We start from the raw sequence: 61,929 nt of genomic DNA, 5'->3' as shown, positions 1-61,929 counted from the left end.
AACTTTGTAAAGTATCCCACCCAAAATTAAAATACAAAAAATTCCCACCCAAAAATTAAAATACAAAATAATTCCACCCAAAATTAAAATACAACATTTTGCAAAAGTAATTTCCACCCAAAAATAAAAATACAATCTTGCAAAGTAGTTTCCCACCTAAAAAAAAAAATACACCTTGCAAATAATTCACACCGGGAAATTTGATCTGATACTGAAGTCTGAATTGTCTTCAAAAGTTTTTATGTGAAGACAATTGAATAGAATTATTTTTCCAGATTGATCTTCTTCTTCACAAAAAGATGTTGGACTCCAATCTGTTTGCACAAAAGTGTTAAAAGCCTCTTGAATCTTCCTTGACTTAGATCTTGTTACCGGGCCACTCGAGACTTTTAATGGATCATTTATTTGTTTCATTCCGGTCTCATCAAATAGGATGCCATATATAGGTTCGAGCTTAGTAGGAACTAGGGATGTCATGAATACATGTTTAAAAGTATTTTATTAAAATATAGAGTTAATTCTATTTTTTATCTTAGATTTATATGTGACAATCCACTTTTAGCCATTTTTTTATTAGAGCATCATCATTTGGTCCTATAAAAAAAATTAAAAGTGGACTGACAGTTATAAATCTAGGACAAAAAATGAAATTAACTCTAAAATATATTTACAATAGATAAAATGAATACAGAAAATTAGATGGATGAGGGAGAAATATCTTGTAGGTTCCGAATTAAATGAAAGGAGCTTAATTGGGGTGGCTTTCAGATGCATTATTAGGGCATCACCATCAATGGTTATTGGTGAGGATAATGTCAGCTTAGTGCCACATGGCATGAGAGAGGGATGAAAAATGAGAAGAGAAAGAGAGGGGGAGAAGCTTATGCAAAACAAGGGATAATGCAGATGAATGGGTCCCACTAAAGCAGAGGAAGAGGCGCTCACCCGTGCGTGAGCGCCACTTACTGTGCCCAGCTGGCGGCGTCAGGCGCGCCTGACAACATCAGTTTTATTTTTTTTTTCCTCCCACCTTATTTTCTCTTTCCTAATCACACTTACAAAAACTGTTCAATAACGGCGAAAAAATCCCATGCTCTTACCATCTTATCAACATAGGTTGGCTTTCAACATAAATAATCACATCAATCAATCTCCATCCAATTTTAGATTTTCAATCAAACATCATGCATATATGGAAATAGTCAAATACAACTCATATTGATCAACATTCCAGCCTGGGATATATGCATCATTCATTCACCAAACTAAATCTATGGTCTGGTCATCGTAACTTTGGAGGTAAAGAAGTTCACCAATTCTTTCCTGTTTTCCAACTTGACATTAGTTAAACTGGAGATTCTGTTGAGAGTAAAGATGGGGCAAACAATTTCTCTAAAAATGCACGGAACATTCTAGTTGAATTCTCACTGGTATATATGATTTTGTGATGCAGTTTAACCTTTAGCAGCTTTATTTGATATCATTCTTTCAGATTTGAATAAACTGTTTGAATTGCTTTTACTCGTCTGTGTGATTGTTATTTCTAAATACTCTTTTGAAACGAAGTTCTTTTATTCTCCAATTTGTTGTTCTTTAACTATTATCCATATACTTTCCTGGTATTCTAGCCATTCCAGTTTTCAAATTAATCTGGTCTCTGAGCTGTTTGCATATAAAATTGCTTGAATATAAAATTGTCAATTCCCATTTGACCTCATTCGATTATTGCTTTTTTACTTTTTTTTTTTTTTTGCTTCTTGTTAATTTGTTGTAGAGAGGGGAGAATTTTACAGAGCAGAGATTTGTCCATCATTGTAAGAATTTGTATGCCCAATTACCCATGTAGTTCTTACCTTTTCTTTATTTTCCTATTCATGATTTTCTTTATTTTAAATTGATATTTTCTTCACTACGACGAAATTATCCTTAGTTAAATTATGACATCTGCTCTTTGTTTGCATTTTTTTTTATATAACCATTAAACCATACTTGGAAACGGTCAGCACCAAGTTGTGAAATTTTGATAAGCTCCTTGCTCCCATTACTGCGAACCGGGGTGGGAAAAAAAGGTTTTTTTTTCTTCTTCATTTTGTTATGTGCGTCCTTCTTCTTGGCAACTTTATAAACTGTTGTACTTGAGATCAAAGCGGTTTTGGTTTTCTTGTTCAGAAACATTGGAGTGAGGTTCAAATTCTCAGCGCAAATGTGCAATAGAGGAGGTAATCCAAATCTCGATCTGAATATGTCTGCTTAAGATGTTTTTACTTGAGTTTTTGGCTTTGCTAAAAGTGTGAAATGTTGGTGTAGGAAAAAGGAGAAGTTTTCAAAGAACCTCCCCCTAGTTTATACAAAGATGAAGTACTGTTTAGTTCCAGTGATTAAAGAGAAACAACACGGTCAGCTGGAAGCATTAGCATCAGAATCCAATAAAAAAGAGTGATTTTAATGCAAGTTTTAAGTACAATAAAACTATTTTATACCAGCATCTTGTGGTGATACTTTTTCCATTATAGTGCTAGTCTACTGAGCAAGATTGTCATTTTCTGGTAAATGTGCTCTTCTAGAGCTTGTGAAATTTCAGTTGCACTGCATTATCATTCATCATAGTTTAAGGCATTGGTATATGCAGCAACGACCTTCACTCTCCTATGGACCCCCACCTCTGGATCTCACCAGCTTCTAGCTCCAGCCTCCATGATCTCGATTCCGTGGAGCTCCCCTCGTCTCCCTCCAAGCTAGACTTGACAGCCAACCGTTAGTCGGCATTAGACCGTGTATTTCCCAGATGTCGAATCTCAAGAAGTTTTCTCTTCGCCAGAACCTCATTACTGACGCCGCCCTCGAGTCTCTCTTGTCGTGGCACATCATTTCCGAACTCGAAGTACTCAAAACCTAGTGTGTTATAAATTCCTTGATTTTCTCTCGTTCTTTTGCATATTATTTGATTTCTGGTGTTTTTATTTAAAATCTTATAAATTTATCATTTGAAATGAATTTATTACCTTGCTGTGCTTTGGTACAATTGGTGTTTAGAGTGTTAAGTTGTTATAAATGAACTCTAAAAGATCTTTAAATTTTAATTTTGAGATAAAGATATTGGTTTTATAGTATTTAGTTGCATATATAACAGCTAATCAACAATGAAGAAGCTATTAAGTAAAACCATAGTTATCCTGTTAATGCATATCTATTTGAAGTATGGGACACAGAATGAAGGATGAAGAATGGATAATCTGATGCAATATAGTTGGGATTGTCTCTTCCAGGAACTAGTGCTCACTGAAGAAAATTCTGGATGTTAGCATATTTAAGAGACTTATGGTGTTTGATGTTTCATTTAATAAAATTACAGCCACAGAATCCTACAGTATCCTCTGAGGATCTTGGAAGTAGTGTTTCAGAGCCATCATTGACCAGTTGACCACAGGCGATGCACTGGACAAGTACTGAATTATTTTGAAGAAGGTTCAGTAAGCTTTCTACCATTTTCTTGTCTTACGTGTTTCCTGTAACACTGCACATGCACAAACTTGGCATACTTTAAAGAAAAGCAAGAACGGTAAAATTGCTTTAACCTTTTCTCTTCTGTTTAATTTGATCATTTCTAGTATAACTCAGCTTGAAAATCCCGGTGACTTGTGGAGCTAAGGAAACAGAAATTCAGGTATCCTTTTTCTGCCTCTTTAATGGATAGATCAATAATGAACTAGGATGCTGCTATTTGTCATAATCATTCACTCTGCTATTTTATTTTTAAAATTTGGTGTTGAATTCTCTTCTTAGAAACTATAGAGTTTTTGATGTCATATAATGTATTGTTTATAGGGTGCTATTGCTGAAGATCCAGCAATAATCCTCAGATGTAAAAATCAAGATGAGGCAGCCTTGGCTGTTGCTCAAAAGCTGTGTTATTCTCCTTACAAGGAAATAAATTGATTTTGTGATACTAGTATTCTGAGTGTTGTTTGCTAATCTAGGTTTTCAAAGGATTATAGTTAGTGTTGCTTATGTCATGTTTTATCTGTGACATCAGTAAGGTTGTTGTTAAGGAGCTGTGACTATTGGGTATGTTGTAGTTACAGAAATTTTGATTGTTAATTGTGTTTAATCCAATAGGTTGATAAATTTGATATTTTGTACTATACCCTTATACTTTTCTTCATACCTTCAAGATGCTTTTGCACCTCTCCTTTTATTTTTACTCTTTTCCAATCATTCCTGAACGCCCTTTAGTCATTTATGTATTGATCCTGAGAGCTAATGGTATGAATTTTGCAGGAAGGTGGGTTGCTCTATTAGTATTGTTGAATTATAGCCCTGAATCATTATAAACTAGAAGACACTCCTAAATCATTTTGCAGGTCATTTACTCTGATGAGGAGCAGAAGTTCAACAAACACTTCTTATACAGAGTGAACTACAGAGCCTTGCAGAGTATAATATATATTGGAGCTGCAAAATCTTGTGGATGCATTGGGAAAGGTATGTTTTTACCTCTTACCTTCCTTATTACTCCGTATAAAATTGTCTTTAGTTTATGGTGTTTTGAATTTCTTATTATGGATTGTGTTGATGGAAAATAATGTGAATAATGGATGATTATTTGTGGATGATTAAAATTGATAAGGTTGAATATTGGTGGAATACTGTAGCAAGGAGAAAAATTATTATTATTATTTTTTAAATAAGGACAATAGGCGTCTGATCTTGTTGAGGAACAAAAGTTTATGCTTTTGCAAAGGAACAAATGAGTCCACATTAGGCGTCTGTGAACAAAAGGTGCCTGAAATTCACACTATAATTTTTAAAATAAGGAACAAGTCCACATTAGGTGTCTGTGAACAACAAGTGCCTAAAGTTCACACTATTAGCATCTTGTCACAAGTAGGGGTGAGCAAAAAATAAGACTGACCGGAAAACGATGATCGATAACCGAACTGACTGTCGGTTATCGGTTATAGTGTTTAAAAAAATTCGGTCATTTCGATTTTTCGGTCGGTTATCAGTTTTGGACTAAAAAATAAAGAAACCGACAGACAAACTGAGAGTAAGCCCAAACATTTTAATCTATATACCTAACCCATAATCATTCAAAAATAACATAATCCATTAGTTAGTCTAATACTAATCTAATACTAAGCCAATGTGAACTTGCGAAGTGCGAACATGTAGGCATGTAGCTACTCATTAGTTTTCTTATTAATTGTTAATTGTTAATTGCTTACTGCTTAATGTTGTATACTTGTATTGTAGAATGTAGTGTAGACCGTAGACATGTAGTATTGTAGGATGTAGTGTAGTATTGTAATTCATTTGCTTCACTAATTCACAAATTCATCCACTAATTCATTAATTGCTTATTGCTTTGTTAATTGCTTCACTAATTCACAAATTGCTTATCTTTTGTGATTTTTATTCTATTTTTTTAAAGAAATTATAGTCCGTTAGGTAATTAAGTTCAGTTAAAAATAACAGATCATAACCGACTGAAAAGTTCAGTTTTCGATCGATTCGAATATGAGAATGACTTCGGTTATTTCGATCGGTTATGGAAAGATCAACATTTTTTCAGTTATTTCGGTTATTAATCGAAAATCGACCGAAATTAATTGATGCTCACCCCTATTCGCAGGCGCCCGTTGTAAAATAGACGCCTCTTGCATTTTCCAAAGAAATATAAAACCAATCCACTATACCCTCCACCTAAACCCTAAAACCATCCTAAACCATAAACCCTAAAGTAACATTAAATCCTAAATCATAAAATAACCCTAAACCCAAAAATCACCATAAACCCTAAAATATTCCTAAAACCTAAACCCTAAACCACCCTAAACCCTAACTCTAAAATCACCTTGAACTCTAAACCCTAAGACCACTCTAAAACCTAAACCCAAAACTAAACCCTAATAAAATCATCTTAAACCCTAAACCCTAAAACCACTTATTTGCTAAATCCTAAATCCTAAAACCACCTTATACCTTAAATCCTAAAACCACCTTATACCCTAAATCCTAAAATCACACTCTTAAATCATATTAAACCCTAAACCATTTCAAACCCTATAACAACCCTTAATCCTATAACAACCCTAAACCCTTAACCCTATAACAACCCTAAAACCACCCGTAAACCTTAAATACACTTTAAACCCTAAAACCAACCTTAAAACCACACTAAACCATGAACTCACCCTACACCCTAAACTCTAAAACTACCTTATACCCTAAACCCAAATCTAAGCCCTAAAACCTAAAATCACTCTAAACACTAAAACCACCCTAAACCCTAAAGACACCATAACCCTAAATTCTAAAATTACCTCTAAACCCTAAACTCTAAAATCACCTTAATCCCTAAAACCACCTTAAACTCTAAAACCTAAACCCTAAACCCTAAATCGCAAAACCATTTTAAACCCTATACTCACCCTAAACCCTAAAACCACTTTAAACTCTCAAACCTAAACCTTACACTCACCCTAAACTCATCCTAAACCCTAAACTCACCCAAAACCTAAAACCATAAAACTACTTCTAAACCTTAAACCCTAAAACCATGTCTAAATCTTAATCCCTAAAATCTCAGTGTTGCAAAAATCCTGCATAGGCGTCGATTAACCCCTGCCTAGGCGCTAGGCGCCGGTCAACTGCCTAGCGTATCACCTTATATGGTGGTCTATGCGGCTGGCTGGCTAGGTGACTGCTTAAGCCGCCTAACCACCGCTTAGATCGCTTAGGCGCTGACCGCCTAGGCCTTCTAGGCGTCGACTAGACTTCCTAGACACCGACTAGGCCGCCTAGTAAGCCAATTAACTATTGTTCTTTTTTAATGGGTTATTTCACTCAAAACAACATCGTTTTGAGCTATTTTTAGGTTAATGTTTAATATTTTAGTATTAACTATTAAATTATTATATAATTTATAATTATTAGTCTTTAAACAAATTAAAAATACTTTTAAAAAAATTTAAAAAATAAAAAAATACACTGGCGCCTAGGCGTTGATTAATCCTCGCCTAGGCGTTCTAGGCGCTAGGCGCTCCCCGAGTGCCCGAGGAGAGCCTAGCGATTTTTTCAACCATGAAAAATCTAAAACAACTCTAAACCCTAAACTCACCCTAAAAAAACCAAAACTACCCTAAATCTTAAACCCTAAACCCTAAAACTACCTTTAAACCCTAAAACCACCTCTAAACTTTAAAACCTAAAACCAAACCAAAGCCCTAAACCCTAAAACCACATTATACCCTAAATCCTAAACCCCAAAACCATTTTAAACTCTAAACCCTAAAACTACCCTAAAGCTTAAAACAAACCTTAACCATAAATTCTAAAACCACCCTTAACGATAAACCCTAAACCCTAAAACCACCATAAGCTCTAAAACCTAAACCCTAAACCCTAAAACCACCTGTAAATCATAGAATCACCCTAATCCCTAAAACCACATCTAAACCCTAAAAATCACCCTAATTCCTAAAATCACCTCTAAACCCTAGACCCTAAAATCAATACCCTAAACCTCAAAACCTAAAACAACTCTAAACCCTGAACCCTGAACCCTAAAATCATCTTAAACCGTTATTTTTGTATGGGCTTGTCCCCTTTTTCTTTGATTAATAAAGATGATCTCTCGCTTGCAAAAAAAAAAAAAAATCACCTTAAACCTAAACTGTAAACTCTAAGACCTAAAACCACCCCTTGATGTGAAGAAAAAATCGAAACTTGCATGTGAATTGTTTGGTCGATGTTGTGTAAGCAAGAAATGATGATAGGATTATTTGTGATTCGTCTTGACATGCTTTAATGAAATATGATTGATGAGGTAGGAATTGGTAGCCCTTGGGGCTGTAGGTGGCTCATGCTATTTGATTGGTGAGATAGTAAGTAGATTAACATTCTTGTGTGGTTTCACTTTGTGTTCTTTTGTATTCATGGTATGTAGATCTAATGGCTTATGGTCACTTTTGGACCAAAGACACTATATAAAGGATTGTGCCTCTTTTTCACCATTAATGGACCAAAACTAAACCCTAAACTCAACTTAAACCCTAAACCCTATAAAAATCCTAAATCATAAAACCATCTATAAACCCTAAAACTGAAAACCTAAAATAACCCTAAACCCTAAACCATAAAACCATACTTAACCCTAAACCCAAAACTAAACCCTAAATTCATCTTAAACCATAAACCCTAAATCCTAAAACCATCTTAAACCTAAACAATGAACCCTAAACCCTAAAACCATCTTAAACCTAAACACTAAAACTACCTCTAAACTCTAAACCATAAAATCACCCTTAAACTAAAAACCACCTTATATGCTAAACGTAAACCTCGAAAATCACCCTAAACGCTAAAAACGCCTCTAAACCCTAAGACCTCCCTAAAGCCTAAAACCCTAAATCCTAAAACAACCTTATATGCTAAACTCTAAATCCTAAATCGAAAAACCACCATATACGCTAAACGCTAAAACCATTTTAAACCGTAAACCCTATACACACACTAAACCTTAAGCCGTAAATCCTAAACCCTAAATCCTAAGACCACCTTATACCCTAAATCCTAAAATATAAGCCCAAAACTAAACTCTAAAGCCTAAAATTAGCTTAAACTCTAAACCCTATACTCACCCTAAACCTTGAAACCATACTAAACCCTAAACCTTAAAACCACCTCTAAACCCTAAAATCACTTTAATCCCTAAAACCACCTCTAAACCCTGAATCTTATAATCACCTTAAACCTAAACCCTAAAACCTAAACCAAAAAACCATGTTAAACCCTAAACCATAAACTCAAAGCTAAACCCTAAAATCATCATAAACCTAAACCCTAAATACTAAAACCACCTCTAAACCCTAAACCATAAAACCATCTTATGCGCCAAACCCTAAACTCTAAACCCTAAAATCACATTATACCCTAACTTCTAAACCTTAAACCCAAAATTAAACCCTAAACACTAAAATCAACTTAAATGCTAAACCTAAAAACCATTTTAAACCCTAAAACTAAAAATCGTTTTAAACCCTAAACCCTAAAACCACCCCAAACTCTAATATCACCTCTAAACCCTAATGTCACGGTCTCGTTTTCCCATAACGATGTCATGTGCGGCCTTAGCTATATGTACCCTCAAATAGCTAAGTCAGTCTCGTTCCTCCCTCCGTAAATATGCAAAGTAAGCGATGCTTTCAAGTTTTTCCTCGACCTTCTCAAGGTTCTTCCCAAAGTTCCCTACGAGATGCTCCAAATCAGCAACTTCCTTTGCCTTGTTTTGATCGCGCTTCTTGCTGGTTCCCCACGGAACGGGTTCCACTCCTCGTTCGTCGGTCGTGTCCAACACACAAACATCCTCCACGTTAGCCATCACAATAGACTAGCAACCCAATTTTGAACTCCGGCTCTGATACCAACTGTCACGGACTCGTTTTTCCATAACGATGTCACGTGCGGCCTTAGCTATATTTTCCCTCAAATAGCTAAGTCAACCTCGTTCCTCCATCATAAAGTATGCAAAGTAAGCGATGAGATGGCTATTGAAATAAATTAGGCAAGAAGCTAAAGGAAACACTCGAACTTTGTAGGGAACATATATTACTTCTTCACTTGGATACTACTCTTGAATGGATTCTTGGATGGTTTACAAATGAGCCCCCATGAGGGGTATTTATACCTATTCCACCTCCTCAACTCTAGAATCCTCCAAAACTATCGCTACACACTTGAGGATTCCATAATATTCTAGAATGTTCTATGAATCTCTACTACCTCTAAAGTTATCTATATGATTCTAGATCATTCTAACAACTATGGGAACCTATGTACAATCCCTAGAAATGTCTGGAAGGATGTAGGAAACCTTGGCAAAGTGTCCCACGCATCTCAGAAATTCGTAGGAAAGTGCCCCGCACGTTACACTAAACTCACCCTAAACCCTAATGCCTAAAACCCTAAACCCTAAATTCTAAAACGACCTTATACGCTAAACCCTAAACCCTTATCCCAAAACCATTTTAAACACTAAACCATATACTCACCTTAAACCCTAAACCCTAAAATCACCTCTAAACTCTAAACCATAAACCCTAAAACCACCTTATACGCTAAACCTTAAACCCTATGCTCACCCTACACCTACTCAAAACCTTAAACTCTAAAATCACTTTTAAACCCTAAACCCTAAAATCACCTCTAAACTCTAAACCCTAAACCCTAAAACCACCTTATACGCTAAACCTTAAACCCTAAACCCTATGCTCACCCTAAACCCACTCAAAACCTTAAACTCTAAAATCACTTTTAAACCCTAAACCCTAAACTCACTCTAAAGCATAAAATCCTAAACCCTAAAACCACCTTATACGATAAACAATAATCCCTAAAATCATCATAAACCCTAAAACCACCTTTAAACACTAAACCCTAAACCTATACTCACCCTAAAACCTAAATTGTATAAAATCCTAAACCCTAAAATCAGTTCTAAGCCCAAAACCCAAAACTGAGCCTAAACCCTAAACCCTAAAACCACCTTATATGCTAATCCCTAAAATCTCCTCTATACCTTAAACCCTAAATCCTAAAACCCTAAACACTAATCCCTAAAACCACCTTATACGCTAAACTCCAAATCCTAAAACCACCTTATACACTAAATCTTAAACCTTAACCCTAAACCATAAAACATATTAAACCCTAAACCCAAAACTCACTTTAAAACCAAAACTAAACCCTAAGCCCTAAACCATCTTAAAACTAAATCCTAAACCCTAAATTCACGATAAACCTGAAATCCTAAAACAATTAAAAACCCAAAAACACTCAAACCACCTCTAAACCCTAAACCCTAATCCTTAAAATCACCTTATACGCAAAACCCTAAACCTTCAACCCTAAATCCTAAACCACCTTATACCTTAAATCCTAAACTGTGACCCAAAACTAAACCCTAAACCCTAAAATGAACTTAAACTCTAAACCTTATAACAACCCTAAACCCTAAATTATATATCCACCTCTAAACCTTAAACTTTATAACTTAATACAACTCTAAACCCTAAAACCTAAACCATAAAACCATTTAAACCCTAAACCATAAACTCTAAAACCATCTTAAACCCTAAAACTGCCCTAAACCAACCCTAAACACTAAAACTACCTTTAAACCCTAAACCCTAAAATCACCTCTAAACACTCAACCCTAAACCCTAAAACCACCTTATACGCTAAACCCTAAACCTAACCCAAACATAAACACTAAAACCACCTTATACCCTAAATCCTAAACCCTTAATCCGGTGGTGAGCAGGGCTTTGGCAATTCCTCGGTGTTGTCGGTAATTGGAAATCTTCTAGAATTGGTATCTGATATGATTGACCATTAGCGATTAAAACAATCTATCGGTTGTAGAAGTTGAAATTGAAGTTGGAATGCATATTCTAGAAGCCTCAAGGTAATTTGCGGCTGTGGTTCAAGTCAGGGCCGTTATTGAGCAAGGGCAGGGTGGCGATCGCCTAAGGCACCATGCTTGAAAAGGCTCATCCATATATAATGTTATTATTATAATAGAAAACACAAACCATTTTAAACCCTAAACCCTATACTTACCCTAAACCTTAAATCATATAAGAACCCTAAACCTTAAAATTTGAAATCACCATAAACACTAAAACCTAAGCGAACTCTTAAACCCTAAAATCATCTTAAACCTTAAACCCAAAACCCTAAAATCATCTTAAGCCTAAAACCACCCTAAATATTAAAACCACCTTATACGCTAAACCCTAAAACCACATTATACCCTGAATTTTAAACCTTAAACCAAAAACTAAACCCTAAACCCCAAACTCAACCTAAACCCTAAATTTTAAAACCACCTTAATATGCTAAATCCTAAACCCAAGCTACCTTATACCCTAAACCATAAAATCAACTTAAACCCTACACCCCAAAAACCATTTAAACCCTAAGCCCTATACTCACCATTAAAATCACCCTAATCCCTAAAACCCCCTCTAAACCCTAAACCCTAAATCTCTATAGTCACCATAACCCTAAACCCTAAACAACCCTAAAACCTAAACTCTAACCATATTAAACCATAAACCTTAAATCATCTTAAACCTTAAACCCAAAACCCTAAAATCATCATACATCCTAAAACCACCCTAAATACTAAAACCACCTCTAAACCCTAAACCCTAAAACCACCTTATACACTAAACCCTAAAACCACATTATATCCTAAATTTTAAACCTTAAACCAAAAACTAAACCCTAAACCCCAAAATCATTTTTCAACCTAAACCATATATTCACCCTAAACCCTATAACAACCCTAAAGCCTAAAACCACCCTAAGCCTTAATATCACTTCTAAATCCTAAACCCTAAATTCTAAAACCACCTTATACTCTAAATCATAAAATCAATTTAAACCCTACACCCTAAAATAATTTTAAACCCTAAACTATTGGCGATTGGAAATATTCTAGAATTGGTATATGATTCGATTGACCATTGGCGATCAAGACAATCTACCGGTTGTAGAAGTTGAAACTGAAGTTGGAAGGCATATTCCAGAAGCCTCAAGGTAATTTGCAACGGTGGTTCAAGGTAGAGTCGGTATTGAGCAAGGGCAGGGTGAGCGACCGCCCAGGGCAACATGCTTGAAAAGGCTCATCCATATATAATGTTATTATTATAATATATAAAACAAAAACCATTTTAAACCTTATACTTACCCTGAACTTTAAATCCTATGAGAACCCTAAACCCTAAAACTTGCAATCACCCTAAACCCTAAAACCTAAGTGAACTCTAAACCCTAAAATGTAAAAACCACCTTATAAGCTAAACCCTAAACCCTAGAACCACCTTATACCTTCTAAACAATAAAGCCAAAACTAAGCCCTAAATCACCCTAAACCCTAAACCTTAAAACCACTTCTAAACCCTAAAATCACCCTAATCCCTAAAACCCCGTCAAAACCCTAAACCCTAAATCTCTATAGTCACCATAACCCTAAACCCTAAACAACCCTAAAACCTAAACTCTAAACGCACTACTACAAAAATACCTTTGGACATACGAGTCGGTTTTTTGGCGACGTAGTTCTGGCAGACGTTATAAATAAATTATACGACGTCGGTTTTAAAAAACCAACGTCGCATATTATTTTAAATTTTTTAAATATGTACTTACGACGTCGGTTTTTCCAAAAAATCGACGTCGTAGGTCATTTTTTTTAATTAGAGATACGGCGTCGGTTTTTACCTAAAAATCGACGCCTTATCTCGTGTTTTTTTTAAATAGAGATCCAGTGTCGGTTTTTTCAAAAAAACTAAGAAAACCGACGCCAAATCTCATTTTAATTTTAAAAATGTAAATGGCAGCGTATCGGCGATATCCATAGCCTCATCCTCAGCCGCCTCTTGAAATCTGGAACAGAAGCTCTGGAGCATAGAGATCGGTTTTGAACGAGCTTTCGAATCAAAAGCGCAGCTCTGGAACGGAAGCTTTCAAATCAGCGATGTTATTCTTTTAGATCAGCGCTGGAACGGAACACTTCTTCTTCCCGATCTTCGAACGGAAGCTTTCAGAGCAGCGCTGTTATTCTTCATCATCATCGTACTGGAACTCTGAAAGGTTTTATGGGTGGTATACTCACACTTGACATTAATTTTCACATTATATATAACACTCTAAATCCTGAAGAATGGGCACCCTCAAACATTATATGCAGAGTTTGCCAAAAAAAAAAAAACATTTCATGCAGAGAGAGACATAGAGCAATGACACTAGTGTTGGACAAAGTTGTAGAGGATGTGGCATCTAAGGCAGTAAACAAGATCTCACCTCCGACATCCATGCTTAGGATGCGGTTGCCAAATACACGCTCTGAAGAAGAGGCATGAAGACAATGCTATACAACCTCCCCAGGTATACCATGAACAAGACCTTATGTCTCTTATGAACTACCAGACTAACGAACAAGACAATGCTCTGCAACCTATTTCTATTATTACTAAAGGATGGCGGTGGCGGCAGCGGCGACGAAGTTGTCTTCTTGCTGGAGAAGGAGAGTATGATGTGCGCTGCTACAAGGACGACGAACTACTGCTAGCTTTGAGAATGAAAGGCTCCCGTGGAGGGTGTGTGTTGTGGCAATATATGGGGATTTTTGCTGATAGTCATATATGATTTTTTAAAAAATTTTATTTAGAAAATATTTTTAATTTTTTTAAAAACAAGTTATTTAAAATATACGACGTCAGTTTTATGTAAAATCGACGTCATATGTCTTTAATTTTTTTTAAAAAAAAATTATTTAAAACATACGACGTGTAAAACCGACGTCGTATGTCTTTAATTTTTTTTTTAAAAAAATATTTAAAACATACGACATCGATTCTACAGAAAACCACCTTATAGTGTGTTCCTTGTTCTGCATGCTTCCTACTTGTTCATACTTGGCTTCTGAGGCATATATGACCTGTCGGTTCTGTTTGGTTTCTCCCTCGCGGGTCTCTTTTGAAACAGGTCATACCTTAACGTAGGTATTTGCGGTAAAAAGTTGCACCCTGACCCGGGCTGAACGGTGGTCGGGTAGGAATTTTTCAAATCCGTTGGCGGTTTGTTCAGGCTTGCTGCTGGCCCATAGTAGCTAATTCCGTTGGGGTGCTGGTTTGAATTGCTTTCTGGATATTTACCGTTTGCTGGCCTGCGTGCCGTTATACTGTAGGCATGTGTGTCATTTCTGTTATGATATTATTGTTAGACTTTACTGTATTGTTTGTTTTTAGTTGCTTGGTGGCCTGGGTGCCTTGGTTTTTGGCCTGTGTGCTTTAGTGTTATGGCATGTGTGCCTGTTTTTTGCCTGTGTGACTGTGTTGTGCTTGGTGTGCATTACAGTTGTTTGGGTTAGTCCTAAAATAGCCGTTATGCTGCTGATTTTTCGGCAGGACAGTGCATGGTATACGTTATGGGCAGGTTGCTTGGTTAAGTTGTTATAGTGTCTAGCTGTTTCTACTTTAATCATTGGCAGCTGTTATGGGGTTCTGCTCGCTAGTCGCGGAAATAGTTGTGGTGTTGCCGAAGTTTGGCAGAAAGGCATGTTTGCTTAGCCCGAGTCATACTGCTCGTTGCTGAAAGGTGGTACGGGACTTGGAGTTTACTTCTGGTTTTGTATTCCTTTAGTTTCTGTAGTTAGTTGTAGTTTGCCTTATTTATTTTGTAGATCTTGGCCTTTTTTTGTAATTTATTTCAATCTTTTGTATTGGCATTTGGTTTAATATGGTCATTTGCCTTGCAACCATGTATGGGTTATGCCCCTTTGTTTTTAATAATAAAGTACTTCTTTGTTAAAAAAAAAAAAAAAAAAAAAAAAAAAAAANTCTATAGTCACCATAACCCTAAACCCTAAACAACCCTAAAACCTAAACTCTAAACGCACTACTACAAAAATACCTTTGGACATACGAGTCGGTTTTTTGGCGACGTAGTTCTGGCAGACGTTATAAATAAATTATACGACGTCGGTTTTAAAAAACCAACGTCGCATATTATTTTAAATTTTTTAAATATGTACTTACGACGTCGGTTTTTCCAAAAAATCGACGTCGTAGGTCATTTTTTTTAATTAGAGATACGGCGTCGGTTTTTACCTAAAAATCGACGCCTTATCTCGTGTTTTTTTTAAATAGAGATCCAGTGTCGGTTTTTTCAAAAAAACTAAGAAAACCGACGCCAAATCTCATTTTAATTTTAAAAATGTAAATGGCAGCGTATCGGCGATATCCATAGCCTCATCCTCAGCCGCCTCTTGAAATCTGGAACAGAAGCTCTGGAGCATAGAGATCGGTTTTGAACGAGCTTTCGAATCAAAAGCGCAGCTCTGGAACGGAAGCTTTCAAATCAGCGATGTTATTCTTTTAGATCAGCGCTGGAACGGAACACTTCTTCTTCCCGATCTTCGAACGGAAGCTTTCAGAGCAGCGCTGTTATTCTTCATCATCATCGTACTGGAACTCTGAAAGGTTTTATGGGTGGTATACTCACACTTGACATTAATTTTCACATTATATATAACACTCTAAATCCTGAAGAATGGGCACCCTCAAACATTATATGCAGAGTTTGCCAAAAAAAAAAAAACATTTCATGCAGAGAGAGACATAGAGCAATGACACTAGTGTTGGACAAAGTTGTAGAGGATGTGGCATCTAAGGCAGTAAACAAGATCTCACCTCCGACATCCATGCTTAGGATGCGGTTGCCAAATACACGCTCTGAAGAAGAGGCATGAAGACAATGCTATACAACCTCCCCAGGTATACCATGAACAAGACCTTATGTCTCTTATGAACTACCAGACTAACGAACAAGACAATGCTCTGCAACCTATTTCTATTATTACTAAAGGATGGCGGTGGCGGCAGCGGCGACGAAGTTGTCTTCTTGCTGGAGAAGGAGAGTATGATGTGCGCTGCTACAAGGACGACGAACTACTGCTAGCTTTGAGAATGAAAGGCTCCCGTGGAGGGTGTGTGTTGTGGCAATATATGGGGATTTTTGCTGATAGTCATATATGATTTTTTAAAAAATTTTATTTAGAAAATATTTTTAATTTTTTTAAAAACAAGTTATTTAAAATATACGACGTCAGTTTTATGTAAAATCGACGTCATATGTCTTTAATTTTTTTTAAAAAAAAATTATTTAAAACATACGACGTGTAAAACCGACGTCGTATGTCTTTAATTTTTTTTTTAAAAAAATATTTAAAACATACGACATCGATTCTACAGAAAACCACCTTATAGTGTGTTCCTTGTTCTGCATGCTTCCTACTTGTTCATACTTGGCTTCTGAGGCATATATGACCTGTCGGTTCTGTTTGGTTTCTCCCTCGCGGGTCTCTTTTGAAACAGGTCATACCTTAACGTAGGTATTTGCGGTAAAAAGTTGCACCCTGACCCGGGCTGAACGGTGGTCGGGTAGGAATTTTTCAAATCCGTTGGCGGTTTGTTCAGGCTTGCTGCTGGCCCATAGTAGCTAATTCCGTTGGGGTGCTGGTTTGAATTGCTTTCTGGATATTTACCGTTTGCTGGCCTGCGTGCCGTTATACTGTAGGCATGTGTGTCATTTCTGTTATGATATTATTGTTAGACTTTACTGTATTGTTTGTTTTTAGTTGCTTGGTGGCCTGGGTGCCTTGGTTTTTGGCCTGTGTGCTTTAGTGTTATGGCATGTGTGCCTGTTTTTTGCCTGTGTGACTGTGTTGTGCTTGGTGTGCATTACAGTTGTTTGGGTTAGTCCTAAAATAGCCGTTATGCTGCTGATTTTTCGGCAGGACAGTGCATGGTATACGTTATGGGCAGGTTGCTTGGTTAAGTTGTTATAGTGTCTAGCTGTTTCTACTTTAATCATTGGCAGCTGTTATGGGGTTCTGCTCGCTAGTCGCGGAAATAGTTGTGGTGTTGCCGAAGTTTGGCAGAAAGGCATGTTTGCTTAGCCCGAGTCATACTGCTCGTTGCTGAAAGGTGGTACGGGACTTGGAGTTTACTTCTGGTTTTGTATTCCTTTAGTTTCTGTAGTTAGTTGTAGTTTGCCTTATTTATTTTGTAGATCTTGGCCTTTTTTTGTAATTTATTTCAATCTTTTGTATTGGCATTTGGTTTAATATGGTCATTTGCCTTGCAACCATGTATGGGTTATGCCCCTTTGTTTTTAATAATAAAGTACTTCTTTTTTAAAAAAAAAAAAAAAAAAAAAAAAAAAAAAAACCACCTTATACGCTAAACCCTAAACCCTAAAACTACCTTATACCCTAAGTTCTAAACAATAAACCCAAAACTAAGCCCTAAAGTCACCCTAAACCCTAAACCTTAAAACCACCTCTAAACCCTAAAATCACCCTAAACCCTAAATCTCTATAGTCACCATAACCCTAAACCCTAAACCCTAAACAACCCTAAAACCTAAACTCTTAACCATATTAAACCCAAAACCCTAAAATCATCCTAAATCCTAAAACCACCTATAAACCCTAAACCCTAAAACCGTTAAACCCTAAACCCTAAAACCACATTATATCCTAAATTTTAAACCTTAAACTAAAAACTAAATCTTAAACCCCAAAATCATTTTTCACCCTAAACCATATACTCACCCTAAACCCTATAACAACCCTAAACCCTAAAACCACCCTAAGCCCTAATATCACTTCTAAATCCTATACCCTAAACTCACCCTAAACCCAAAATTCTAAAACCACCTTATACGATAAACCCTAAACCCCAGAACCACCTTATACCCTCAACCATAAAATCAAGTTAACTCTACACCCCAAAACCATTTTAAACCCTAAACCCTATACTCACCTTAAACCCTAAACACTAAAATCACCTCTAAACCCTAAACCTAAACTCACCCTAATGCCTAAACCCTAAAACCACAAAACCATTTAAAATACCTAAAACCACCCTAAACCCTAAACTCACTCTAAAGCCAAAAACCCTAAATCCTAAAACAACGAAAAACCATAACCCTAAAATTACCCTAAACCCTAAAGTCAACTTAAACCCTAAACCCTAAAAGCATTTTAAACCCAAAATCCTATACTCACTTTAAACACTAAACTGTATAAAAGCCCTAAACCATAAAACAGCCCTAAATCCTACACTCTAAAATCACCTCTAAACCCAAAGCCATAAACTTACCCTAAACCCTAAATCCTAAAATCACCTCTAAACCTTAAACCCTAAATCCAACCCTAAAATCACCTTATATGCTAAACCTTAATTTTTTTTAAGCCAATTTTTTCATACAGTCACACTTGTTCGTTAATGTCACTAATCAGGAATACAATATTTGTTACTTATAAGAAAAAATGTAATACTTTTGAATTTTGATGTAGATGCATTATATTTTTCATCAAAAATATTATATTTTTCATAATAAATAATGTTGACAAGTGTCCTTACTTATAAGGGAAAATATAATACTTTCGAGGAAAATGTAATACTTTTAAATCGAAATGTAAAAGTATTGCATTTGCCCTTAAAAGTATTACATTTACCCTTATAAGTAACAAAATTTTTATTCCTAATTAGTATTATATTTGACCATATAAGTATGACATTTGTGTGTATAAGTATTATATTTCCATCTTGACCCGACTCGATCCACGGTGAGACAATCTCACAAATTTTTTTTTGATAAATAAATTATTTGATCAGTGTATTCAACAACCCTGATTCCCTCAAAAAGAGTAATGATCTGATTTCACGAGGAGGTGTCTCAAAAAATCCAAACCACATTCTCACATGCATGATCACAAAATTTGATTTTGTATTCTGAAAATATCTTTGATTTAACTTAGCACATTAGTCTGGACTTATCATGTACCCTTTTTCAAGTTGTTAGATACTTGCATTTGGTGGACTATTTTCAGCAGTTCCATTTTAATGTTTTCACTTTTAAATCCTCATCTTGAATATTTCCATGTTCCTTGAAGGTTATAATTATATATTGTGAATTCTGTGCTTCATCATAACTTATTAAAAAAGTTTTTTATTGGAAAGCTCATCATTGAAGATATGTCCTTGTATTATCATTGCTAATTAGAGTGGAGATGATCTTCTACAATTCTTGCTAATATTCTAAGGAGTTGTGCACAATTTTTGGCTGTTTTCATCCATTTCCCCTCTCATTTCTGTGGCTCTAAAATTTGAAGTTAAAACTTGGTATTTATTTCCTATGTGTTAATTGTGGTGTCTGTATTAGGTAGTTTATTTAATTTAAATCTGTAATCTTACAAGACATGTCCTTAATTATTTTAACAGCCAGTCTGGCAGTAATTAAGCAGATGACATGACTAGGAAGATGTTAATTTATTTAGGAAAAGGCAATCCTTGAAATCTGCTTGAGTTTATTTAAGTGCAGTCTGCAGCAACAAGTTGATTCTTAGTTGAACCAGAATCTGAATTCCAAATCTTAGAGCTCTTTCTGTAGCAGATAATGAAAACAGCCTACTGAACTACTCTGGAGATGAGATGATCTCCAACAGGAGTTTAGTCTCTCCATATTGGGGGAATCTGGAAAGGATACCCTTGCATTCAAATCTGGCTCTTCCTTGCCCTACAGATTTTGCATCGGCTGAAATCTTGTGTGGGGTATTTATGGGTATCGTAATTGTTAATTGTAGTTTGTTTATTTGTTGACAGCAGGAACATGTGGTAAAAGCTATTTATGGCTAACATATATTGCATGTTTCTTTTATTTATTTCACGTACTCCTTAAAGATGAGATGAGATGCATTTGCTACTATGTGCCAAATCTGGATGCAGCTCCACCAGATACTGTGTTACTTTAATTTTGGTTTTTTTTTTTTTTTATATGGTATATTTACACTTTAACCGTACCACTTGGATTTTATATGCAAGAGCAGGCTCGTCAGAAGGCGCATACCTTAGCTAAAGAATTGAGTGAAAAAGGGCATGCAGGTGCACAATATGAAAATGAAGGATGGATGCTCACGGCAGAGCTCAAGAATCTATAATCTATATTCCGTGTAAGGTTTGTGGTCTTGCTTCATGCTCTAATTTGTTGCAACACACTTTTCAGATTTGTTTTACAAAGACTGTGTTTAATTGGTATCTTTTCTTTAATTTTAGTAGAGTTAATTCCAAAAATGGTCCTCCGACTATTGACTTTTACCAATTTTAGTCATCGACTTTTAATTTTACCAAAGTTGGTCCCTTAACTATTGATTTTGTACCAGTTTTGGTCCTTCTGTTAAATCAATGTTAAATAGGTGTTAAAATTGAGGACAAAAATGTCAAATCAAATATTTTAACCTTTATTCTTCACTTTGTTTCCCCTTTTCTACCATTTTTGCTATCAAATAAAAAAAAAATACCTAATACAACAATAAAATATACAATAACACTCCACATCCAGTTAGAGAATTTACAAAAAAAAAAAAAAAAATATTACGGAGTATATATTAACATTGCAGTAAACAAAAAAAAAACAAAAAAAAAATTTATTTACTTGAAACAATTTAACATAAAATGTAAAAATAAATATATTAACTCACATTGTTCCCTATATAATCTTGCGATGGAGGAGGTGAAACAAAGTGAAGAAGAAAGGTTAAAATATTTTATTTGACATTTTTGCCCTCAATTTTAACACCTATTTAACATTGATTTAACGGAAGGACCAAAATTGGTACAAAATTAATAGTTAAGGGACCAACTTTAGTAAAATTAAAAGTCGAGGACTAAAATTGGTAAAAGTCAATGGTCGAAGGACTATTTATGGAATTAACTCATTTTAGTATATATAATAGAGTTCTACTAATTGGTATTCACGTCACTTCCTTAAGCGCGACCTAAAGCTATTTTGAGAAACGCAGCAACATCAGCCGATCGGCGGCTGCAGGTATTCATTTGTGTCATCACACCAAGGACTCCAGCTAGACTTCCAACGCTACCTCCTTGAGGAGGCCGGAAGGCCTTCACTACTCCGAACCACAACCAGGCCAGGGCTTCTCCGACTTGTGATATACTAAGTCAAGAAGGTATACAAGTTTTTCACACAGTACACCCTTGAAATGTGTTACTCCCTCCGTCCCTAATTGTTTGTCTCATTTACTTTTTGCACAGTTTTTAATACAACATAACAAATGATATTAACCTTTCAATTTTGCCCTTCAAAAGTAAGTGTCATTTGTACAAAGTACAATTGTACTTACCTCATTAATGGTCTAAAAAGTTGAAAAGTCAAAATGGTAAATTGGGAAATGTAGAATGATAATTATGTCCAATTTTAAAAAGAGGACACTATTTTGGGACAAACTAAAAAGAAAAGTAAGACATGTAAAATGAGACGGAGGGAGTATATTGTACGTGGTACCTGAATATGGAAAACTGTAGTTCAACTTCACGGATATCAGTAAGGTTTAGTCGTTTGATAGGTGGATATGGGATGGGAGGTGTATCAGTCCCATGCTAGTTTTGTTACGTTAATTTTGTCTAAATTACCCAATGTAACTCATAAAATTCATTTATTTGATACATCACTAAACTAAGTGTATCAGTTGTTTGAAGTGTGGAAGTTACGAGGTGTTTGGTTGGAGGGAATGAATTAGGTGGAAAAAGAATCCTAATTCCATAGGAAAAGAATAATGTGGAATAAAGTGGGAGTTTAAATTCCAGTTTTTTATTGGCAAGAATAAAATTATTGGAATTTCAATTTCAATATTTGGTATACATGAAATTGAAAGGGAATAAGTAATATAAAGTCCAAAATATTCATTGTTATTGTTGTCAGATACCAATTTAAAGTTAACAAAAAGGTAGGGGTAATTTTGCCTCAAGATTATCTTTTTTCATCCTGAAATCCATGGAATTAAAATCGCAGGGGGACCATGGGATTCTAATTCCATGAAAATGAGGGAATTGCAATTCCACGCGGAATTGCAATTCCCTCCAACCAAACGAAGGAATTTAGTTGCCTTCGAAATTAGGTGGAAATAAAGTGGGAATGGAATTATAATTCCCTCCAACCAAACGCCCTGCTAGCTCGTCATCTTCTAGTCCTTTACCATTTTAGCTTTTCTATGTGCTTTACTGCTTTTTACATCCCTGAAATTCCATGTGTATTACACCAATTGTTGTACCATGGTTCAAAAATTATTTACAATTAACACATTCTATAATTAACACATTCTATACTTATAATTAGTAATTCCTATACCTATAAACAATGGTAATTACATACATATAAATTACACATTCTATAATTAACACATTCTATACTTGTCGTTAGTAATTTCTATAGCTATAAACAATGGTAATTACATACATATGAATTATTAATACATATAAATTATCCAAAGGTCAAGGGTTCGATCCTTGGCTTTGGGTATGGAGCAGCCTTAAATCTCCAAGTCAGCTATCCGACCCAATAGAGGTGCCTACAATTCAGCGAGGGGTTAGTCACTGTGTCCGACGGTGAAAACCTTAGGTTACACCATTACATTCTATACTTATAATTAGTAATTTCTATACCTATAAACAATGGCAATTACATACATATAAATTACACATTCTATAACGAGCGTTAGTAATTTCTATAGCTATATAAACAAGGGTAATTACATACATATAAATTATTAACTACATGTTCACACATCTCATACAAAATGTGTCAACTTTCAAACCAAAATTATTAAACACAACACCAAACAATAAAAAAGTAAAAACGCCTTACTATTATAGATATAGAACTAATAAATAAAAGACAGTACTATAGACAACTGAAATCAAAGAATGACTCAGAATTACAATGAAAATAGGAAAAAACTCAAAAACTAGCCCAGAGGTAAACCTAAAATAACAAAAAAGTTGGACTGAAATTGGTTGGGTCCTCTATTACAAGGAACCCTCCAAAAAATGGCGTATGCCACTATTTGCGACGAACACACGGTATTCTTTAGTAAAAGGCGAAAGAATAGTTCGCTTTGTGTTCAACGCGTGGCTGCGTGATTTCAGAAGGCTTAGAATTGCCAAATATATAGAAGCCCAAAGCTGAGAGTTCTTTATGATTCTTCGATGTGGGATGGGTTACCCGGTTTTGACCATGCCCAAAACCAAGTAATCCCTCTAATTGCCACATATATTAATTGATTATTAAAGGTTTGTTTTGCCAATCTCTTTAATTTCTGCTAATCCATTGAGTCACAGGACATTGGCATTAAGTTGTAATTAAGAACAAAGAAAATCAGTTTCCCTTAGAGCATGGAAGAAACTAGAAAGAAGAAACAAGCAGGTGGCAAAGAGTAAAAACAAGAATTGCAGTGAAACATGCCTATGAAATCAAGAATCTTGATGTTGTGCTTCTGGTGGAAGGCGAGAGAAGTCATAATAGCCAAGCCTTTTTTTCTTCACGTACTTTGATCCATTGAAGATTGCAGGAAACAATCCCATTTTCCCATCAGATTGAGTCGAGTTCTTTTGGTTCATCTGCTGTTCATCGCTCTGTTTAACATCATCCTCATACACGAGGCGCATCCCAAAACCTGTGAGTAACAAGTGACCTCTGCTGAAACGATCAGCAGAAACCTCAATTTGGCACCATTCATTAGGGCTGTGAACCATTTTATTGTATACCCACCAGAAACTATCAAATGACACATAGGCCAGGCAAGTGTGCTCAGAGTCCACATTCTCATCACTCCCTATAGACCCAATAGTTGTTGCATGACTTAACTTCCTACCACCATGAGTTCTGAAACTGAACAGGACTCGAATTCCATGAGTTTTGTTCAGATAATTACTACTCCCAGATAATGAAGTCGATGTCAAGTCAGAAACAACACAGACTGCAAATCCCATGAATTTGTTATTATACCAATTTTGAGGCAGGTTCACTGCAATTGAAGGCCCCAAGTTCTTATAGGTAAACCACTCAGGAATCTCGATTCCAGGAAGACAGATACTGAAATTGTCATCAACTACAGATAGTCCCTGTGTCATAAAAATCATATCACTTACTATTAGTTCGTGTACGTGGAGGAACTCAAAAGCATTATGTTAATGATATAATGTAGTTAGTTACCTTGAGCAGGTGTTGCCATAATGCATCAACCATGTGACTGTCACGTTGATCCTGAAATAGTCGGGCACATTTAGTGAACGAAACACGGAACAACTTTGGGTATTTAGTCAATAAATCTAAGTTGCTCTTCAAGGCCGTGCATTCATCTGCATAAACCTCTGTTATACTTGATGGAAGATCTGGCAAAGTTTCAAGCTTTTGGCATCCAACTAGCTCAAGGACCTTAAGCCGAGTGAGCTGAGCAATGATTTCAGCTGGGATACTAACAAACTTGTTTTTGCCAAGATTCAATTCTTCCAAAGTGGACAAGACTCCGAGATCACAAGGAACGCCTCCATCTAACATACTACAATCACTAAGATCTAGTTTTTTCAATGAAGATAAACCAGATAGAGAAAGAAAGGGTGAAGCTTTGGTATCTTGAAAAGTTCCTGACAATAGCCAAGAAAGGAAGGATGAACACCATGACTGAGAAGCTAGAGGTTTACACCCACGGAACGATAAGGTCTTAAGGTTCTTTAGAAGTGAAATGGAGGATGGTGGTTTCTGGATGGCTGTGCCATCACAGTAGAGCACTTCTAAACAGTCCATTTGTCCCAATTCATCTGGTAGTTTGTCAAACTGGGAACAGCCAGATAGAACGAGAGTTTTGAGACCTTTCAATCTGCAAATGCTACTTGGAAGACTTGCAAGATTCTTGCAATAGCTTAGATTTATTATGCTAAGGTGTGTGAGGAAATCAATAGATGAAGGCAGCTCTCTTAAAGCAGTAGCTTCAGCATATACTTCCAACAAGCAAGCCATATGTCCTGCAATTTCAGGAAAAGTTTGGAGTTTTAAACAGCCCGACAGGATTAGCATCTTGAGCTTTTCTAAATGAATGCTCTTTGGGAGCCTCTTTAGATTTATACAGTGCTTTAGGTTCAATAAAACTAGGTTCTTGAGAAATCCAACAGAAGCATGGATCTCCACCAAACTCGTACACTCTTCAAGAATCAACCTTTCGAGATTTGGGATTCCTGTGAAATCTGGAGTTCTAATCAGTTTCTGGGAGTAGCTAAGATTGATGAATTTCAAATTGTCCAAAACCTGTAGGAGTGAAATATAAAAGAGAAATAAGAATCCCTCATGATATGATTGAATGAAACAGTCTGAAAGAAAAATGGACATAAATAACGAATTATCAGATAAACCTTCAAGCCTTTCCAAAGTTGTATGACACGACTATATTGCATTTTAAGACCAACAAGCTTTTCTCCTTGGAAACTAGCAGGCAAACATTTTGAAGGATATCCATGCCAATCGAGCCACCTTAACTCGCAGGGTAAAAAACTGGGAACTTGAGAAGCATTTGCATTGTGAATTTTGAGTAGCCTGAGCTTGGTCATGTGTGTGAAGGCTTCACTACTAATTTTCACATCTGTTGCAGCCCTGAAGTTCAATGCTACACCTTCAATCTTATCAGTACCCTGACAATCCAAAGTAAAAAAAACTTCCTAAAAGTGAACTGTATACCTGAAAATAAAGGTTGCATAATCTTTAGAAGAATACTTACCTTGTTTCCCGTTAGTAGTTCAGAAATATCTTGGGATAGCCACAACCTGCTATACCTTCTCAGGTCATCTGAAGCTTCTCGTCGAACAATATGCCAGCCCATTTCTTGTATCAATTGATGCATCAAAATGCGACCTTTTGAAAAAGTTATCAAACATTTCTCTATGAGAACCTTTATACCAATGACAGAGTGGAATTTGAAACTGTCAAGTATTCTTGTCATAGATGCTTTCTTCTTCCCTTTAAAAAAGCATGCAATATCTAAGAATATCTTTTGATCAATTTTGTTGAGACCATGGAAACTTACTTTAAGTTTCTCCAAAATTTCATCTTCCGGGATTTCCTTAAGTCGGTCCACTTCACTTCTCCACTCAGCAATATCTCGGCCATACAGGAAGGAACCCAAAACTTTAAGGGCTAAAGGAAGGCCGCCAGCATGGCGAACCACTTGAATTGCGAGCTTCTCTAATTCCTTGGTAGGCTTTGTTTTCTTAAAGGCATACTGCCTAAAGAGTTGAGAGCCTTCATCTTCATCTAGCAGACTCATCGTATACATTCTATCAACATCATGCCTAACAAGCAAGTGTTTATTCTTAGTTGTTATAACGATTCTGCTTCCTTTACCAAACCAATCACGGTTTCCAGCCAAGGACTCCAATTGATCAATGTGGTCAACATCATCAAGAACAATAAGCACTCTTTTACCGCGCAGCCTTCGCCTTATCTTGTTGGTTCCTTCAAAGACATTGTTTATTTTCAAATCTTTCATGGAAAGAATCTCAGAGAGAAGTGTCTGTTGTAGGCGCTCTAGACCATGTTTTGCTGACTGCTCTCTGACTTCATGAATAAAACTAGCACCTTCAAATTTACTCGAGTTCTTGTCATAAACAGCTCTGGCAATAGTTGTCTTTCCTATGCCGCTCATCCCACATATTCCAACAAAACGGACATCGCTAGACCCCAACCCTATCAATGAATATAGTTTCTGCATACGAGACTCCATTCCAACGAGATTTGGAGCATCACTAGTCCCTGTCAGGCCCAATTTATCCATGATATCTTCAATAATTCGTTGGATGCACTTAGCTTCATGCCTATATATATATAACAAACAGTAAGTGCAACTCGTAAAAGAGGCAAAACATGCTTTTCCCAGTCTGATGGCTTGGCATTTCCAACTATACAAAATAATGAAGCCTAAAAAAACAATTAATTCCTTTGATATGCCTATGCACGCTCTTTTCAAGAATGTAGTGAAGAGTATAATTCATTAATTCGGGTTTGCTTTACTCTTGTCATGCTTGAAACCTTCCAGTTCATGCTCAATATCATTGCATCGTTGCGTAAGGAGTTAGGCTTATAAAGAGCAATAAAATCAGAGGAAATAAAAGCAACAACGCAATTGACATCAAATAAGAAACAGCACAACCAAGAATCGGAGGAAGGCAACATGAAAAGAGATAGCAGTAGCAATTCAACAATTCACAAAATCAGTGCAACCACAAACCGCTACCCAACTGCGGCCGCAGGCTATCGTTTCTCATTGCAACGCTCGACTTTGAAGAAGAAGAAGAAGATGATGATGATGAAGAAGAAGCAAGATAGTAATATTAGATATCTTTCCCGCTTTCCTCTCCACAAAACCCCAGCCTCAAGCTTCTCAAAAATTCAAAAGTCGTCTTCTTCTGTGTAAAATTGTGTGTAAAGCTGAAAGCTCTATGATCATAGCAGTTAGTGTTAAATGATTTTATATAACTTAGTGGCTGCTAAATATCAACTCATTTATATTTTGAAATTTAAAATTGGCATAGAAGTACTACCTCAGTCCCTCTTACGAGGTGAGGTGCAAGGCAGCTTAATTAAGGTGGTTTTTTTTTTTTTTAAATATTAATGATTCTTTATAAGATAGTATTCTTACTACCTACCTAGAATTATCAACTAGATAGAGAGTAATATATTCATTTGTGGGGAAAAAAGAGAGTAAATTTTTAGTGTTACTTTAAAATTGATAATTTACTACTAAATTGTAAAATATTTGATAGAGTAAAATACGGTATATGAATAAAATACTTTGTATTAATGAATAAGGTCGGGTACAAGGTGAATACCCTAACGAGTCCGGTCAACGTCAGGGACGGAGCCAGAAATTTCTTCTAGCGGGGGCGAAGTATTAAAATAAAATAGATAGTTAAAAAAAATTGCTTAAGAAATATAATCATAAATATTGTTGAATATGTGCGATAAATAAAACACATCAAAATTTTATAAAAATATTCAAAACAAAATATGAAACATAATTAATTTGATAAATTAATTCAAATAGAAAACACATTATAAATTATGTATCTCATTATTAATATTAAAAAATTATATATATAAATTACAGCATTACCATCTTGTCTAGCTAATCCATTGTCTATAATATCTGTTTTTATATATTTATATCTAAAACATGGCCTATATACATATATACATACAAGGCTATATATGGGTGGGGATGGGTTGAGTGGGGGCAGCAGCCCCCACTACCCCCACAGTGGCTCCGTCACTGGTCAACATGACAGTGGGTTAGATGTTCCTAGTCTCTTTGATTATTATCTAAAAGAAACCGCCAGAAGTCCTTTACCTTGCATTAAATGCGCTATTTATAGGTGACATAGGAGACAGGTGCCTGGCTAGCGGCATGACGTACGCGTGGCACGCATGCACCGGTCTGCAGGCCGGTCCTATGCTTATAGGCCAAGTGTCTCCAATGACAGTACGCAGCTTCCCAAGGTAAGCGCTTCAATGGAGGCCGGACTACCCAGCCACCAAGAGCTCCTCGGCGGGGAATTCTAAGGGCTCAGACGCCACCGACCAATTAAGGTCGGCCACACGTCCCCGACCGATCAGTACAAACAGACCGGTGAACGAGGGGCGGTCCACGAGTACAGACCGGTAGTTAAAGTAGACCGGAAAAGTAGATCGGGGAATTACCCCTATCAATATTACTATAAATGCCAACAGAAAATTAAAAATCGATCAAACTTGAATTAATTGGCTTATACATTTGATATCAATAAGAAAAAAATAATTGATACGGAGTATTATTTATGGTAACATTGAGATATGTCATACAATTTATATTAAAATCTCTATAACATAATATATGCAATATAATAAGCATAAATATTCATTTGATCGAAGAAAACAATCGATTTTCTTTTTATGAAATAAAATTTAATAAAAAAAAACATATTGAATTTCAAAAATAAATTTCATTTGTGTGTGGGGTGGGGGGGGGGGGGGNGGGGGGGGGGGGGTTTAGAGTTGAAGATTTACCCATTTTCAGTGTTGTTCAGATCCCAACCGGACAAATTGGATACATCCTCCAGCACTTTCCTCCATTTCTTCACCTTTTCTCCTTCTTTCTCAAACCTCTTCTCGTGTCCTTCAAAGGCTTCTCCATACTTTCCCTTTTGTTTCCTCACCGTCGAAGGATCCACGCCATAGAAAATGGGAACAACCATCTGACCTTTCACCTCCATACACTCCATAATTTTCACCAGTTCCTCCAAACACCATGTCGAATCAGCATAGTTCTCGGAGAAGACGACCACCGCCATGGACGATTCTTCGATTGCCTTCTCAAGCGCGGGCGAGATGGACTTTCCCCTTTCCAGCTTCTCGTCGTCTTTGAAAGTGTAAATTCCTCTTTGTTGCATGGCACTGTAGAGATGGTCGACGAAATTCTTGCGAACGTCTTCTCCTCTGAAACTCAAAAAAACATCATAGGAGGAACCACATGAAGAAGACGCAAAAGAAGGTTGTTCCATTGCAATGGTGAGGAAATTAAGCTATGGCCGCAAAACTGGATCTGCAGTACGCAACTCAATGCACTGTGCGCAATAACTAATTAATGTGATGATGATTCTTAATATAATCGAGCTAAAACAATATAATATTATTGTATCCGCACAAAAACTAATTAAAATAAATAGATAAAAGTAATCACCGGCCTGAATTTTTTAGGGCATGATTAGAGTTGTTAAGAAACAAAGAATCCATCAAAGTTGACTGTATACAAAGTTGCGCTGCATTATTATATTTCACCAATTTTATAAAGGGGTATTGTTTTGCTCAAATTCATGGATGACAATAAGTTGCTAAGATTTTGGCTGAAGTAGAGTATGTAAGGTAATGTTATATAATTTTTTTTTTTATTTGAGTAACGGTAAGAATGTTATCAGAGAGTATTTGTGTGTGAGTAAAGTGATAAACAGAGACAAATAATTGTATTGCTAAGAGTCTAATCGAGTAAAAGATTGAGCTCCTCCCCGGCTTATTACAGGGGCCTTGCTTTTATAATGGACAATGACTACTAAGTATAACGGTTATAATAATGAGAACAACAATCTTCTAATAATTGTGATGCGCTCTCCTTTATAAGTGCGTTAGCTCTCCATAACGTACAACTGCTCTTTAATGATGCGGTGCTCTAGTAAGTGCATAGACTCTATACTTAGTGCAACCGCTCTACCCGTGCTCTATTTAACTTCTAAGGCTGTCCTCAACCCTGCCAATCTCTACATTTCTAATCTATGTGGCAAGAGAGAGTTTTTATTTATTTATTATTATTTAATGCCATGTGTCTTGCAGTAGGAGAGAGAAATTGCTAAATTAGCAAGAGGAGAGAGAATGAAAAAGTGGGAGAAAAAACATGGTAAATTTGATTTGTGTACTTTTTTATCTTTTTTATTTCCTACTAGTATTTTCGCCCGTGCGTTGCACGGAATGAATTCGTTATAATATTTTAAGAATATTTGGATCGATATACAATTATATAAATTATAACATCGAATATTATATAGCGCAATTGATGAAATTGGTTGGATCGATTATGCTTTATGATGTTTTCCCTGCTTGAATTAGAACAAATAATTGTCCAATTACCCGTACGATGCACGGATACACTTTTTTTTTATTATATATTGAGATAATAAAAATAAATACGAAATTATAAAAAATTCTAATATTGAACGTGTACATTTATTTGATTATAAGATTAATGCAAAAGCATTACTCAATTAATTGAATAATATATGACTTGTTTATCTACAATTATCTTAAAAAGATTTATAAGTAATATGACTTATGTAATTATATTATTACTAAAATAAATATGAGAAATAATTTAATTATAATTATTATAAAAATAAATTCAACAACTAATGTTTAGCTTAATTACCATAATAATTATTAGGCAATTATTAATGTTTAGCTTAATTACCATAATAATTATTAGGCAATTATTATTGTTTAGCTTAATTACCATAATAATTATTAGGCAATTATTATTAGTCAATTACACTAATATATGTGCAATTATACTTTTATACTTTAAGCATATTCAGTTTCACCATATTACATTTACTTTTATCTTCCTCATTCAAATCTTTCACCATATTACATTTACTTTTATCTTCCTCATTCAAATCCATAACCATATTACATTTACTTTTATCTTCCTCATTCAAATCCATATTTGAATTACATTTACTTTTATCTTCCTCATTCAAATCCATATTTGAATTACATTTACTTTTATCTTCCTCATTCAAATCCATATTTGAATGAAATTTACTTTTATCTTCCTCATTCAAATCCATATTTGAATGAATTAATTTTGATTATTATAAAAATCTAACAACCCATGTTTAATTAATTTTTTTAAAGTTTAAATAACTTAAAGTTTTCAAAATGAAAGTATACTTATTTTTTATCAAAGTTTTAAAATAATTTTCGGTCAATTAGTAATATCATTTTCCTTTTCCGATAAATGATTTTACTTTAATTAATAGTGTTGATACATGAATATAGCAACGATAAAACCAATTAATAGATATTAGTTAATTTCCATTTTACATTTTCTTAACAAATAAGCTTTATTAATTATTTGATCAATAAAATATTTAATTAATTGACTACAAAAGTTTGTGCGGGAAAATAAAATATGAGGATTTTTCTTTTATATATAGTATAGAAGTATAGATTATGATCTTTTATATTTTAAATCAATTAGTAATATCACTTTTTCTTTTCTATTTTATCTTTTCTATTGTTTTTGAGGAAATTTCACAAATAATGATTTTATATTTTTATTTTTATTAATAGTAGTCTAGATATAGAAGTATAGATAAGTATTCGAATTATTTTTATTATTATTGGTGTAATTAATAATAATAATTAATTATTTCAAAAAAAAATAATAATAATTAATAAATTATTTTTTCTTATAAAATTACGCAGAATTTGTTTCAATTATTTCCAAAATTATATTGGTTTAATTATTCATGGAATTTGGTAAATAAAATTTTGTTACCAATTAAATTTTGTTAATTTTTTTTTACCAATTAATTAATAATATTATCTTGTGCCGAAAATATGAAGGGGAGAATTTTACTTTTATTAATAGTGTTGATACGTGAATATAAAAACGATATTACTAATTAATAGATATTAATTAATTTGCATTTTACATTTTCTTATCAAATAAACTTTATTAATTATTTGACCAATAAAATATTTAATTAATTGACTATAAAAGTTTGGGTGTGAGAAATGAAATAGGAGGATTTTACTTTTATATATAGTATAGATAATACATGTAAGTTTAATTTTGTTTAATTATTGATGTAATATGTGTACCTTTAATCTCCTTTAATTATGTCGTAATATGTGTACCACTTATTTCCTTAATTGATTAGATAAAATCTGTAGTATGGCAAGCTATATTATGGCAAGTATAAAAAAACAATTTAATAAAAGTATAATGTGTGAATTAATTTCTTAATTACTGTAATTGGAGATTTTATTCAAAAGTAACTATTAGCATAATTTTATGTGTAATAATCTGTGAATTTGAATAATTTGCATAATTGTATGGACGTAATAATTTGTGGATTAGCGTAATAATCTGTGAATTGGAACAATTATCATAATCTTTTAAATATCCTTTAATATAATGGACTTAATAGGTGTATTATCAATTTCCTTAATTGATTATATAAAAATATAAACTTTAAATAACGTACAGTATTAATTCATTTATTTCTATAATTTTTAAGATTTTATATTATTCAAAAGTAATCAAAGGAAATGCACAGGTAATTGATATTATTTGCAGTAAAAAAAATATAATCGTCATAAGAAGGAATTCTCAATGTTTAATTAACATACTAAATTTAGATGTTAAATACAGTTGGTAATTACCACGAGGTTATTTAGATGGTATGGTTATTACCTATATATATTACCAAAATAAACATATTAACTCATTAACATATGGATCAGTATTATAAAAAAATGATGAAACCTTTTAGGTCAGATATATTAGGAAAAGTATCAATTAATAAAAATATGATAGGTAGTACTAAAAAAACAAATTGGGAGGAAGCCTTTTAGGTAAGATAAAAAATTATATTAGGAAATTGATTATCAATCCTACTAATTTTTCTTAATACTATATTTGTAATTACCGTTATAAACAGATTTAATAGAAAAAATTAATTAGGAACTTATATTAAGCATTTTGAATTATTAGTATTAATATATTAGGAAATTATATTAGAAAATTATATTAAGAATTCTGAATTATTATTATTATTATTATCTTAACACAGGATTATATCAATGTATAAAATTTATATTATTATTATTCATGCAATAGATCTACTTCTTCATCTCTGATTATACCATGCCAGGAGGATTACTATTTTTATCCTATCACAAAATCATAATAATATGCAAGAGTATAAGATAAACTTTTCAAAAGAAACACAACTAAGGGATAGGAATAGCAAATAATTTTACTACAACATATTTATAACAACAACCAAACCAAATTAAAAAAGAAATACGCAGAAACTTCTCCAAAAAAATAACTTTTAGAAATAGAAAAATATGTAATTTTACCATGCTACATAATTGTAACAACAATTGAATTAGACTCTTGCACGTCATTTGCTCCTCATCCATTGCCCTTTCTGACCCAATTGCTAATACTGGTAAACACACTCAACAATCTTCATCAGTTCTTCCGCTTCGAAAACCCCAATATGTAATTCATGACCTTGAACCACGTTTACCTTTTTCCCATCCACTCACTTGTAGTCAACAAAATCTTTCTTCTGCTTCACTTGTGGGGGAGAATATAGTAGTATGCTCTTTCTCCTCTTCCTCCGCTAACCCCTATCGTTTACCCTAGATGACGCCGATGAATGTTTGCGATTTACCGGTGCCCGCGACGACACATTGGAAACCATCTTTTTAAACCGATTCAAGTTCGTCGGTGCAATTCTTGGTGCATGCACCACCGTAGCTTTCTCAGAGAAGTTAGATGGGGCTTCGTTATCGCTAGGAAACGATATATCACCGAATTGAATTACAAAAAATTTCAAAATAAATTGTTAACACGAAATCAGAAACTAAATGATGAAATAAAGGAAGAACAACAAAGCATAACCATGAAAATAAAGAAAGAAATCAAAGGATTTTCACTTACTCTTGAGTCTTGAGCTTGTCCATCGGAGTTGTGATCGGAAACGTATGAAACGAATGCCGACTTTGCCGAGTTCAGAAGTTGTGAGGGAACAATCTCTCATGCTCGGATCTTATATGAGAGAAATTGACGTTAACTTAAATCAGTTGGAATAAAATTAGGAAGAATGATAGAGGTTTTAATTTTTTTGGGTAATTGGCAATAAATTTTATGGAAATATATAAATGTTTAATTAATAAAATAATCATATATATAGTTAATTAATAAAATAACCATATATATAGTTAATTATATATGGAATAAAATTAGGAAGAATGCTACTGGAGTAGATGTTTTAATTTTCTTGGGATTATGGAAATAAATTTTATGGAAATATATATAGTTAATTAATAAAATAACCATAAAATAATTCTTAATTTCATTTTACTAAAATGCCCCTGAGTTTGGGCGGGAAAACTTGGGAGGAGTATATTATTTTAATATATAGTATAGATTATATTATTTAGTTATTATATTTATAATATAATATGCAAATTTCAAATAGTGAAGAATTTATAAATATGATGATGTGGAAGTGGGACCCATTTTAAAAAGTGAGAGAAATTTCTGGGTTAAGGATAGCCTAAGCTAATTAATCATTACTATATTTTGTTGTCTTAACTACTGCTTTGACGGGTTAGACTAAGGGTGCACGGATTAAATCTGAGATCAATATGGTTATTCAATTATCCTATCACTAGCCCACATATAGTACGTGTGGTATGTGTAATTTCAGTACCAAATTTAAATACCATTATTGCAATTATATTCTATAATTAATTAGCTACCAAATTAAAGTGAGTACTCTGTGTCCTAGTTGTTAGAAGTGGTATGTCGTGCCCGTTGGCCTTTTAGTTCCTAACCGGTGAATTGCTATGCAGTACAGAGTTAGATATAGAAATTAGATACAACAACAATATAATAGAGAAAAGGGAGCCATCATCTCATTCGAACCACTTCCATTCTACAAATAGGTTTACACATATATAATATACTAGTATTTTTTATGCACGATGCGCAAAAAAATAGGTGTCCAATATTAGTATTTTATATTAAATTTTTAAATATATTTAGATTTTAGATGTTTAAATTATAGTAAATAATAATAATAATAATGTTTATAAATTTGATATTTATATTTTAAAAAAATAATTAACTAACATATAACTCTAACATATAATGTGTATATGTTATTATTATTGAAGAATATAAGAAAATATATGGTGGATGCATGTACATAGTAACAATAGTGAAAAAGATAACGGAAGTTATAACGGTAGGGGTATATTTGTCCAAAATATTATATAGTACAACTTTTATAGCATAATGTATATAAAAATTTAATGGAAAAAACGGACATAAATGAAGGGTATAACATTCATTCACACTTATTATGTTTTTAGATATCTATAACGGTAAACATAAATAGGGACATAAATATGTCCGTTACAAGTAATACTGTCCACTAAATATTATTTATAAATTATAACACTCCCCCTTGAACATTATTTGACTACGACCTTGTTAAAAAATCGTTAGGAAAACCCTGTGGGAAAAACCTAGATAAGAAAATAGTACATGGTATATGAATGATATATTCAAATACTTTCATGCCTCGTTAAAAACTTCATTAGGAAAACCACGTGGGAAAAACCTAGTTGAAGAAAAGAGTACATGATATTTGTAAAATCATATATTGTCTTGATTGTCTCATTAAAAACCTTAACTTAAGAAAATTCTGTGGGAAAAACTTAGTTATGAAAATAAAGAGTACAACTATAAGCCTTCAGGACATAATAATCTTTAAGATTTCTAGGTTTAGACTATTTATTTATATTATTTGCATTATGTTATACTCATGCCTCGTTAAAAACCACACTAGAAAAACCTTGTGGGAAAAATCTAGTGAGGAAAAGAGTACATGGTATATCGATATTCATATGTTGCAAAAATACAACTGTTAGTCTTTTAAGTCTCAATCTTTGGGATTTGATTAAGTCTCAATCTTTGGGATTTGATTAAGACTCAATCTTCAGGATTGACTAAGGCTCAATCTTCAAGATTGATTAATGCTCAATCTTCAGATTGATTCAAGTAAATGTACTCATTATCTCCCCCTGAAGATAACAATCTTCAAGTTCTACATGGCTTAAAGTAGAATAACTGTTTCAAAAAGGGAGTCTAAAGAAGATGATATGACAATCTTCAGGATTATTAGTTAACATTTTATACCGTGATCACGTGACTCTTCTGCTTCAAACTTGTTTAATTGGAGAGAAATGGCTAGGGTTATTTTTCTTCGTAGGCCTTCTTCGAACACAGACGAGAATGGAGGAAAGAAATGAAATAATTCTTACATATAATTAATTTGCTTGGAAGAAAAATGACTAGTTTACCCTTAACAAACAAGCTAGGGTTGTGTATATTTCTGATGGGTTGGCCGGTTTAATTTATTGGTCGGATGGGACCAAATGTGAAAAAAAATTTAAAGTTAGTCACTTATTATGTCTGAAATAAAAGTCATGAATTCCATTTGACAACACATATAAATTAAAGTCGAAGGACCAAAAATGAAAAAAACTCATCAAGACAAAAATAACTCATTTTGTACTAGTGCATACTCATACAACAAAGCAACCGGACTGTCACACGGGCGAGTTGATAACGTGATGCTCTATGCACAGCTCCTCCGGACCGCAAGTGGATCGTCGAGATCCACCTCGGCATCAAAGCATGCAGCAAGATCGGGAGAGAACAACGACTCATAATTCAATTACTAGTAGCATCAATATGTACATATATAGCTTATTCATGGCGTTCATTGAGGATTGATGTAGAATCGGATGTATCCTCATGTGATTAGTAGTATCATTCCGATTGTAGGAAAGTAATAAACATAAGAATATCTAGTAAAGTAAAGAGAAGACAAATATAAAGCGGAGTTATTAGTCTTTTATTAATCATCATTCATTCCAAAATATACACTAAGTATATATTGTTTCACAGTATAACTACAAGCAAGATGATAAATGATGAAAATGTATTATCGTAATATAATACATGTAGTAATGTCTACATATATTTATTTTGAATAATAATAAAATTTTCAAAAGAGTTAATTTCAAATAAATTCTAAATTTCCCCTAAAATTTAACATCAATAATTTTACGATTTTCATAATGAATGAGCTAATTGAGTATAAAATGAATATTTAAGGGACTCAAATAGATAACTTAGCTTTTAAATTCAATGATAAAATTGAGCAAAAAAATTGAATTTTTTCCATGCAAAATGTTAAATTTAAGAAAAAATGTTACAATGAAGTGATGAACATAGATGGAATACCCAAAAATTCCATGAAAGCTGCAAATAAAATTAAAGCGGTAATGCAAAGCAAATAACAAAAGAAATTAAACATGTTTCTTTGGTGGAAGTGAAAATAAGTGAAAATAAGTGAAAATCATGTGTAATTTCTTCTTATTGACACAGGCCATACAGTGGATCTCGTGACGATGGTAAGAAATTAAAAAGGAAAAATGCTATTTTCCCCAACTAATTTTTCATTCGTGATGTGATTTATATTTGTGTCCATAAATTAGTTGACAACGTAAAACTCATCTGTAATTAAATATTAAATTAAAGAATTTTCTTAAATAGAGTTACATGAGAAGGGAATTGAATGTAACATTAGAAAGAAAGTTTTAAAAAAAAGTGTGAAACATAACTCCTTACTACATCATCATACTTGGTGGAGATAATGTTATTTTGTATCATCAGCGGTACATCACTGGTTTTAACATCATCCTCGTACACAAGGCGCATTCCAATACCAGTGTATACCGAATCTGAATAACCAGAAACTTCAATTTGACACCATTCATTATGATTATAATAGCTATGAAATGACTTATAGGACAGGCAAGTCAGCTCAGATTTCATATTCTCTGTACCCATAGTTGATGTAAAAGATGACTGACGACCATCACGAGCTGTGGGAATGATTTTGACATTAAGTCCATAGTTTTTAGTTATACTGCAAGATTTCCCACTTGTTGGAGTAGTTATCAAGTTAGAAACCACACAGAATGCAAATCCCATGAATTTGTTATTGTACCAATTTTGAGGCAGGCTAACTGATAGTGAATTTCCCCAGTTCTTATACGTAAACCACTCAGGAAACACCATGCCTGGAAAGTAGACACAAATGCTACGATTTGGGTTATTTGATAGTCCCTGTGACACCCACAGTATGTACAATTAATAATTTAATTTGTATGTGTGAAATTTAAAAATGCTAGCTAGCTTGAATTATTTATGCATGATAAGGATGCATGGATTGTAATGAGTTACGTACCTTGAGCAGGTGTTGCCATATTGCATCAACTATGTGACCATAACGTGGATCCTCAAGTAGTTGATCACATTTAGTGAATGAAACTTGACCCAACTTTGGGTATTTAGTCAATGAATCTATGCTGCGGCCTTCTAAGCTGGGGCATTCATCTGCATAAACCTCTATTATACTAGATGGAAGCTCTGGCAAAGTTTCAAGCCTCCCACATCCCACTAGATGAAGTTGCTTAAGTCGAGTGAGGCCGACAAAGGATTCAGTTGGGATACAATCGAACTTGTTGTTGCTAAGATTCAATACTTTCAAACACTGCAACTCTCTAAGATCACCAAGAATAATGCCTCCATCTAGCATACTACAATCACTAAGATCCAGCTTTTCCAGTGAAGATAAACCAGATAGAGTAGGCAACGGTGAAGCCTTGATATCTTGAAAACCTCCTGCTGGCAGCAGCCTAGAGAGGAAGAACGAACAACTCTTTTGTAATGGAGAATCAAAGCTAGAGGTCGATTTGCATCCACGAAATGATAAAATCTTGAGTTTCTTGAGAAGTGAAATGGAGGATGGTAGCTCTTGGATCGCTGTCTTGTCACAGTACAGCTCTTCTAAGCATTCCATTTCTCCCAATTCATCTGGTAATTTCTCAAACTTGGAACAACTAGAGAGAATCACAGCTTTCAGACCTTTCAATCTACAAATGCTACTTGGAAGGCTCACAAGATGCTTGCAATTGCTTACATCTATTAACCTCAGGTTTGTGAGGCACTCGATAGATGATGGCACTTCTCTTATAGCAGTAGCCTCAGCATGTACTTCTAACAAGCAAGCCATGGGACCTGCAATTTTTGGAAAATTTTCAAGTTTGAAGCAGCCTGAAAGGATCATTATCTCAAGCTTTTCGAAATGAATGCTTTCAGGAAGCCTCTTCAGATTTACACAGTCCTTAAGGATAAGTGAAACAAGGTTCTTCAGAAATCCAACAGAAGCATGGATCTCTACCAAACTTGTACACTGTTTTAGAATCAATGTTTCAAGATTTGGGATTCCTGTGAAATCTGGAGTCCTAATTAGTTTCTGAGAGTGGCTCAGATTCATGAATTTCAAATTGTTCAGGACCTATATGTACAAGTAAAAGAAAAATAATTAAGAATCCTCAACTCCATGATATGATCGAATAAAAGCAAAAAGGAGATCAAAGACAAATAACAAATAAATAGTTAGATAGATAAACCTTGAATCCTTTCCAAAGTTGTATGACACGGCTATATTGCATTTTAAGAGAAACAAGTTTTTGTCCCTGGAAAGTAGCAGGCAAACTTTTTGAAGGATATCCGTGCCAATCTAGCCACCTTAACTCGCCAGGAAGAAAATTAGGAGCCTGAGAAGCATTTACATTGTGAAATTTGAGAAGTCTTAGCTTGGTCATGTGTGTGAAGGCCTCACTACTAACTTTCACATCTGTTACAACTGGCAAGTTGAATGCTATACCTTGGATGTTTTCTGTACCCTGACAATATAATATTTCACAAGAAAACAAATTCCTAAAAATGAATTCTATAAATTGAAATAAGGGATTCAATTGATGCATGGCAGCATAATCTATCTGATCTGCTGTTAACATACATACCTCACTTCCTGTAAGTAGTTTCGAAATATCCTGAGGTAGCCACAACCTGCTATATCTTTTTGGATCATCTGAAGCTTCTTGGCGAACAATAGACCACCCCATTTCCTGTATTAATTGGTGCATCAAAATGCGACCTTTTGAAATAGTTATCAAACATTTTTCTCTGAGAATGTTTATGCCGATGTCAGAGTGGAAGTTGAAACTATCAAGTATTCTTGTTATGGATGTTCTCTTCTTCCCATTAAAGAAGCATGCAATGTCTAAGAAAACCCTTTGTGTATTTTTGTTGAGACCAATGAAACTTAATTTAAGTTTCTCTAAAATCTCATCTTCTGGGATTTCCTTAAGCCGGGCAACTTCACTTCTCCATTCATCAATATCTCTGCCGCATAGGAGGGAGCCAAAAACTTTAAGAGCCAAAGGAAGGCCTCCAGCATAATGTACCACTTGAGCTTCGACCTCCTCAAATTCCTTGGTAGGCAGCAACTGCAGCTGTTTATTAAATGCATGCTGCCTAAAGAGTTGAAAGCTTTCAGCTTCCTCTAGCACACTCATTTTATAGTATTTCATAATGTTCACTTTGTGGCTAATAAGCAAGTGCTTATCCTTGGTTGTTATGATGATTCTACTTCCAGCACCAAACCAATCGCTGTTTCCTACCAATGTCTCCAATTGATCCCTGTGATCGACATCATCAAGAACAATAAGCACTCTTTTGCAACGCAGCCTTTGCTGTATCATCACTTTTCCTTCAAACACATTGTCTATTTTCAAATCTTTTACTGAAAGAATCTGAGATAGAAGTTTCTGTTGCAAGTGCACCACACCATGTTTGCCCGACTCGCTTCTAACTTCATGAATAAAACTACAACCTTCGAATTTTTTTGAGATCTGATCATAAAGGGCTCTAGCAATAGTTGTCTTTCCAATCCCGCTCATCCCATGTATTCCAACAAAGCGAACCTCATTAGACTCCAAGCCTATCAATCGATACAGTTTCTGCATACGAGGCTCTATCCCAACCAGTTTTGGATCATCAATTGACCTTGTCGAACCCAATTTAGTAATGATATCTTCAACAATTTTCTGGATGAACTTTGCTTCATGCCTATATATGTCACAATAATAAAACACAGCAAGTACAAGTCATAAACTAAAGATACAAATTAATGCACGTTTTCAGTTGGATGGCTTCACCTCTAAACATAAGTTAATTAAGCATGCAACTTCATGTGGGTAAAGTTCAAAAACATTTATCCACAGTAATATCATATGGAAAAAGTCATTGTCTAACTTGTCTTCTTAGTTCAGTTTGCATATTGAAAACATGACTTGATAAGCTCGAATCGATTTTTGATTTAGGATCCGTTTGAAAATTGAAAAATATTTTTCTGAAAATGATTTTCAAAAATGACATATTTTTCGTAAAATATTTTAATTTTTAGTGTTTGGATGAAGTTTTACAAATTATCTTTTTCCGACTGAATGTTAATAAATTGATTTTTTTTGTTTGATTCATTTTTCAAAAAATAAACATATTATTTGCAATAATAATAATAATAATAATCTATACTATTAATAAAAACAATATCCTCAGTTTTAACTTCCCGCCCAAAACAGACCTATAATATTATGGTTTGCGTAATATTATAAAATATGGTAATATAATTCCTATCTCTAATACAATTGTAAATTAAAATAGAATTCCTAATAAAATATATATTCTTCCCAACGGTCCTATTCGTAATACAATTATAGACTAGAATTACTAATGGTAATAATTCAGTATATATATTTCTCTGCAATGCAATCTATACTATTAATAACAACAATATCCTCAGTTTTAACTTCCCGCCCAAAACAGACCTATAATATTATGGTTTGCGTAATATTGTAAAATATGGTAATACAATTCCTATCCCTAATACAATTGTAAATTAAAATAGAGTTCCTAATAAAATATATTCTTCCCTACGTTCTTATTCGTAATACAATTCTAGAGTAGAATTACTAATGGTAATAATTCAATATATATATTTCTCTGCAATGCAACCTATACTATCTATACTATTAATAAAAACAATATCCTCAGTTTTAACTTCTCGCCCAAAACAGACCTATAATATTACGGTTTGCGTAATATTGTAAAATATGCTAATACAATTCCTATCCCTAATACAATTGTAAATTAAAATAGAATTCCTAATAAAATATATTATTCCCTACGTTCCTATTCGTAATACAATTCTAGACTAGAATTACTAATGGTAATAATTCAGTATATATATATTTCTCTGCAATGCAATCTATACTATTAATAACAACAATATCCTCAGTTTTAACTTCTCGCCCAAAACAGACCTATAATATTACGGTTTGGGTAATATTGTAAAATATGCTAATACAATTCCTATCCCTAATACAATTGTAAATTAAAATAGAATTCCTAATAAAATATATTATTCCCTACGTTCCTATTCGTAATATAATTCTAGATTTGAATTACTAATGGTAATAATTCAGTATATATATTTCTCTGCAATGCAATCTATACTATTAATAAAAACAATATCCTCAGTTTTGACTTCCTGCCCAAAACAGACCTATAATATTATGCTTTGCGTAATATTGTAAATATGGTAATACGATTCCTATCCCTAATACAATTGCAAATTAAAATAGAATTCCTAATAAAATATATATTCTTCCCAACGGTCATATTCGTAATACAATTCTAGACTAGAATTATTAATGGTAATAATTCAGTATATATATTTCTCTGCGATGCAATCTATCTATACTATTAATAAAAACAATATCCTCAGTTTTAATTTCCCGCCCAAAATAGACCTATAATATTATGGTTTGCGTAATATTGTAAAATATGGTAATACAATTCCTATCCCTAATACAATTGTAAATTAAAATAGAATTCCTAATATTATGGTTTGCGTAATATTGTAAAATATGGTAATACAATTCCTATCCCTAATACAATTGTAAATTAAAATAGAATTCCTAATAAAATATATATTCTTCCCTACGTTCCTATTCGTAGTACAATTCTAGACTAGAATTACTAATGGTAATAATTCAGTATATATATTTCTCTGCAATGCAATCTATACTATTAATAAAAACAATATCCTCAGTTTTAACTTCCCGCCCAAAACAGAACTATAATATTTTGGTGTGCGTAATATTGTAAAATATGGTAATACAATTCTTATCCCTAATACAATTGTAAATTAAAATAGAGTACCTAATAAAATATATTCTTCCCTACGTTCTTATTCGTAATACAATTCTAGAACACTGAATTTTTGTGATACTTGTTGCATGCAAGGAAGACTCATACTATAATTGCATTTATACACTTATTGATACTCATATTCGATGTTATAATTTATATAATTGTATATCGATTCAAATATTTTCTTAAAATATTATAACAAATCCAATCCGTGCAACGCACGGGTGAAAATACTAGTAATAATAATAATAATAATAATGATAATAATAATAATAAGAAGAAGAAGTTGCGGTGGTAGTGTTAGTGTTGCTGTGTTGGTGGTAGTAGTGGTGGACTGGTGGGTGCTGTGGTGTGGTGGTGGTGGTGGTTTGGATGCAACATTTGCCTATATAATTTAATCCTTTCCTTAATTACCCAAAAATCAATGATTTTGATTCATTTTAATACTCCGTACTACTTTGGGTGCAACCAGTTTCCTCTCTCTCTCTCTCTCTCTCTATATATATATATATATATATATATATATATATATATATAGATTTTGGTTCAAATGCGGCCGGTGCTCTCCTGTGCGGCCGTGCGATCACACACACCACTCATTGTTACGAAATACACCACTCAATGTTAAGAAACACACCACAATGAAATACAATGAAACACACCACAATGTTAAGAAACACACCACAGTGCATATTTGTGTGGTGTGTTTCTTAACATTGAGTGGTGTATTTCGTAACATTGAGTGGTTTGAACCGCACGGCCGCACGGAAAGGCACGGCCACACCTGAACATGACCCTATATATATATATATATATATATATATATATATGCGTATTGCGCGAATGGGTTAATGCCCAATGTTTATATTTAAATAAATATTTGAAAGTATATCAATGCAAGATTATATATAGGAGAAGTTTATACATGTGTAATTGAATATCGAATTTTTTTATTTAAATATCTAACTCAAAGTATATGAATCCAAGATAATATAGAAAATTCATTATAATTATTACTAAAATAAATGTTTGCAACCTTGTAAAATTGATAGTCTAAATATTTGGTCTAAAAATGATAGTCTAAATAAATACTACTTTTAATTTGAATTTTTCTAAGTATTCTTAATTCTCTTTTGAGTAACATTGTCATTGTCTTCATCTTTACTATTTGGTGTAACTACTAATTTATTTAATTCAATAAGAGTAAAATAGAATGATTCCGGTTCAATTTGTTGGGTTATTATTTGAGTACTCTCTTTGTCAACCAATCCCCAAGTAGTTAATATAATTAGCTTCAAATTATTTTAAATTTTTTTTCATAGTATTAATAAAATACTTGGTAAATAAATATATAACATTATTTTGTACTATAACTTTGATATTTAATTACAAGATATTGTATAAGATAATGGACAATGTAATGAATATCAATTGATAAATTTGAATGTAAAGAATATAATCTTTGCATGAGAGAAAATAAAGACAATATAACTAATGAATTAAAAATTAAAGAAATACATATGTATCATTTTTTGTTGTAGCTACTAATTTATTTAATTTAATAAAAGTAAAATAGAGTGAAAAACTTAATTATGTCAAATTTGATTGAGATGAGGTTCGAACCTAAGACCTTTCTTATAGAAATTAGTGGGTAAGTTAAAAGTTAACGGAATATAAACGGAGAAGATAATATTTAACGGAAAACTTAACGGATAATCATAAAAGTAAGGTTAAATTAGGTAATCTCTATTAATAATATTAATCTGAATTATCTTAACCATCTATTTGATTAAATAATTCATCTGAACCATCCATTTAATTAAATAATTTGACCGCCATTTTTTCTACTCATTTTAGATATAACTCTCTTTGGCTCTTATTAGTATAGTAGATATGGAGTTTAGAGTTTAAGATTGTTTACCCATTTTCAGTATTGTCAAGATTCTAACCGGACAAATTGGATACATTCTCCAGCACTTTCCTCCATTTCTTCACCTTTTCTCCTTCTTTCTCAAATATTACTATATTATGTTAATGTACGCAATTAATTCCTCTCATGATAATATTAAAAAAAAAATTCAACAATCAAATTACTATATGATGTATATTAAAGTATTAAAAAATATTACTATATTATGTTAATGTACATAATTAAATTCCTCTCATGATAATATTAAAAAAAATATTACTATATTATGTTAATGTACGTGCGGGCAAACCAAATACAACTAAGGTGTGATATGTATATTACTTTTTAATCATATGGAAATTAATATTAAATTTTTATGAACGAAAAGGAAATGAATATACTCAAAAGAAAATAGAATATTATGAAAAATGAAATAAATATATTAATATTTCACTGGAAATATAACATAACTTTTCCCTACGAAAAAATTAGTAACCACCAAATGAATGATTAGAAAAAAAAAATATAAAGGAAAAAGGAATGTAAAATAATATTAATTCTTTTTGTGAAGGAAAAAGGAAATGAAATATTAGGAAAAACGAAATGAACATATTAATATTTCACTGGAAATATAACACAGTTTTTTCTACGAACAAATTAGTAACCACCAAATGAAATATTAGGAAAAAATTATGAAAGAAAAAAGAATGGAAATGAATATTAATTTTTTATGAAGGAAAACGGAAATGAATATATTTATAAGGAAATGAAATATTAGGAAAAACGAAATGAATATATTAATATTTCACTGGAAATATAACACAACTTTCCATATAAAAAAATTAGTAACCAACAAATTAAATATTCTTTTTATGAAGGAAAAATGAAATGAATATGTATAAAAGGAAATGAAATATTAGGAAAAACGAAATGAATATATTAATATTTCATTGGAAAATAGCATAGCTTTCCCGGGCTACAAAAGAATTAGTAACCAACAAATGAAATATTAGGAAAAAAATTATGAAGGAAAAAAGAATGACAATCAATAATTCTTTTTATAAAAGAAAAAGGAAATGAATATATTCAAAAGAAAATTAAAATATTAAGAAAAATGAAATGAATATATTAATATTTTATTAGAAATATAATCGGCAATTATATTATTATAATTATATGAATTAAATATTAATTAATTATATTAATTATTAATTATATTAATAAATACTACTCCATAATAATTAATACTTATTAACTAGAAGGTTGAGCAATCCTCTCACCAACTTTAGATGTCGTTGATCAAATTAATTAGTACACGTGTGACATAAACACTGCAGAAGGTCGAACATATTTAATATATAATAATAATAATTTTTGTATATATGAATTGATATTCCTGTTAACAAAAAATAATTAATTTAGTGTAATTGACTAATAATAATTGCCTAATAATTATTATGGTAATTAAGCTAAATATTGATCGTTGAATTTATTTTTATACTCCGTAATCATTAAAGTTAAATTATTTCTCATTTTTCCATATCTATTTTTGTAATAATATAATTACTTAAGTTAAATTAAATATCAAACAAACAAGTCATATATTATTCAATTAATTGAGTAATACTTTTGCACTAATCTTATAATCAAATAAATGTATATGTTCAATATTAAATTATTTTAATAATTTCTTTAATTTTATTATCTAAATAAATAAAAAAAAATTATCCGTGAATCGTACGGGTAATTAGACAATTATTTGCTCTAATTCAAGCAAAAGAAAACATTAAAAAAAAACATAATCAATCCAACCAATTTAATCAATTGCGCTATATAATATTATTCGATGTTATAATTTATATAATTGTATATCGATCTAAATATTTTTAAAATATTATAACAAAGTCATTTCGTGCAACGCACGAGCGAAAATACTAGTTATGATAAAAAAAATAATAAAAAATAAAAAACAAAAAACAAAAAAAAAACTAGAAGTTGACTGTCACCTACCAATCTATGATCAAAAAAGGAATTAACTCATCATCCGGTGTTACATAATCATATTTCGTGTTATTTTGTATCATAAGCGGTCCATCACTGGTTTTAACATCATCCTCGTACACAAGGCGCATTCCAATACCAGTGTATACCGAATTGGAATAACCAGAAACTTCAATTTGACACCATTCATTACGATTATAATAGCTATGAAATGACTTATAGGACATGCAAGTGAGTTCAGATTTCATGTTATGTTCAACCCCCTTATAGCCCATAGTTGATAAAATAAATAACCGACGACCATCACGAGTTGTGGGAATGATTTTGACATCAAGTCCATAGTTTTCAGTTATACTGCAAGATTTCCCACTTGTTGGAGAAGTTATCAAGTTAGAAACCACACAGAATGCAAATCCCATGAATTTGTTATTGTACCAATTTTGAGGCAGGCTAACTGATAGTGAATTTCCCCAGNCAAAAGAAAATAGAATATTATGAAAAATGAAATAAATATATTAATATTTCACTGGAAATATAACATAACTTTTCCCTACGAAAAAATTAGTAACCACCAAATGAATGATTAGAAAAAAAAAATATAAAGGAAAAAGGAATGTAAAATAATATTAATTCTTTTTGTGAAGGAAAAAGGAAATGAAATATTAGGAAAAACGAAATGAACATATTAATATTTCACTGGAAATATAACACAGTTTTTTCTACGAACAAATTAGTAACCACCAAATGAAATATTAGGAAAAAATTATGAAAGAAAAAAGAATGGAAATGAATATTAATTTTTTATGAAGGAAAACGGAAATGAATATATTTATAAGGAAATGAAATATTAGGAAAAACGAAATGAATATATTAATATTTCACTGGAAATATAACACAACTTTCCATATAAAAAAATTAGTAACCAACAAATTAAATATTCTTTTTATGAAGGAAAAATGAAATGAATATGTATAAAAGGAAATGAAATATTAGGAAAAACGAAATGAATATATTAATATTTCATTGGAAAATAGCATAGCTTTCCCGGGCTACAAAAGAATTAGTAACCAACAAATGAAATATTAGGAAAAAAATTATGAAGGAAAAAAGAATGACAATCAATAATTCTTTTTATAAAAGAAAAAGGAAATGAATATATTCAAAAGAAAATTAAAATATTAAGAAAAATGAAATGAATATATTAATATTTTATTAGAAATATAATCGGCAATTATATTATTATAATTATATGAATTAAATATTAATTAATTATATTAATTATTAATTATATTAATAAATACTACTCCATAATAATTAATACTTATTAACTAGAAGGTTGAGCAATCCTCTCACCAACTTTAGATGTCGTTGATCAAATTAATTAGTACACGTGTGACATAAACACTGCAGAAGGTCGAACATATTTAATATATAATAATAATAATTTTTGTATATATGAATTGATATTCCTGTTAACAAAAAATAATTAATTTAGTGTAATTGACTAATAATAATTGCCTAATAATTATTATGGTAATTAAGCTAAATATTGATCGTTGAATTTATTTTTATACTCCGTAATCATTAAAGTTAAATTATTTCTCATTTTTCCATATCTATTTTTGTAATAATATAATTACTTAAGTTAAATTAAATATCAAACAAACAAGTCATATATTATTCAATTAATTGAGTAATACTTTTGCACTAATCTTATAATCAAATAAATGTATATGTTCAATATTAAATTATTTTAATAATTTCTTTAATTTTATTATCTAAATAAATAAAAAAAAATTATCCGTGAATCGTACGGGTAATTAGACAATTATTTGCTCTAATTCAAGCAAAAGAAAACATTAAAAAAAAACATAATCAATCCAACCAATTTAATCAATTGCGCTATATAATATTATTCGATGTTATAATTTATATAATTGTATATCGATCTAAATATTTTTAAAATATTATAACAAAGTCATTTCGTGCAACGCACGAGCGAAAATACTAGTTATGATAAAAAAAATAATAAAAAATAAAAAACAAAAAACAAAAAAAAAACTAGAAGTTGACTGTCACCTACCAATCTATGATCAAAAAAGGAATTAACTCATCATCCGGTGTTACATAATCATATTTCGTGTTATTTTGTATCATAAGCGGTCCATCACTGGTTTTAACATCATCCTCGTACACAAGGCGCATTCCAATACCAGTGTATACCGAATTGGAATAACCAGAAACTTCAATTTGACACCATTCATTACGATTATAATAGCTATGAAATGACTTATAGGACATGCAAGTGAGTTCAGATTTCATGTTATGTTCAACCCCCTTATAGCCCATAGTTGATAAAATAAATAACCGACGACCATCACGAGTTGTGGGAATGATTTTGACATCAAGTCCATAGTTTTCAGTTATACTGCAAGATTTCCCACTTGTTGGAGAAGTTATCAAGTTAGAAACCACACAGAATGCAAATCCCATGAATTTGTTATTGTACCAATTTTGAGGCAGGCTAACTGATAGTGAATTTCCCCAGNATATATATATATATATATATATATATATATATATATGGAAAATTGTAAATTATGCCCTCTACAATTATCAATGTCACTGCTGAATTATTAGTGGTGTAAATGTTTTCCCTCAATTTTCTAAACAGTACATATATTGCCCCTCTCGTATCGTATGAAAGGAGCAATATATGTACCCTTTTGAAAATTGAAGGCCAATATTTACATTTGCGAGGGGTAATATATGTATCGTTTTGAAAATTGAGTGGCAACATTTATACCATTAATAATTTAGGGGTAACATTAATAATTGACAGAGAGGGATACAATTTCTCCCATATGGAGTTTAGAGTTTAAGATTATTTACCCATTTTCAGTATTGTCGAGATTCCAACCGGACAAATTGGATACATTCTCCAGCACTTTCCTCCATTTCTTCACCTTTTCTCCTTCTTTCTCAAACCTCTTCTCGTGTCCTTCAAAGGCTTCTCCAAACTTTCCCTTCTGTTTCCTCACCGTCGATGGATCCACGCCATAGAAAATGGGAACAACCATCTGACCTTTCACCTCCATACACTCCTTGATTTTCACCACTTCCTCCAGACACCATGTGGAATCAGCGTAGTGCTCGGACAAGACGACGACCGCCATCGACGATTCTTCGATTGCCCTCTCAACTGCCGGCGAGATGGACTTTCCCCTTTCCAGCTTCTCGTCATCTTTGAAAGTGTAAATCCCTCTTTGCTCCATCGCACTGTAGAGATGGTCGACGAAGTTCTTGCGGACGTCTTCTCCTCTGAAACTCAAGAAAACATCGTAGGAGGAAGCACATGAAGTCACAAAAGAAGGTTGTTCCATTGCAATGGTTAAGAAAGGGCCGAAAAACTCGATCTGCAGTATGCAGCTCAATGCACAATAAATGATCTGATGATTCATAATATAATATAGCTAAAATAATATTGTATCTGCACAAAAACACAAAAACTAAATAAATAAACACCGCCCTGAATTTTTTAGGGCATGATTAGAGTAGTTAAGAAACAAAGAATCCATCAAACTTGACTGTATAAAATAATAAAAAGCTACATTTTCTAAAGGGGCCGGTTTTGTTTGATATTGTCCCACCAATAAAAAAAAAAAAGAGAAAATAAAAAAGGAACTCCATGGATAGCTATGGACAAAAGAATAAATAATTTGCCATTAATGAATGATATATACATAATATATTACTATTTTCATCTACTATTATGTATCGTATTTAATTAAGAAACAAAGACTATACAAAGCTGTGCTTAATGATCAATTATGATCACAAATTTTACTATGGACTGCGGTACACAAAGCATGATAGTCTATGCATCAAAACGACGTCGTTTTGATTAATGAAAAGAAACAACAGAAACGGCACCGATTCTGCGCCGTTTCACAAAAAGTAACTCTGTGTATATAATATATTCAGTTTCATTTTATACACGATGCAGTTTCCTTTCAACACAACTACAGTTTCATTCGACATTATACACTTAAATATGTGAAACTGTTATACAATTTTATTTTATATATACTGCAGTTTCCATTCAACACAACTAGAGTTTCTTTACGATATAACTACAGTTTCATTCAACATTATACACTCAAATATGTGAAACTGTTAAACACTGCAGTTTCATTTACGGAGCTCTGTTAAAATGTGACGGCAGTTGTTTCTTTACTTAAAGAAACAGTGCCGTTTTTGGACTATGATCCACTGTATAACAACTAAATTATGATACACACATGGATGGTGGCATCCGATGTCCCAGTTAACACTCCCACATGGATGGTGGGAGTGAGTTTGAGCCTTAGTGGAGGCACATGGATGGTGGGAGTGGGTTCGAGCCTTAGTGGAGGCAACTGTTGACTCTTTGTGCTTCATTAGGCTGAGAAAGTAAAATAAAGTGTTTGCCTTTGAATGATACACAATATATTAACGGAGTACTATTTTCATCTACTTTTATGTAATGGTGTTAGCAAGCAGAACTTTCGATAAATTACTTGTATTTATGTTCAGTAAATTAAACATTCGTTTATGTTTGTTTATTAAAGTAAATTAAACATTCGTTTATGTTTGTTTATTAAAGTAAACAAACATAAATGAACAAATTTTAGAGCTCGTTTAATAAATGAACAGATTATGGACATTTGTATGCTCATTTGCTAAGAGCTCGTAAATGTGTTCGTTTAAAAATGTTCATGAACATGCTCGTTCAGTGGTTGTTTAAGATGTTAGACATGTATGCCCTATGAGTCAATATTTATTTTTGGGCGTTGTATTCTTTTTTTTCTTTATTTTTTTTTAGCGAAATAAAATTAATTTATTGAATAAAAACATCTGGGAAAGAAAAGCCCCGCGAGTCCAATAACAGACAATCAGAAACAGATAGTGGTAGGGAATTGAAACTTAAATAAAGGGAAGGGGAAGTGAGAGAACAAACCATTGATGCTAAGGCATCTGCTACGGCTTCACGATAAGAATGAGTAATTGAGGCAGACCAGTTTGAGAGCAGAAGACGAATGGTGAGAATAGATTGCTTAATCTTCCATGGGACAGTAGCTTTGATGTTGAGGATGAGGTTGACAAGAACCATAGAGTCCACTTCAATGAAAGTCGGCTTCCGGGCAGCCAGGTCACACCACGTCATGGCATGAACAAGAGCAAGAGCTTCTGCTTCTAAAGCACAAGAGGCCGTGAGAGGGAAAGATAAAGCAGCAACAAGATTACCGCTTGTGTTACGGAGTATCGCTCCGCCACCACTTGAATCAGGGGTGAAGGATGCGTCCGAGTTGAGTTTCAGACGGCCAGACGGTGGGCTATGCCATTTGATCCAGATTGTTTTTGTTGGTCTTGGGACGACTAGAGAAGCAATCAGTCCATCATTGATAAATTTGTGATCAGCGAGCTTTCCTGAGCGAAAGGGATGGGCAACAGACAGAGTGAAGATATCTCGCTTCACTTCCTTGACCAGGTAATTATGAGAAAAAGAACCGCCTTCGTGGATTAAGCTGTTGTAATGTTTCCATAAGTTGTCAGCAAATGGAATTGGCAGCAGCCACAAATTAGGCAACCATGCAACAATTGACAAAGATTAGGCAAGTCAAAAGGAGTTAGGCATGAAGTTAGGCACCTACCAAAATATTTATTATTTGGTCCCTAAACTTTGGACTAACTACAAAATGACCCCTATTCCTCAACTATAAATAGGGAGGTCATTTGTCATTCTTGTCATCCCAAATCATTCTATTCTTCCCTCATATACTAGAGATATTAGAGAGTTTGTTGAGTGTATTTCTCCTTCCTAGCAAGAGAGAATTATCCTTGTTTTCTCCTTGTTAGTTAGAGAGTGGTTGTAACTCCTATTTTCTCATAGTGAAATTCTTCTACCCTTGCCCGTGGTTTTTACCCTAATTTGTTTAGGGGTTTTCCACGTAAAATATGTGCCTCATTTATTTTTCTTTCTCAAATTATTGTTGCAATCTGATCTATCCCACTTCCGCGGGCGCAACATAAGTTCCATAGTATGAACCCAGGCAGAATTCTTCGGAGGTCGGCCAAAACATTACCCATGCTATCATTGTTTCGTGCAGAAGAGATCGTCAGCCACCAAACTTGGCAAGCTGATCGCACCGAGGTGGCAAGATTGAGATTGATATCCATAAGGTCTGCAAAGAAGTGCCAGATTCCCATAGCGCATGGACAATTCCATAGACAGTGTTCAAGAGAAGCACTGGCTTTCCAACAGAACGGGCAAACTGATGGAAGTTGGAATCCAAATTTTTGAACACAATCCGGGAAAGGGAGGAAGCGTTGGAGCAACTTCCAAAGGAAAACAGAGATTTTAATGGGGAAGGGTTTCGACCAGATATTAGAAAATGTAAAGGTGACGCACCTTGTTGGTCGAAAAGAGTGGTAAGCTGTGGCGAAGGTGAAAGCTCCAGAGGAAGAAGGCTTCCATATTAATTCACCTGCTATAACAATGGCGTTGTCATCAACCATGGAGGCAACGGTTTTCATTCTTCTCCAAGTTATTGAATCAGTGAGTCTCGATGGAAAGTCAGGATTTGGGTGTTTGATTCTCATGTAATCACTCCAGATTGTGCCACCTTGGCGGTATGAGAACCAGAGCTTGGCAGCGAATGTTGACTGCACGGCTGTTAATGATCTGAAACCTAGGCCTCCTTCCTTCTCTGGGAAACATAGTTTTGACCAGGAAGACCAGTGTTTTTTGTTGTGACCATTATAAGAACCCCAGTAAAAATTTGATAGCCGTTGTTCAATTGAGTGGATAACTCCTTTGGGAAGTTGAATGGTAGCCAAGGAAAAGAGCGGGATGGTTGAAAGGACATGTTTGATAAGAATGATTCTGCCACCAGGGGAGAGGAGTTTTCTTTGCCAGCCTAGTAACCTCTTATCAATCCCATCTAGAATATATTGATAGTAAATGCATCTATTCCTTCCCTTAAACAAATTAATACCCAGGTATTTGAAGGGAGTAAATGAGCGTTGCATCCCCAGCTCGCGAGAAATGGTTCCAATTCTTGCTGACGAAGCATGTTTTGATGTAATGTAAAAACTCTTGGAAAGGTTGATCTTCTGACCTGAAGCTTGCTCATATCCTTGGAGGACAGCCTTAAGGTTCTGCAAAGATTTTCTGCTACCATTCACAAAGATAAGAATGTCATCTGCAAAGGCTAGATGGGTTATAACCGGGCAAGCAAGAGAAGAATTCCTATATGGATAAATGGCGCCAATTCCAACTTTCCTGATTAAGGCTCTTGATAATCCTTCTGAAGCTAAGATGAATAGCAAAGGTGAAAGTGGGTCTCCTTGTTTAACCCCTCTGGAAGATGATAAGTGCTAAATTGATAGTGTTTTTATCCCATATTTAAACTAGTTTTTGTCACAAAAATAAATATTTTAAGATGTAATTATCCTAATTCTCTTCATTGTAATTAATATTTCCAAATTATTGTCTTTTGAAGAAAATTAGGTAAATAATGTTTTTATTAGAAGATATTTGTTTCATTCTAATATTTATTTTTGTAGTGCAAAATAATGGAGATGAAAAGATAATGGTGATATGCAAAGTGAAGATAATTATGGAAGAGATCACCAAAGAGAAACAAATAAATCAGGGATGAAGAGGAGTAGTTGAATGGTGATGCAAAAGGAGGAAGCAAACAACAAGAAGAAATGGAGCAAAACAGTGGAGGAAAATGCCAAGAACAAAAACATTCTCGCACAAAATGGCGACATCTTAGTATTTTGATCATATCTCAGTCTGTGATTATCCGATTAAAGTGATTCTTACGCCATTAGAAAGAAGACTTCAAGGTCTACAACTTTGACAGAGATACAAATTTTGTAATTCTGATCGGAAAAGGGTCAAAAACAGCCTAGAAGTCGAAGCTGCGTCCCAAATGGCGTCCTGCAGTGCGAAAATTGTCCATTCATGCTCCTTAGCCGCCCTTGATAGTGATGGGTTACTATTTTCACTATTTTGGAGCCTATATAAGGCCATTCAAACCTCCCAAATCAGTACGAAGTTAGCAAGATGTAGAACTAGTGCATAATTCATTTTCTTTCTTGCTTTTATTTTCTTTCTTTTTGTATTTTCTTCTTCTTCATTTAATTTATGCAATGTTTATACTTTCATGTTATTTATTTTTGTCTTCTTTTATTTATGCATGCCCTTTATGTTTAATTAGTTTAAGATAGGAATTTATTATTTATCTTGATGCTACCTTGCTAATAATTTCATAAGGGGTAGAATTATAATTATGGATCATAAGCTTGTTCGAGAGGCTTTGTTTATAACTTGTTAGTAATTACTAGCTATTTTTATTGGCAAGTAATTGGAGAGGCTTTGCTACAACGAAAGTTGGGTAAAACTCAAGTCATCTCTTGTACAACCCAAATATCTCACTACGAAAGTATGAGACGAATTGGGGGGCCTAATATACCGAGGAGCTTCGAGGGCTCGAGGTTGAGTCACACATATTGTGATAAATCTCTTGCTCTAATTCAAGGGACGAAATGGTCTTGAATTTATTAGTGTATGGTCCTCTTGATACATGATTATTGTTCTCCCTAATCCCCAAGAATATATAGCATCATAATGATAATAATTCCTAGCTTAAATCCTATCTTTATTTCTTATGTTATTTTGTTAATTAATTTATGTTAATGATTGTGCTTGGATTCTCGTAAGTGGGTTAAAAAACTCTAATGTCAAGAAATTATATAATTATGCAATTACGTGCCATAAACACCAATCCTCAGCGGAACGACAAAACTTAACCCGAACTATACATCAATTTTGACAGCGATCAGAAGAAGCCGCTACTCACGCCATTGACAAGAATTGAGAATTTTGTTGCAGCCAGATTGTTCATAATCAAATTGACAAAGGTCACCGAGAAACCAAACTTCAGAAGTAATGCCCGCAGGAAAGGCCACGCTACACGGTCGAATGCTTTCATCATGTCTAATTTGATGGCCACATTGCAGCCTCGACACCTCTTGTCTATTGATTGAATAAGTTCCATGGCAAGAAGTATGTTGTCTTGGATTGATCTTCCTTTTACAAAGCCGGCTTGTTCTTGAGAGATTAATTTAGGAAGGATGTTTCTCAACCTGGTTGTAATGATGCGAGTAAAAATTTTGCTAACAAAGGTGCACAGAGAGATTGGTCGATAGTCCCCGAAGATTTCTGGATTTGGTTTCTTCGGTATAAGCACAATCTGTGCACTAGCAATAGCTTGGGGGATTGGTACTCCTGCAAAAAATTCAAGCACTGCTACATGAATGTCTGATTTAATGAGGTCCCAACAGTGACGAAAGAAGGAGCCAGGGAAACCGTCCGGTCCAGCCGAGCTGTCTGGGTCTAAATTCCAAATAGCATTTTTCACCTCCTCGAGAGAGACAACTGAGCTGAGAATTAAGTTATCATCCGTTGAAAGGAGGGGTGGGATAAATTCAAGAAGATTATTAATTTCTGAGCAATCTTCTTCTCGATATAAATTCGAGAAATATTCTACGGCTTCATTCTGTATTTCTTGTTGATCCGTGATGATGTTTCCAGCAGAATTCCTCACTCCATTAATTCGTTGTCTACGAATACGGTCTTTCACCGTTGCATGGAAAAAGGTCGTGTTTGCATCTCCTTCTTGAAGCCATTTCACTTGAGCTTTCTGTCTCCAGAAAATTTCTTCTTGTTTTAAGGCTAAAAGGAGAAGAGCTTTTTCTCGGCTTAGAGTTTCGCGGTTGGTTATGTTTGGCTCCTCATCATACTGGTTTTGAGCATCGGTGACAGATTTCTCTGCTAATTTGATCCGGTCGAAAATGTTTCCAAAAATAGACCAGTTCCAATCTCTTAGTTTGATTTTGAGTCTTTTGAGTTTGAAAGCAAGGGCCCTCATGTCGGTGCCTTCTATCGGTTCCTGCCAATTAGTTCGAACCATATCATGAAAACCTTGGTGAGTAGTCCACATTTTCTGAAATCTGAATTGTTTGGGAACCGACATGTTGCTATTGGTGCTAGAAAAGAGAATAGGTGAGTGGTCTGATGTTGTTCTATTAAGGAGAGTTCCTGTGACCCTAGAGAAAAAATCTCAAAATTCAGAATTCAAGAGGAAGCGGTCGAGCCTTTTCCAAACATGACCCGAGGAGCGAACTCCGGTCCAGGTATACAGACCTCCTAGTGTTGGAAGATCAAGCAAAGAGTGGGAAGAGATAAATTTCAGGAGAATAGATTGAAAGGATTGATGCCACTTGGCATCATCCTATCTTACTTGCAGTTACATCTGTTAGCATCTTATAGTTACATCTGTTAGCACCTTTCAGTTACAGCTGTTAGCATTTGTTAGATTTCCGTTTTCCCTCTCCTCTTTGTATATAAACAACTATCTGTACTAGCATTCAGTTTTAATGAGAAAATACCTGGTTTTCTTCCTACTGCTACTTCTCTTTTGAGCTTCGTAATATGGTATCAGAGCACAGAAAATAGGAGCTCCTTCATCTTGCTTCAATGGCGGCATGGCCCCCAATTAGTACTCGATCGACGCCGGTCGACAATGCTACAGGAAATCCGACAGCAAATGCAGGCATAGGAAACACGGCGCCGGCTTCCTCCGTTCCGGCGACAGCAACCAGATCAAACAATAGTGAGGTAACCTTTGATCCTCAAACTCAATCGAACCCCTATTTCCTACATGCCAATGAAAGTCCAGCTTTAGAACTGGTATCCTTCCCCCTAGATGGTTCAAACTACCACCCATGGGCTAGGGCTATGTCCATGGCCCTATCTTGCAAGAACAAAATAACCTTTGTTAATGGCACCATTACAAAGCCTTCCACTGATAACCTAGAAAGATATCTTGCTTGGGAAAGGTGCAACAATCATGTATGTTCCTGGATTGTTCGTACTCTGACTCCGACAATCGGCCAGAGTGTGTTATGGATTGACACAGCGTATGGGATATGGAATGATCTCAAAAGGAGATTCAGCAAACAGGATTTGTTTCGGATAGCAGAGATCAAATGTGCGATTTATCAAACCAAGCAAGGAGAGAATTCCTTGAATGAGTATTTCACTAAACAGAAACTTTTGTGGGATGAACTGAGCATCCTTAGGCCTTTGGTGAGTTGTGCTTGCAACACTAGATGCGAATGTGGAAAGAAAATTGATAGCTTAAATGAGCAGTCAGAGATGGACAAATTGTCTATCTTCCTGATTGGCTTGCATGAAAGGTACACAGGAGCTAGGAACCAAATTATGCTGATGAGGCCCTTGCCAGATGTTAATGAAGCCTACTCTATGATTGCGCAACAAGAGAGGCAATTTTGTATGGCTAACAATGGTTTTGGAAGTCAATTATACCAAGCAGGGGAGAGTAATGCTGCTGGAAGTGCTTTTTTGGCCAGAACAGATGGGAATTTTCAGCAAGGGTTCAAGAAAAACTTGTCAACTAACAAGAAACCTGTATGTACATTCTGTGGTTATACAGGCCATACTCAAGACAAGTGTTACAAGAGGCATGGCTACCCACCAGGCTGGAAACCAAGACCAAGAAACCAAGCCACAGCAAATCAACTCCAAGTTCCATCTGTAATACAGCAGTCAAATACTGATGGAGGAATGTCTTTCACCCAAGATGATGTCAAGAAGTTCTTGGAGTTCATGCAGAATAAAAGACCAGCTAGTGAGAGCTTGAGTACACCTTTGGAGCAGCCTTCACAAGCTCTTGTCAACACTATATCAACTGATTTTCAGAATGAAGGTATGGTGCCCTCACTTAACTCTGTCAAATATGGTAGAAGTGACTGGATTATAGATAGTGGTGCAACACACCATATTGTGTGTGATCTGGGATTGTTGAATAGTCAGAAGAGGGTTTATAATCTGCATGTTAATTTGCCAAATGGTCAGCAAGCTGCTATTACATTCACAGGATCAGTCCACTTGTCTGATAAGTTTATCTTACATGATGTGCTTTATGTTCCTGGTTTCCATTATAATCTGATCTCAGTAGGCTCCTTCATTAAGAACTCACATCATACTATAAAGATGTACTATGACCAATGCACTATACAGGATGCTACCCATGGCAAAGTGATTGGAAGGGCTGAGCTGCAAAATGGATTATATCACCTTGTATTCCCTGTTTACAATTCTATATGCAATTCTGTTTCAGCTAGCAATAAGTGTACTCTATGGCATGCTAGATTAGGGCATGCCTCATTTGCTAAACTACATGTTTTGAAAGGTTTAGAGCCTATGATTCAGATTAATAAAGATTTGGTTTGTGACAGTTGTCATTTTGCTAAACAAAGAAGACTCCCTTTTCAGTCTAGTGATTCTGTGTCAGCTAACCCTTTTGATTTGTTGCACATGGATATATGGGGTCCCTACAAAGTGGCCACAACTCATGGTTATCATTACTTCCTCACCATTCTGGATGACCACAGTAGGGCTGTGTGGGTATACTTGATGAAGCTGAAATCTGAGGTTAGGAGTCTAATTACTGGGTTTTGCAGCTTGGTTGAGAATCAATTTGGAACAAGTGTGAAGTGTATAAGAACAGACAATGGTATGGAGTTCAATATGGTGGATTTTTTCAGACAAAAGGGAATTGTACATCAGACATCATGCACTTACACACCTCAGCAAAACAGTAGGGTGGAGAGGAAACATGGTCATTTGCTATCAACTGCAAGAGCTCTTAAGTTCCAAGCAAATCTGCCAGACCAGTTTTGGGGTGAGTGTGTCTTGCATGCTGCTTACATAATTAATAGACTTCCATCTGCTGCCATCACCAACCAGATTCCCTACCAAGTTCTGATCAAGAAAACTCCTCAATACCAACACTTAAGAGTCTTTGGATGCCTTGCCTATGCCACCACAATTGGGCCAAAATACAAGCTAGATGCTAGAGCTAAGAAGTGCATCTTCCTTGGTTGTGCCAGCAACACAAAAGGTTATAAAGTATATGATCTTGCCTCCAAAGAACTGTTTGTGTCCAGAGATGTAGTTTTTTATGAGCATGTATTCCCTTTCCAACAAACCAACAATCCAGGGGTTGAACCCTCTCAGTTCATACTACCTACAATGGGCAATCTCCCTATTGAAGTCCCTGAGATTCCTCAAACTTACAGCCAAGTTAGTAGCAGCAATGAGCAGACTTGTCTACACCATGGTGAGGCTCCTGAGGCACCTATTCAGCACCTAGCCACCAATAGCAATGAGCAGCAACAACAGCCCTTGTCCCCTCATAGTGAAACTGTTGAGCAGCCACCTGAGGTGACACATATTTCCCCAGTTACCAGAAGGTCCACAAAGCATAAGCAAACTCCTACTTATCTGCAAGATTATGTGTGTCAGAGTGCAGCAGTAAAGACCTCTCCACATCCCATTTGCAAAGTGATGGATTACAGAAGGTTAGCACCATCCTTCCAAACTTTTGTTATGAATATTACCTGCCAATCTGAGCCAAAAACCTTCCAAGAAGCAGTCAAACATGAGTGTTGGAGGAAGGCTATGCAGGATGAAATCAATGCCCTGGAAAAGAATGACACTTGGCAGCTAGTTGATCTACCCCCCTCTAAGAAACCCATTGGTTGCAAGTAGGTGTACAAGATTAAACATAAAGCTGATGGCACAATAGAAAGGTACAAAGCAAGGCTTGTGGCAAAGGGTTATAACCAAACCCTTGGCATTGATTACTTGGATACATTCAGTCCAGTAGCAAAAATGACCACTATCAGGACCCTCCTAGCAGTAGCAGCAGCAAAAGATTGGCATCTACATCAAATGGATGTCAATAATGCCTTTCTACATGGAGACCTAGAAGAAGAAGTATACATGCAACTACCCCTTGGGCTGATTTCAGGAAATAGGACTGGTCAAGTGTGTAAGTTGAATAAGTCCTTATATGGATTGAAGCAAGCT

At 34.1% G+C, this 61,929-nt stretch overlaps 3 protein-coding genes, 1 long non-coding RNA gene and 1 other non-coding gene across 17 annotated transcripts; 1 reads left to right on the top strand and 4 right to left on the bottom strand.

Annotated features, from left to right (window-relative positions):
• The first annotated feature begins 1,188 nt into the window (after positions 1-1,188).
• Positions 1,189-15,331, top strand: LOC116015198. 13 transcript variants are annotated; one of them, XR_004097569.1, is made up of 8 exons: positions 1,293-1,430; positions 1,775-1,824; positions 2,004-2,069; positions 2,170-2,219; positions 2,308-2,546; positions 2,630-3,664; positions 4,362-4,482; positions 14,979-15,331. It is a non-coding gene; the product is annotated as an uncharacterized LOC116015198 (long non-coding RNA). The 13 variants fall into 13 exon arrangements; XR_004097577.1 differs by having other exon boundaries at positions 2,308-2,881; positions 3,353-3,664; XR_004097576.1 differs by having other exon boundaries at positions 2,308-2,895; positions 3,353-3,664.
• Positions 15,332-23,451: 8,120 nt separating this feature from the next.
• Positions 23,452-23,567, bottom strand: LOC116018021. Its single transcript, XR_004098056.1, has one exon. It is a non-coding gene; the product is annotated as a U5 spliceosomal RNA (small nuclear RNA).
• A 336-nt stretch (positions 23,568-23,903) lies between these two features.
• Positions 23,904-30,014, bottom strand: LOC116016089 (TMV resistance protein N-like). The gene is made up of 5 exons (XM_031256253.1): positions 29,521-30,014; positions 26,201-27,293; positions 25,839-26,114; positions 24,646-25,734; positions 23,904-24,554 (listed from the first exon to the last, which is right to left on the bottom strand). Exons 1-5 carry the CDS (start codon positions 30,012-30,014, stop codon positions 23,904-23,906), a joined length of 3,603 nt encoding a protein of 1,200 aa, XP_031112113.1.
• An 8,450-nt stretch (positions 30,015-38,464) lies between these two features.
• LOC116016088 (TMV resistance protein N-like) lies at positions 38,465-48,193 on the bottom strand. Its single transcript, XM_031256252.1, has 5 exons — positions 47,928-48,193; positions 40,756-41,863; positions 40,329-40,635; positions 39,132-40,183; positions 38,465-39,010 (listed from the first exon to the last, which is right to left on the bottom strand). Exons 1-5 carry the CDS (start codon positions 48,191-48,193, stop codon positions 38,465-38,467), a joined length of 3,279 nt encoding a protein of 1,092 aa, XP_031112112.1.
• A 2,502-nt stretch (positions 48,194-50,695) lies between these two features.
• On the bottom strand, positions 50,696-53,396 carry LOC116017488 (toll/interleukin-1 receptor-like protein). The gene is made up of 2 exons (XM_031258085.1): positions 52,918-53,396; positions 50,696-51,408 (listed from the first exon to the last, which is right to left on the bottom strand). The coding sequence occupies exon 2, from the start codon at positions 51,377-51,379 to the stop codon at positions 50,807-50,809; it is 573 nt and encodes a 190-aa protein (XP_031113945.1). The 5' UTR covers positions 51,380-51,408; positions 52,918-53,396; the 3' UTR covers positions 50,696-50,806.
• Positions 53,397-61,929: the final 8,533 nt, after the last annotated feature.

The sequence above is a fragment of the Ipomoea triloba genome, chromosome 4 (assembly GCF_003576645.1).
Source record: "Ipomoea triloba cultivar NCNSP0323 chromosome 4, ASM357664v1".
Classification (NCBI taxonomy): domain Eukaryota; kingdom Viridiplantae; phylum Streptophyta; class Magnoliopsida; order Solanales; family Convolvulaceae; genus Ipomoea; species Ipomoea triloba.
This window is presented reverse-complemented; position numbering and strand designations above follow the sequence as displayed.

What these genes read in the sequence shown, in the direction of transcription:
- LOC116016088 (XM_031256252.1), bottom strand. Translation starts at nt 48,193, where the DNA reads ATGGGCTATAAGGGGGTTGAACATAACATGAAATCTGAACTCACTTGC. An exon ending in CCTTTTTTGATCATAGATTG is followed by an intron (nt 41,864 to 47,927) that starts GTAGGTGACAGT and finishes TGACATATATAG; the next exon opens with GCATGAAGCAAAGTTCATCC. An exon ending in AACTACTTACAGGAAGTGAG is followed by an intron (nt 40,636 to 40,755) that starts GTATGTATGTTA and finishes TTATATTGTCAG; the next exon opens with GGTACAGAAAACATCCAAGG.
- LOC116017488 (XM_031258085.1), bottom strand. Translation starts at nt 51,379, where the DNA reads ATGAATCATCAGATCATTTATTGTGCATTGAGCTGCATACTGCAGATC.
- LOC116016089 (XM_031256253.1), bottom strand. Translation starts at nt 30,014, where the DNA reads ATGGAACAACCTTCTTTTGCGTCTTCTTCATGTGGTTCCTCCTATGAT. An exon ending in AACTACTAACGGGAAACAAG is followed by an intron (nt 26,115 to 26,200) that starts GTAAGTATTCTT and finishes TTGGATTGTCAG; the next exon opens with GGTACTGATAAGATTGAAGG. An exon ending in TATGGCAACACCTGCTCAAG is followed by an intron (nt 24,555 to 24,645) that starts GTAACTAACTAC and finishes TTTATGACACAG; the next exon opens with GGACTATCTGTAGTTGATGA.